The sequence below is a fragment of the Pagrus major genome, chromosome 22 (assembly GCF_040436345.1).
Source record: "Pagrus major chromosome 22, Pma_NU_1.0".
NCBI lineage: Eukaryota > Metazoa > Chordata > Actinopteri > Spariformes > Sparidae > Pagrus > Pagrus major.
In genome coordinates, this window is record NC_133236.1 from 4,690,586 (window position 1) to 4,751,533 (window position 60,948).

A 60,948-nucleotide genomic window follows, 5' to 3' on the forward strand; every position below is an offset into this window, starting at 1 on the left:
TTCAGTTATATCACCATGTCCTTAAAAGACATAATCATAATCATTTTTCTGCAAGAGGGTTCTTCAAATTTACAATATTATAGACATCATATGCACATTTAATGGTGGACAGTTATTGTACATGGTGTTTAAGATATAACCCAGCTTTCACTGGAGGATGTAAGTACCTCAGCAAAACCAGCAGATGCCAGCAGAATGCCACACAGCACATCACATGCTTCAAGGCATCAGAGAGAGTAAGGTTGGGTCTTTTGCAATGTCGCTCATCTGACCTATCAACGAACTTCCTGTTCACTGTAGCCATCAGATTCATCATCATCAGTGGATAGTGTTCTCAACTGTCATCACGTGACCTACTGTGCAGTAAGAATGGAATGATAACAGGTGGTGTTTTTTTGGGTGGTAATGTGACGCCTACAAATGTGTATGGTCACAAATTTTGAAATTATTATATTTTATGTGTTGTTTGTATGAAAGAGATGAGCCAACTTTATGAGTTTTCTGAGAAGAGTGTCAGAGAGTAGGTTGCTAATTCCACCACAAGAGGGAGTATCCCGTGTGTGAGCACTTGTGGTACGCTGCGTCAGACTGACTTCCTCAGACAGCTACCAGCCTGCCATGGAGAACGCACGAATGACTTCTGTCTCTTCTTTTCCTGTGAAAACAGGTCAGTAAAGTGTGTTACACGACCACAACTCAGGTATAAGGACTGTTAAACACCTGTTGAATGTATAAGTGAAGTTTTAGACGTAGAACTCGTGATGTAAGTAGTGAGAAGCGTAAAAGAAAAGTAGTTTCGCTTTTCTCATAGAAAACAACAACACAAAATGGCGGTCCGACGAAGTTTTCGCTAGCTTTGCTATGGCTCCTGGGCATTTATTAGGGCCCGAGCAGTGAAACTGCGAGGACCCTATTGTAATTGTAATGATTATTATTATTATTATTATTTTCCTTTGTCCGTCATGATCGCATTTTTCACTGCCTGAACATACCCCAAAAGTCACCAAACTTGGAATATAGATCAGACCTGGCGAAAAATTTTAGAATCTGTTGTCGTTGTGAATGTCCACCACTAGGTGGCGCTACAATCAAGGAAAGTGTGTTTTGCCTAATAACTCCCACATACTTTGTCATACATTCAAAAACCTTATGTCCTCGCATTCAGTAAATCTTGCTGAATCTCCTGATATAGGCCACGGCCATTTTTGCCTGGCTTTTTTTTCGCTAGCTCGCGAAATGTCGCAAACCTACTTTTTCGAACTCCTCCCGGGCAATTTCACCAATTTGCACAAAACTTTGCACACAGCATCTGTGGATTCTCCTGACAAAAAGTTATCAAAAGAATTTTGATATTTTAAAAAATACTCAAGTTATTAAATAACTACTTCCTGCAGATTTCGTTCCAAACAGGAAGTGTTGCATATCTCCACATTGGTTTGTCCGAATGACGTGAAACTCAGGACACTACTTCCACATGAGCCCCTAAGGCTCTGTGCAAATTTATTGCCGATGACCACTAGGTGGCGCTCTTTAAATTCAAGTATTTTATATCTCCACATCGGTTGGTTAGATTAACACAAATTTTGGTACACTCATTGCCAATGACCTCCTGAGGACAACTGACAAAGGTGTTACCGATCTGACACTAGGTGGCGCTCTGGTGGCAGTTTCATTTTCTATTTGGCACTGTGCCCACACCATAACACTTATGGATATGAAATTGACAGGGGTGGTATAGACCGGCCCCTGTAACTCACACACCAAAAATGACCAGCAGGGGGCGCTATCATCAACACAAACCGTTTTTGCCTAATAACTCCCACATAATATGGCGCACATTGTTAAACCTTATATCTACATGTTCCCTGAATTGAGCTGGACTGTGTGATGTATGCCACGCCCACTTTCTCGCCAGAACTCAATTTGCAAATTCGCCAAATGTTGCAAACCTACTTTTTCCAACTCCTCCCAGGCAATTTCACCAATTTGCACAAAACTTTGCACACAGCATCTGTAGACCCTTCGGACAAAAAGTTATTAAAAGAATTTTGATATGCCAAAGAACACTCAAGTTATTAAATAACAACTTCATGTGGATTCGGGTCAAAACAGGAAGTGTTGCATATCTCCACATTGGTGTGTACAAATGACGTGAAACTCAGGATACAACTTCCCCATGAGCCCCTAAGGCTCTGTGCAAAATCTTGGCCGATGACCACTAGTTGGCGCTATTTAAATTGAAGTATTTCATATCTTGACACTGGTTAGTCGGATTAACACAAAACTTGGTACACTCATTGCCAAGGGCCTCCTGAGGACAGCTGACGAAGGTGTTACCGATCTGACACTAGGTGGCGCTCTGGTGGCAGTTTCATTTTATAAGTGGCACTGTGCCCACACCATAACACTTATGGATATGAAACTGATTGGGGTGGTATAGACTGGCATCTGTAACTCACACACCAAAAATCACCAGCAGGTGGCGCTATTATCAACACAAAACCGTTTTTGGCTATCAGTTAAGACATGCGCGCACAATAACGGGGCAATGGGTCCGGGTAAGGAGCACGCCCCGACAGCAGCACGCCCCGACCCGCGTGGACTGCGAGGGCCCGTTCATCGCTGCTTGCAGCTTTAATTTTCATTTTCTTTTGTGAGTGACTGTATATTTGAAGTGTAATATGAGTTCTGTGAAGGTGAATTTATGTGTTTTTGAGTGAATGTTCATGGTAATTACTGAGTCAGGTTAAAAGAGTATACCTACACCTTGCTATTATTGTGTTTATGTGTGTAGATGTGTTCATACGGGCAGTAGTGTAGTAGAGTCTATAAAAAGGGACATTCCAAGTAAAACATGATTCTTTTGGTTAAAAACAGTGGAAAAGTAACTGAGTACACAAATATCTTTTGTTTCATCCCGTGTTGGGAATGTGATTGAGTTTATTGATTTGTGGAATATGTTTAGTTAACGAAATAAGTCAGTGAAGAACTGAGAATGTAAAGAAAAAAATAGTAATATGCTGTTGAATAAAAGACAGCTACCAGCCTGCCATGGAGAACGCACGAATGACTTCTGTCTCTTCTTTTCCTGTGAAAACAGGGCAAATTATCTTCTGAGACCAGGTGACTCATTGTGAGGCCTGTAACAGAATTTTGGAGGCACCGCTGGGATCAGCGTCATATGCGAGGCGATGCTGATCCACTAACCCACGAACCCAAGGCAGACATCACAGGACCGGCGTGTTGGAGCGGCAGGTGTATGACTGAGGCAGCCACGGGACCACAGAGTGCGAGGGGATCCGCAGCTGGAGGAGTGCAGCACTGCTTGCTCAAGGTTACAGTACTGTGAAACACTGCTAACGAAAAGAACACAACATGGAGGACGTTGAAAGAAAAGGACTAGTATGGAAGATAAAGAAAAGCCTTCACACATTGACAGCAGATGAACTCTATGAAGTGGTGAAAATCCTCACACCAGTACTTGATCTGGATCCTGTAAGTGCAGTTAAGGGCAACGAGGAGAGTTGTGTTGACTACATATGTACTTACCTGAACTGTAAAACACTGCTTGATCTAGAGGACATGGGACTTTCCCATTTGTTGTGTTTAAGAGATGCGATTGCTGACCTCACTGCTAGGCGAGTTACTGAAGTTAGCCCACCTGTAGAATCAGAGAATGAGGTTGTTACACTGACATCATCACCTTTACTCAGCACAGAAGCTCAGCAGAGTAACATAGAAAGTAATTCAGCTGATACACTTACTAGTGAATCTGCAAATCCACAATCAGCAGAGTATGGTGTATTAATGGCTAACTATGAAGCTTTGGGTAAAAAGTTAACTGAGTTTAAAGCAACATCAGTTCAACATTCACCTACCTACACTACCAGGCAACTGCCACACTGTAGGGTAGAAAGCAGAGCCACTAGCCACCCTACGACAGATTCAGCACACAGTAAACCTGATAGCATGGTTTCCCTAAGAGACCTGTCATTCCTACAGCGCAGGGAATTCAAAGTTCATGGGGGTCAGGTCGGGGACAGTACATCAGACATCAGCTATCATGGACTGTGTAAGCAGATCGACGAGGGACTGATGGCGAAGTACACAGAGAGTGAAATCATCCAAGGTGTCCTCCGCATCATCAAACCAGGACAATTTAAAGACATGCTGATTAACAAGGACGACTTAACCCTCAGTGAGCTCAGAAGTTTTGTGCGGTCACACCTGAGTGAAAAGAGTGGAAGTGAGTTATTTCAGGAGTTAATGAGCACGAAACAACATGAACAAGAGAGTCCCCAACAGTTTCTATATCGGATGATAGGACTGAAACAAAAAGTCATGTTCGCTTCCAGACAAGATAACATGGACATTGAGTATGAGCCACGCACAGTTCAGAATGTGTTTCTGCGTACGATTCATCAGGGTCTCCTCCCCAAGTACAGTGACATTCGTAATGAACTCAAGCCCCTCCTCTCTGACTGTGCTGTATCGGATGAAGCGCTGATACGACAGGTAAATAAAGTGTCCAGCGAAGAGAGTGAGCGACAGCGACGACTGGGATTTAATCCCCGCCAAAAGGTAACACATGCTCACACTGCTCAGATTGAGACTGATCAGGACACTGAAAAAACAACAGACTCTAAAACAAAGAACAAAAATAAAGTGATAGAGGAACTGAGTGAAAAGGTTGACGCTCTGACCAAAGTAGTGGAAGCTCTCACAGCCACAAAGACTGCAGAACAATCCTGTCCGTGTGCCCACACTCAAACAAAGCCCAGACCGACAGCGAAGAAATATGGTTGCCCTACGTGTATTGAAAAAGGTACAGACTCATGTAATCACTGTTTTATCTGTGGTGATGCAGGGCACCGGGCAGCAGGATGTCTTAAGAGGTGGAAAGCAAAGAGCCCAGGTCAGCCCTTCGCTGATGTCCACACCCTAAGCAGCAACAACCGCCCATCCATCATAAAGGCAGAGCCGCAACCAGGACAAAAGACTCAGGTACAAACCAACTACGTCAGTCCCTCAGTCACGAGCCAAGAGACTGAAGCCCATGAAAGAGTGGCTCAGCTAGTGGGAAGGAAATGCAACATCAAATGCTACATCAACAACTACGCAATGGACTGTCTACTAGACACTGGTGCCCAAGTGAGTATCCTCGACCGCCAGTGGGTAAAGACTTACCTTCCTGACCACAAGCTGCGTCCACTGGCTGAACTGATGGGACAAAAGACTCTCAGTGTGCTCGCTGTCAATGGTGAGCCCTTGCCATACGATGGTTGGATGGGAGTGATGGTGAGTCTCCCAAACAACAGTGACCCAAACTTAGTGATACAAGTTCCCTTCCTGGTGAGTAACATGCCCTTAGACCGCCCCCTGATTGGCTTCAATGTAGTCGAGCAACTGATTCTGGGAACAAAAGACGGTGCTGATCTAATGCCCACGCTCGTGAGCCTCATCCGTGGTGCCATGAACCTGCAAGATGATAAAGCCACTACATTAGTCAACTTCATCCAGACAAAACTCACCAGTGATAGTGATGTGAATCAGAGTGTGCTTAAAGTGGGACTATATGATGTAGTTATTCCAGCTGGTCAGGTTAAGCTTGTTAAGTGTAAAGTACCATCCGCATTTGACACATCAAAGTCACTCGTGCTCTTTGAACCCAGTGAGAATAACCCCCAGTTGCAACAGCTTGATGTTGGTGACAGCCTAATCGAGATTTGTCATGAAAAAACCCCTTATGTCAAAGTCCCCATAGGCAACCACACAAAACATGATGTAACTCTGTTCAGTAGAACTGTGCTAGGGAGCATTGAGTCAGTAGTTAAAATAGTGCAGACCGATGAGTTAGGCCCAGCTACACCAAGTGTTACTCAGGTAGCTAATGCTGATGAACCCCCCCAAACTCAACAAGACAGGAGTAGTGAGAGGGTTAGTGTGGTGGAAAAATGGGACCCACCAGTTGACATGAGCCACCTAAGTGAGAACCAGCAGGAGATTGTGAAGGAGATGTTACGAGAGGAGTCAGGAGCATTCGCACGAGACGACAATGATATGGGGTGTATAACAAGCTTGGAGATGTCCATCACACTCAACGACAACACTCCCATTCAGAAATCATATGCCTCCATCCCAAAGCCCCTTTATAGGGAGGTAAAGGAGTATATTGAGGATCTTCTGGCAAAAGGGTGGATTGTGAAATCTAAATCCCCTTACTCAGCACCTGTCGTCTGTGTGCGTAAAAAAGACGGAACGCTCAGACTCTGTATCGATTACCGTCTCCTTAACCAGCGCACTGTTCCAGATCGCCACCCCTTACCGAGAATACAAGACCTCACAGACACTTTGGGTGGGTACAGTTGGTTTTCCATTTTAGATCAAGGGAAGGCGTATCACCAGGGGTTCATAGCCGAGGGATCGCGTCACCTCACTGCGTTCATTACCCCTTGGGGTCTGTATGAGTGGGTACGCATACCTTTTGGTTTGACCAACGCACCCGCTGCGTTTCAACGTAGCATGGAAGAGATGCTTGCCCCCCTTCGTGATGAGTGTTGTATCCCATATTTGGACGACATCCTGTGTTATGCCCGCACATTTGAGGAGCATGTGGAGCGGCTGAGAAAGGTTTTGAGAGCTCTACAAGGTCACGGGGTCAAGCTCAGGCCCACAAAATGCGACCTGTTTAGACGAGAGGTCAGATATGTAGGTCGTTTGGTCTCAGCTGAGGGTGTGCGCATTGATCCTAAGGACTTGGAGGCAGTGTACGCTTTGAAGAAGGAAAAACCTGCTACTGTTGGAGATGTGAGGAGGATTGTTGGATTTTTGAGCTACTATCGTTCATATATTCAAGATTTTTCCAGACTGGCAAATCCCATCTATGAACTTTTGCAGCCAAAGAGAAACCAAGAGCAGTCTCAGGGGAGGTGTGGGGGACAGAAGGGTAAGGGTACACAGCTGCCGTCCAGGACCCCAGTCCAGTGGACTGAGACCCACCAAGAAACACTGTGTAAGCTTATTGATATGCTGGCTAACCCTCCTGTTCTCGCATATCCAGATTTCGAGTTGCCGTTCGTGCTCCACACGGATGCTTCTGATAAAGGGCTGGGAGCCGTCCTTTACCAGAGCCAGGGTGGTAAACTCCGAGTGATTGGATACGGCTCGAGGACCCTCACACCGGCTGAAAAGAATTACAGACTCCACTCGGGAAAATTGGAGTTCCTTGCCCTTAAGTGGGCCGTCTGCGAGAAATTTAGGGACTATTTGTTCTATGCGCCTCATTTTACCATCTTCACCGACAATAACCCTTTAACGTATGTTATGCGAACTGCTAAATTAAATGCTGTTGGGTTCCGGTGGGTGGGAGAACTGTCTGACTTTAGATTTGACATACGCTACAGACCCGGCAAATCAAATGTCGATGCAGACACACTGTCGAGAATTCCACTTGACATTAATGCTTTTGTTTCTGAGTGTACAGAAGAGCTGCCTAGAGAGACAGTCACTGCCGCATGGGAAGGCTGCAAGGCAGGCAAGGAGGGAGACGTCGCCTGGGTTGCTGCACTGGCTCTTTCACAAGGTGACCAAGCTGAGCCAAGCAGCCGAGAACCTCTGCAACCTATTGACCTCACTGAACTGCAAAGGAGCCAGAGGACAGACCCAGTGATAGGTGAGATCCTAAAAATGAAAGACTCAAACCAAACTCTCACACAAGACATGAAACGGAACGTGACAGGCATTGTCAGGAAAATGATGCATGAATGGAACAGACTTCACGTTGAGGATGGAATACTGTATCGTAAAACAACAGAGAGACGCCAGCTAGTTTTGCCTGCTAGTTTTAAACCACTGGTCCTCAAACACTTACATGACGCCATGGGACATGTCGGGGCTGAAAGGGTCCTCAGTTTGGCAAGGCAAAGATTTTATTGGCCATACATGAGGCGTGAGATCGAAGCTTATGTCACCAGACAATGCCCATGTATCAAACAAAAGAAACCAGTGACTCAAATAAGAGCCCCAATGTCCAGCATCAGCACAAGCTCACCCATGGAGCTAGTTTCCATTGATTTTCTGCATTTAGAGCCTAGCAAGGGGGGCTACCAATACATTTTAGTAGTTGTAGACCACTTTACTAGATACGCTCAGGCCTACCCGACCCGCAATAAAGCTGGTAAAACCGCAGCAGAAAAGATTTTCAGTGACTATATCCCCAGATTCGGCTATCCCTCAAAACTCCACCATGATCAGGGGCGCGAGTTTGAAAATGAGCTCTTTCGAACTCTGCAACAAATGAGTGGGGTGGGACATTCACGCACAACCCCTTATCACCCCCAGGGCAACCCGGCCGAGCGGTTTAACCGCACTGTGTTGCAAATGTTGCGGACCCTGGGTGAGAAGGAAAAGGAAAGATGGAAAGAGTATCTTCCCCAGATTGTTCATGCTTATAATAGCACACGCCATGAAGCAACCGGGTACTCACCTTTCTTTTTGCTTTTTGGTCGACACCCGCGTTTACCCATAGACCTGTTATTTAGACTGACCACAGACAAGGAGCCTCAGACAACAAGGAGCTACGCTGAGAAGTGGGCAGAGCGTATGACAGAGGCATATCGGATAGCTTCAGAGAACAGCAAAAACTCAAGTGCACGTGGAAAAAAGTACTATGATAAACACACAAGAGGAGTGGTGCTGCAACCTGGAGACCGGGTGTTAGTGCGAAATCTGAGCGAAAGAGGTGGTCCTGGAAAACTGAGGGCATATTGGGAGAATGCTGTGTATGTCGTGACAGAACAAATCAGAGACAGTCCAGTCTACAAGGTGGTCTCAGAGAAGGATAGGAACAAGTCAAGAGTCCTGCATCGTAACTTGTTACACCTCGTCAATGACTTACCTGTCGATCTGCCTGTAACAAAAGAGAAAGTGAAAACATCAGTAACCAGGAGGAACAGTAAAAAGCCTGTTGAACGAGAAAAAGAACAGCGACAGAGCAGTGAAACAAGTTCTGATGATGATGATTCAACTTATTATGAACTAAGATACAACCTGAGAACTGGAAACAGAGAAAGTGTCATACCTACCTGTGAACCAACTTGTGTTTCAAAGAGGAATCCAGCTCCTGTTGAATCCAGTCAAACAGTCAGCTTTGGAAAATCTGTAAAAGAGAGAGGATTAACACATGCAGAGAAAACACCTGTAAAATCAACAAGAGAACAAAGAGAAACCGAACAAGAACAATGTGATGAACAAAATGTTGATCCTGACAATAGTGTCGAAGAGGAGGAAAATGTGAGTGATGTAGAGTCGGAGGTCATTCAGGAACCTGGTACGGAGAGTGAAAGTGAAACTGTGCAGCCTGTTCCAGAGGAGACCGCTGCTGGACCCGGCCTGGCCCCTCAATCAGATGAGCAGACGTTCAGAAGGTCCACTAGAGATAGACGACCAGCCGCACTCTTTACCTATAACAGCCTAGGTCAGCCCTCACTTCAGGCACAACCATCAGTCAGTAGTGCAGAAGTTTATGAGACACCACACATGACATTTTGGGGCATGCAGCCATATCCCCCAACACCTTACACTGTTCAGATGGCACATTGTATTCCGGTACCTTACCTGTCACCGCCATATAATGCTTATTCAGGATTTTATAACATGCCTATCTACACTTATTGAGAGGTTGTTAAAGAGCAACACTTTAAGTTTTGATTATAAGAAGTGATATTTTGTAAATGAGTTAAATGGTAAAATAGGTAAAATGTCAGGAGCCATTTTATTTTTTTGTTGGGGAGTATGTGACGCCTACAAATGTGTATGGTCACAAATTTTGAAATTATTATATTTTATGTGTTGTTTGTATGAAAGAGATGAGCCAACTTTATGAGTTTTCTGAGAAGAGTGTCAGAGAGTAGGTTGCTAATTCCACCACAAGAGGGAGTATCCCGTGTGTGAGCACTTGTGGTACGCTGCGTCAGACTGACTTCCTCAGACAGCTACCAGCCTGCCATGGAGAACGCACGAATGACTTCTGTCTCTTCTTTTCCTGTGAAAACAGGTCAGTAAAGTGTGTTACACGACCACAACTCAGGTATAAGGACTGTTAAACACCTGTTGAATGTATAAGTGAAGTTTTAGACGTAGAAATCGTGATGTAAGTAGTGAGAAGCGTAAAAGAAAAGTAGTTTCGCTTTTCTCATAGAAAACAACAACACAAAATGGCGGTCCGACGAAGTTTTCGCTAGCTTTGCTATGGCTCCTGGGCATTTATTTTCATTTTCTTTTGTGAGTGACTGTATATTTGAAGTGTAATATGAGTTCTGTGAAGGTGAATTTATGTGTTTTTGAGTGAATGTTCATGGTAATTACTGAGTCAGGTTAAAAGAGTATACCTACACCTTGCTATTATTGTGTTTATGTGTGTAGATGTGTTCATACGGGCAGTAGTGTAGTAGAGTCTATAAAAAGGGACATTCCAAGTAAAACATGATTCTTTTGGTTAAAAACAGTGGAAAAGTAACTGAGTACACAAATATCTTTTGTTTCATCCCGTGTTGGGAATGTGATTGAGTTTATTGATTTGTGGAATATGTTTAGTTAACGAAATAAGTCAGTGAAGAACTGAGAATGTAAAGAAAAAAATAGTAATATGCTGTTGAATAAAAGACAGCTACCAGCCTGCCATGGAGAACGCACGAATGACTTCTGTCTCTTCTTTTCCTGTGAAAACAGGGCAAATTATCTTCTGAGACCAGGTGACTCATTGTGAGGCCTGTAACAGTAACTACCGTCTCTGTTCAGAGATGGCTTTCTCATGTCAGATGTGAATGTTCCCCTTGTGGTTCCTCCGGTCGTACACTGACACCTGGTTGATGACCTCAGCGCTTTCACTTGATGTGTAACTGTCAAGATCTTTTCGCCAGCTACAATGATTTCACCTGTGCTGTGCTGCTCAGTGGCATAATGGTTAGCACATACAGTATGTGGCAACACACCTTGCGAGAACTGCAGGTTTGGCTGTTTTACTCCTGACTGGTCTGCAATGCAATGCAAGGCAAGTTATTTCTGCATTTCCAGCAATGGGCATTTCAGCTGTCAGCATTTACACTGCATTTTCTGCAGGAAATGCATTTTCTAGTTACATATTACTATTTGTAAATATGACCCCGTGAATATGGAGCACCTAGGAGCAGTCAGTAGAAGTGAGATGACCTTAACCTTTTCTATTGTTTATGGGTTAGGAGTTTAGGTTAGAGCTTTGTTATTTATTCATGTTAAACCCGGTAAGTGTAGGGCTAATTAGTAAACTTGGGGTTATTGCTCTGAGCATTGCTTATCTCTCATGTTTAATAGAACTAGTACTCTGACTTATTGTGCAGAAGAGTGGGAAGTCATTCAGCAGAATATGTCTTATTTTCCTTGGACTGAGACATAACATGAGGTTGTAGGAAAACACCAAAAAGGTGATATCAGAGGGCAGAACTAGGCCGAGGTGCTACCAGCAAGGCACACTGCTAGAAACTGCCACCAAGCTTTGCGCTCAACGGTCAAAGCACCTTTCAAAGCTCAACCAATAAGATAACAGCTGTATGTGATTTAGCCAAAGGTGATACATGCAAGCAGGGAAAGTAGCTCCCTGAGCTCTATAACACAACATTAAAACATAAAAAGATTGCCAGACAGACATGTTGTTCCATAGAAATTCTGATTTAATTACTATGGGTTTTGATTGATTATAAATCAACATGGAAACAACACATTGACTATATCAGGGAACATACATGTAGGCATTGTTACATTTAATTAAAATTCAACCCAGGCTGTGTATGAGTTTTTCTCAATACAGCAGAGCAAATATTATCTGTATTATATGAGTGTTGTTTGTAAGTTCACCGTACAAAAAGCTAACAAAGGGATTAAAAGGAAATGTATGTCTTCTGTTGGTGTTCAGATATGGAACAAAGCAAATATTTATTTAAAAACAGGTACTTCACTTTTTGTTCTTATAAAGAATGGTTTACAAAGTATAGAGGCAAAGCATGAATGATTTTTTTGTTTCGTTTTCATATTTCTGGACAGTAGCTTAAATTGATAGGAATGTAGAATAGACACAGATTAGAATTTGGCTTCTGCCTAAACCTGTTCAGTCATGACTTTAAGTGCCAATATACAACATTCTGCCTCATGTCAGGAAACAACTATTTGCTGTGTAAAGATATAGTGGAGTAAAGACGTCCTGAGCAGAGTGACATCACACTCGCTCTCTCTGTGCTGTTATCGAGCATCTCTAGTATAGACACAGCGAGCAGCACTGCCAAATTGAAGTCCAAGTTTTACCACAGAATTGGGCTACTTTTGAAGTGTTCAAGGTTAGGTAGACCTTTTTTCATGCGGTTCTGACTCTGGTGTTTGTCCCCAAAAGCAGCATAAGTCAGAACACACACAAACACACACATTCGACATGCCTTCACTGCCTGCCTCTTGTTCCTGACTCTTTATTCCGTTATCTCCTGTGTTGAGGGGATGCTTCCTCTGTGCTTTGCATTACCTGCTGCTGCTGAGAAGGACGGAGGCAGAGAGGGCTGGGCACATGGGGGTGGAGGCAGAGGGTGGTGTGGTTGTTTTGGTGTAACATGCTGGTGCTGAACTGTGACCACTAATGGTGCTCCATTTGGCATTTGGGACCTTTAATACAAAGACTGTTATACTGTTTAAAAAACTGCTACTACTATTTGCTTTTGCAGAAGAAGAATGTAAGAAACGATGGAATGATGTTGGTTTCACCTCGTGCTTGTGTTGAGTAAAGACAAGAACAATGTTTTATCATCTGAAGGTGGATTAAGATACAACTGAAAGCACTGGGAAAAGCTAGTAATTAGACCATAAAGCAAAACTGTAACTTTTAAAGTGATTCTGGAGAAAGATTGTGGAGTCATTTCACCAAGTCATCAAAATACTGGGCGCTTTGGGTTTGCATCGGACCCGAGCCACAAAAGTGTCAGTATTTGATAAGCATGCCATGAAGCTTAACAATTAACTATCTTTCTTTTTTGTAATTCAAATTTTTATTGAAATGTTCAAATTTCAAGACAAAACACAAAACAAAACAACAAAACAAAATTAAAGCTGCAAGCAGCGATGAACGGGCCCTCGCAGTCCACGCGGGTCGGGGCGTGCTGCTGTCGGGGCGTGCTCCTTACCCGGACCCATTGCCCCGTTATTGTGCGCGCATGTCTTAACTGATAGCCAAAAACGGTTTTGTGTTGATAATAGCGCCACCTGCTGGTGATTTTTGGTGTGTGAGTTACAGATGCCAGTCTATACCACCCCAATCAGTTTCATATCCATAAGTGTTATGGTGTGGGCACAGTGCCACTTATAAAATGAAACTGCCACCAGAGCGCCACCTAGTGTCAGATCGGTAACACCTTCGTCAGCTGTCCTCAGGAGGCCCTTGGCAATGAGTGTACCAAGTTTTGTGTTAATCCGACTAACCAGTGTCAAGATATGAAATACTTCAATTTAAATAGCGCCAACTAGTGGTCATCGGCCAAGATTTTGCACAGAGCCTTAGGGGCTCATGGGGAAGTTGTATCCTGAGTTTCACGTCATTTGTACACACCAATGTGGAGATATGCAACACTTCCTGTTTTGACCCGAATCCACATGAAGTTGTTATTTAATAACTTGAGTGTTCTTTGGCATATCAAAATTCTTTTAATAACTTTTTGTCCGAAGGGTCTACAGATGCTGTGTGCAAAGTTTTGTGCAAATTGGTGAAATTGCCTGGGAGGAGTTGGAAAAAGTAGGTTTGCAACATTTGGCGAATTTGCAAATTGAGTTCTGGCGAGAAAGTGGGCGTGGCATACATCACACAGTCCAGCTCAATTCAGGGAACATGTAGATATAAGGTTTAACAATGTGCGCCATATTATGTGGGAGTTATTAGGCAAAAACGGTTTGTGTTGATGATAGCGCCCCCTGCTGGTCATTTTTGGTGTGTGAGTTACAGGGGCCGGTCTATACCACCCCTGTCAATTTCATATCCATAAGTGTTATGGTGTGGGCACAGTGCCAAATAGAAAATGAAACTGCCACCAGAGCGCCACCTAGTGTCAGATCGGTAACACCTTTGTCAGTTGTCCTCAGGAGGTCATTGGCAATGAGTGTACCAAAATTTGTGTTAATCTAACCAACCGATGTGGAGATATAAAATACTTGAATTTAAAGAGCGCCACCTAGTGGTCATCGGCAATAAATTTGCACAGAGCCTTAGGGGCTCATGTGGAAGTAGTGTCCTGAGTTTCACGTCATTCGGACAAACCAATGTGGAGATATGCAACACTTCCTGTTTGGAACGAAATCTGCAGGAAGTAGTTATTTAATAACTTGAGTATTTTTTAAAATATCAAAATTCTTTTGATAACTTTTTGTCAGGAGAATCCACAGATGCTGTGTGCAAAGTTTTGTGCAAATTGGTGAAATTGCCCGGGAGGAGTTCGAAAAAGTAGGTTTGCGACATTTCGCGAGCTAGCGAAAAAAAAGCCAGGCAAAAATGGCCGTGGCCTATATCAGGAGATTCAGCAAGATTTACTGAATGCGAGGACATAAGGTTTTTGAATGTATGACAAAGTATGTGGGAGTTATTAGGCAAAACACACTTTCCTTGATTGTAGCGCCACCTAGTGGTGGACATTCACAACGACAACAGATTCTAAAATTTTTCGCCAGGTCTGATCTATATTCCAAGTTTGGTGACTTTTGGGGTATGTTCAGGCAGTGAAAAATGCGATCATGACGGACAAAGGAAAATAATAATAATAATTAAAGCTGCAAGCAGCGATGAACGGGCCCTCGCAGTCCACGCGGGTCGGGGCGTGCTGCTGTCGGGGCGTGCTCCTTACCCGGACCCATTGCCCCGTAATTGTGCGCGCATGTCTTAACTGATAGCCAAAAACGGTTTTGTGTTGATAATAGCGCCACCTGCTGGTGATTTTTGGTGTGTGAGTTACAGATGCCAGTCTATACCACCCCAATCAGTTTCATATCCATAAGTGTTATGGTGTGGGCACAGTGCCACTTATAAAATGAAACTGCCACCAGAGCGCCACCTAGTGTCAGATCGGTAACACCTTCGTCAGCTGTCCTCAGGAGGCCCTTGGCAATGAGTGTACCAAGTTTTGTGTTAATCCGACTAACCAGTGTCAAGATATGAAATACTTCAATTTAAATAGCGCCAACTAGTGGTCATCGGCCAAGATTTTGCACAGAGCCTTAGGGGCTCATGGGGAAGTTGTATCCTGAGTTTCACGTCATTTGTACACACCAATGTGGAGATATGCAACACTTCCTGTTTTGACCCGAATCCACATGAAGTTGTTATTTAATAACTTGAGTGTTCTTTGGCATATCAAAATTCTTTTAATAACTTTTTGTCCGAAGGGTCTACAGATGCTGTGTGCAAAGTTTTGTGCAAATTGGTGAAATTGCCTGGGAGGAGTTGGAAAAAGTAGGTTTGCAACATTTGGCGAATTTGCAAATTGAGTTCTGGCGAGAAAGTGGGCGTGGCATACATCACACAGTCCAGCTCAATTCAGGGAACATGTAGATATAAGGTTTAACAATGTGCGCCATATTATGTGGGAGTTATTAGGCAAAAACGGTTTGTGTTGATGATAGCGCCCCCTGCTGGTCATTTTTGGTGTGTGAGTTACAGGGGCCGGTCTATACCACCCCTGTCAATTTCATATCCATAAGTGTTATGGTGTGGGCACAGTGCCAAATAGAAAATGAAACTGCCACCAGAGCGCCACCTAGTGTCAGATCGGTAACACCTTTGTCAGTTGTCCTCAGGAGGTCATTGGCAATGAGTGTACCAAAATTTGTGTTAATCTAACCAACCGATGTGGAGATATAAAATACTTGAATTTAAAGAGCGCCACCTAGTGGTCATCGGCAATAAATTTGCACAGAGCCTTAGGGGCTCATGTGGAAGTAGTGTCCTGAGTTTCACGTCATTCGGACAAACCAATGTGGAGATATGCAACACTTCCTGTTTGGAACGAAATCTGCAGGAAGTAGTTATTTAATAACTTGAGTATTTTTTAAAATATCAAAATTCTTTTGATAACTTTTTGTCAGGAGAATCCACAGATGCTGTGTGCAAAGTTTTGTGCAAATTGGTGAAATTGCCCGGGAGGAGTTCGAAAAAGTAGGTTTGCGACATTTCGCGAGCTAGCGAAAAAAAAGCCAGGCAAAAATGGCCGTGGCCTATATCAGGAGATTCAGCAAGATTTACTGAATGCGAGGACATAAGGTTTTTGAATGTATGACAAAGTATGTGGGAGTTATTAGGCAAAACACACTTTCCTTGATTGTAGCGCCACCTAGTGGTGGACATTCACAACGACAACAGATTCTAAAATTTTTCGCCAGGTCTGATCTATATTCCAAGTTTGGTGACTTTTGGGGTATGTTCAGGCAGTGAAAAATGCGATCATGACGGACAAAGGAAAATAATAATAATAATTAAAGCTGCAAGCAGCGATGAACGGGCCCTCGCAGTCCACGCGGGTCGGGGCGTGCTGCTGTCGGGGCGTGCTCCTTACCCGGACCCATTGCCCCGTTATTGTGCGCGCATGTCTTAACTGATAGCCAAAAACGGTTTTGTGTTGATAATAGCGCCACCTGCTGGTGATTTTTGGTGTGTGAGTTACAGATGCCAGTCTATACCACCCCAATCAGTTTCATATCCATAAGTGTTATGGTGTGGGCACAGTGCCACTTATAAAATGAAACTGCCACCAGAGCGCCACCTAGTGTCAGATCGGTAACACCTTCGTCAGCTGTCCTCAGGAGGCCCTTGGCAATGAGTGTACCAAGTTTTGTGTTAATCCGACTAACCAGTGTCAAGATATGAAATACTTCAATTTAAATAGCGCCAACTAGTGGTCATCGGCCAAGATTTTGCACAGAGCCTTAGGGGCTCATGGGGAAGTTGTATCCTGAGTTTCACGTCATTTGTACACACCAATGTGGAGATATGCAACACTTCCTGTTTTGACCCGAATCCACATGAAGTTGTTATTTAATAACTTGAGTGTTCTTTGGCATATCAAAATTCTTTTAATAACTTTTTGTCCGAAGGGTCTACAGATGCTGTGTGCAAAGTTTTGTGCAAATTGGTGAAATTGCCTGGGAGGAGTTGGAAAAAGTAGGTTTGCAACATTTGGCGAATTTGCAAATTGAGTTCTGGCGAGAAAGTGGGCGTGGCATACATCACACAGTCCAGCTCAATTCAGGGAACATGTAGATATAAGGTTTAACAATGTGCGCCATATTATGTGGGAGTTATTAGGCAAAAACGGTTTGTGTTGATGATAGCGCCCCCTGCTGGTCATTTTTGGTGTGTGAGTTACAGGGGCCGGTCTATACCACCCCTGTCAATTTCATATCCATAAGTGTTATGGTGTGGGCACAGTGCCAAATAGAAAATGAAACTGCCACCAGAGCGCCACCTAGTGTCAGATCGGTAACACCTTTGTCAGTTGTCCTCAGGAGGTCATTGGCAATGAGTGTACCAAAATTTGTGTTAATCTAACCAACCGATGTGGAGATATAAAATACTTGAATTTAAAGAGCGCCACCTAGTGGTCATCGGCAATAAATTTGCACAGAGCCTTAGGGGCTCATGTGGAAGTAGTGTCCTGAGTTTCACGTCATTCGGACAAACCAATGTGGAGATATGCAACACTTCCTGTTTGGAACGAAATCTGCAGGAAGTAGTTATTTAATAACTTGAGTATTTTTTAAAATATCAAAATTCTTTTGATAACTTTTTGTCAGGAGAATCCACAGATGCTGTGTGCAAAGTTTTGTGCAAATTGGTGAAATTGCCCGGGAGGAGTTCGAAAAAGTAGGTTTGCGACATTTCGCGAGCTAGCGAAAAAAAAGCCAGGCAAAAATGGCCGTGGCCTATATCAGGAGATTCAGCAAGATTTACTGAATGCGAGGACATAAGGTTTTTGAATGTATGACAAAGTATGTGGGAGTTATTAGGCAAAACACACTTTCCTTGATTGTAGCGCCACCTAGTGGTGGACATTCACAACGACAACAGATTCTAAAATTTTTCGCCAGGTCTGATCTATATTCCAAGTTTGGTGACTTTTGGGGTATGTTCAGGCAGTGAAAAATGCGATCATGACGGACAAAGGAAAATAATAATAATAATAATAATCATTACAATTACAATAGGGTCCTCGCAGTTTCACTGCTCGGGCCCTAATAATAATCATTACAATTACAATAGGGTCCTCGCAGTTTCACTGCTCGGGCCCTAATAATAATCATTACAATTACAATAGGGTCCTCGCAGTTTCACTGCTCGGGCCCTAATGAACAAGAGATCGATGGCACATGACATCCACAAACCCCCCAACCCCCTCCAATCATGGCTCAGACATCACAAGACATGGCATATGAAAAACAAATGACAAAACACCCAAATAAAAACAAAAATACAGACAAGCATGAAAATACAAAAAAAGAAAAATGTTTCAGTCACTGAGGGATCTCAGTCCTTCCTGAGTTCAAACCAGGGTCTTCCTCAGTTTTTATGTGTGTCCAAAAGCAGTCCCAGGAGGTGGTCCCATCCTCCAGTTTACCTATTAATCTGTTGAGCATGGACTCATAAGATGCAGTCTTGACCATTGCGTCCACCCACTCTTTCATATTAGGACGTTTAACTGTTTTCCAATGTCTCAAAATGATTCTCGATGCAGTGATCAGACCGACCATAATAACAGAAAAGGTACCTTTTAAAATGTTAGTGTTTGGGATTTGTCCCCTAATAAACATAATTCAGGGGTCAGAGGTATCGCTGAACCGAGCCAGCCACTCAAAACCTCTACAACTTTAACCCAAAACGGTATCACCAGGGCACACTCCCACATACAGTGTAGAAAAGTTCCCACCTGTTTTACATTTCCAACACAGATTGTCATTCATCAGTTTCATCCTGTGAGGCCTCGTTGGAGTGTGGTAATATCGATGTATAATCTTATACTGTGTAAACTTTCCTCTTGCCTCTCTCACATATTTTCCACACTCTGACATAATCTCCAACCGTTTCTCTTGTGTAAAACCTATTCTCAAGTCCCTCTGCCACAACAGTTTCACATTAGATGATTCCCCACATATGCCACATGAATGCCACTGATTCCAACAGACAGGCGTTTTTCCAATACAGATGGCAGGATTGTTCCACAAGGATGCATACGTTTGTACATATTGTGATAACTTATTTACTTGATGTATTTTGGTCCATACTTCCCCAGATTGAACAAGAATTGGTTTTGTTGTTTTGACTCATTGAGACAGTCTCTCAATCGGATTAAAAGGTGAACACAAATTTTTCTCAATATTCATCTAGTCTACTGTGTCTCCTGTCTCTTCACAATATTTGGCTAATTTGGACATTTCAAATGCTAAATAGTACAATCTTGGATCTACTAACCCCATTCCCCCCCTTTTTTTCCTTCCCAAAGAAAATGTTTAACTATATTGTCATACCTCTTAAAAATGTTGGGCGGTATAGTGATTGGCAGCATCATAACCACATAACTGAGGGGACATTAACATTAACCTTTCCCCACAGTGTAAGTCTGATCTTTTCCCACTTCTCTACATTAGTTTTAATTTAATTTTTAAATTTTTAACACTGGGTTAAAATTCAGTTGGGGCAGTTCATCCAGAGTCTAATTCCTAAATACTTCATACCTTTAGGGACCCATTTAAATTAAAATTTTTCCACCATGTGTGAATAGCATGATGTGGATAGAGGCATAACCTCAGACTTATTCCAATTAATTGTGTAGCCTGAAAACTTAGAATATAATTGAATGGTGTCCATCAGATGTGGTAATGAGGTAAGTGAGTCAGTCACCACAGCCAAAATATCGTCTGCATAAAGCAATAGTTTGTGTTCCTGTCCTCCGACCTCAACTCCCTTAATGTTGTTATTCATCCTAATACTGACAAGTCCAAGAAAATTATAAACAGTAAGGGACTCAGAGAACAGCCTTGACGGGTCCCTCTGGAGAGGCTAAAAAAATGGTGATATTATCCCATTATATATCACTGCAGCTTTTGGCTCCTATATAATATCTTAACCCACCTGGAGCATGGACTGAACCCAAGATGCGTCAGGGTGGAGAAGAGGAATCCCCACTCCACCCTATCAAAGGCCTTTTCAGCATCTAAGGAAATTGCAGCTATTGGCGCATCTTTGGACTGGCTCAACCACATTAAATGTAACAATTTTCTCATGCTATCTGTAGAGGATCTATTTTTCATAAAACCCGCCTGGTTAGGATGTATAATGTTGGGCAGGACTTGTTGTAAGCGTAGGGCCAGCACCTTTGTTAATATTTTACAATCCAGATTGAGCAGGCTGATAGGTCTAAAATTAGATGGATCTGTTATATCCCTATCCTTCTTAGGAATTAAAGATATTAAGGCTTCTTTAAAAGTAGGTGGCACCTGACCTTTCCGCAGGGAAACCGTCATAACCCAGTGATTTCCCGGTTTTTCATTAATGAGACTGCCTTCCTTATTTCACCCTTAGTTATTGGAGACTCTAGTTTTGCTGCATTGTCAGAGAGTAATTTAGGCATGTCAGTGTTAGAGAAGAACATTTCTTGCTTTTTTTGATCAATACTGCTAAGTGCTGTCGATGTATAGAGTTTCTCATAGAATTGTTGAAATACCTTATTTATATCTTTAACTGAGGTAACTAGGGTATCCCCCTGTTTAATGGCTGGGATGGTATTCGAAAAGTCCTTCTGTTTTACTTGTCTGGCTAATATTTTCCCAGTTTTCTCCCCACCCTCGTAAAAGTTAGTTTTTAATCTAAACAGAGCATATGCTACTTTTTTATTATAAATTTCGTGCAGCTGGAATTTCAGCTTACAAAGTTCCTGATATTGTGACTCTGAATAATGCTCAGATAATTGATTTTCCTTTAATTTAATTTCCTTCTCCAATTCTTTGATTTTGTTAAAGCTGTCTCTTTTCTTTTGAGAAGCATATGCGATCAACTTCCCCCTTTTATAGGCTTTAGATGCTTCCCAAACAGTTTTAATTTCCTCTGTGCTTCCAATATTTATTTCAAAAAAAGATTTTAAATCCTCACCCAGCGATGTCTTGGAAGGTTTGTCCTGTAGTAATGATGTGTTCATTCTTTTACTAGTCTGATGAAGGCATATTAATGACAAAACTACTGAGCAAGAAAATGAACTAAACCAAGTTTTTATCAGTATGAAAGTCTATGTACATTTGAGAGCATGAAGGGATATTTTAATACACAAAGAACAAGTTTTCAGTGCAAGTGAGGACAGAATCCTGATCATAGCCAAAGTTCTGAGGCCACAGGAGGAATTGTCTCACTAGATTTGAGCAGCAGTTGGGCTTGATTTGCTTACTGTTTTCAAAGCTGCTCGTTCTCAGTTCTAGCAGTTTGTATCCCTCACATACAAGCTCCAGCTGAAAGCTGAGTAAACTCTTGGACTCTACCTATAACTGAAGTGCCATTCTGCTGGGAAGTCACATCAGGCTACTTCCCAGTGTGCTCCATCAGCTTATCTAAAGGACTGTGTATAAGATGTGACCCAAACAGCTGGATATGTGTGTCTTTTTGAAGTATGCTAACCAGAAGCTGTTTCTAAGCCTCCTCCCATGTCCCCTTTGGACTTAACACATCTGTATTTTCAGATTGACCACAGCTTAAAGGAGTAGTTCAGGCTTTAGGGAAATGTGCTTCTTTGCTTCCTCTCTGAGGGTCAGTGAATCACAGATATAAAACATTATTTTCAGGTTGTTTCACAGCAGTTACATTATAAAGTACATATTATCACACTACTGTTGTCATGATACTAATATTTCTAACTATAAAAATATTGACATATGAAAAAAAAAATAAAAAAATGGACACATCATTGAGGGCATACAAGTTTTGATTTTAGATTATAACAGGGGAAATGGGAGGGTTGGTTGGTAAAGTGCCTAGTAACTCAAAATACGTAGAATAGCTGGTCCACCTAAAGTGAGTCTGGATTGAACTTGTCTCTAACTCTGTGCCTCTGTCTCAGCGTGAGTGTGAGAGTGAGAAAGTGCAGCTGGTACCTGTGTACAAAAACCACGCCCACACCTCTGCACACCCCTCCAGAATTTGTGTGAATGCAGCCTGAGTACAGGTTTAATCCTGTCTACTTTATGTCTCTCTGCTCTGATTGTGTGTGCAGCTTGCTCCATGGCATCCAAGGTTGATGCCCAGAAATGTCCAGAACACCGCAGAATAATACGAAAATACAGGCAGAGGGAAGGGTCTCTGCAGATATGGACACCACCACACAATTCTTGTGGATCATAACTTAAGTGATGATTGAGAGGGATTATTTATGGACCAGTATATACATTGTTTTTAAGGAAAATCCTGCATACCTTTAAGTAAGCAGAGTCAGGATATGTTGCAGACTAGAAGCAGGGAGAAACAACCAGCATGGCTCTGTCCAAGGTTAAAAAATCAGCACCTATTGAGCTCACTAACTAAACATGTTTTATCTCACTTATTTCATCCTGAGTACGAAAACCAATGGACAACTTGCGATTTGGGGGAACTCCTAGCTTGAACAGTATCCGTCTACTCAGTATATCTGTGCAGCATCTCTGGCTAAAGCGCAGGTTGCCAGACACGGTCAGTGAGCACAGGTTTTGGTTCCAGAACAGGTACAAAAACACCAAACTGTCCCCTCAGCTCTACAGAGCTTTTTATCTTCTGTCAGCTCATTGTTTTGGTTTCACTACCCGCAACTTTTTTCAACATAAATTTTTTCAAGAAAATCCACGATGTGAACTGGCAAAAGTTCTGGATTTCGAGTGAGTTGGCATGGAATGACCCTTAGCAATACAAGGAAACAGATTTGGGTGTCCTTGGTTCTCGTTTTTCTCCAGGTTCTAAAATCTAAAGTAAATGCTGTAAATCTTCAGTTGTTACTGTAGTTCTCCAAATTCATGTAAATTCATTTAGTTTTCCATGTGGTATGAAATCCATTTTAAAGACTTGAACTTTGCTTCAGCTCGTTTTATTTCTGTCAGGTCACCCTCTCAACTTTAAGTTGATTTGGCCGTCCTCACCCTGATCATTTTATCTAACTCTCCACATCACGGCAGCCAATTAGGCCTTTCAATTCACAAGCAGCTACACAGACAGATTCTGGAGAACCAGTTACAAACAGTTCATATGAGTGAGGGACTCCTGGCCTTGAGACTGGCTGTTACACTGTGTGTGAGTGTGAATAAACAGATAGAGAGAGTTCAGTATTCATTTAAGACCCTTAGGAACAGGAGTTATCCTGCTGTTGATGAGCATGAAACCACTTCCGGTCATCAAAGAAAGCAAAGAAATCAAAGAAGATGTTTATTATTGTTAAATACAAATATAAATACATATGAATATGATTCAAAACATTTTATGAGATGCAATAGAATAGGGTAGGATAGGATTTATTATTATTAAATATAATATAAATATAAATATATATAAATAATTTTTTATGGGATGGGATGGGATGGGTGAGGGGTCGAGGGTAGGAGGGTTGAAGGTACAGGGAAGGGGAAGACGGTAGCTGGTGAGGGTAGGCTGGGGTGGAGGGTTTAGGGTAGAAGAGTTGTGGGTACAGAGTAGGGAAGGGTAGGACGGGAGAGGGTGAGGTAGGTAGGTGGTAGGAAGCAGGTTGGAGTTTTTGGGGGGGAGTCCAACCAGCGGCAGGTTCCTCCTTGCTACTGAACATTTCAGTAATTCCTTCCTCTCGCTCCCCCTCTTTGTATGTTTTATTTCTCTCTCTCCACTCTTACCCTCCTCCTTAATCTCCTCCTCGTCATTGTCCATCTTTTCGCTCTCTTCCTCCCTTTTCTTCTCAATCTCCTCCTCCTCTTTCATTTCCCTCCTCCTGGACCGTTAGTTTGGTGAGTTCCTGGGGAAAAAGGATAGAACAGTATATTTTTTTTACTTTACATAAAAAAAGCTGATTCTGAAGCAGACCAAAACAAGTTGTTAGAATCCAACTGGAGATTATTGTTAAGTAAAGTGATGATCTGAGGCAGCGTACCTGCAGCTGGGAGGAGGTGGAGATATGGCTGTCTTCTGGAGCATCACACCTGCTCCCCTTGAGCTCTTGCTCTGTCTGAGCCAACTGGTCCAGGGTGTCCACATGGTCTTTCGTTATGGACATTCTTTTCCTGATGGCCTTCTTGAGGAGTTGTTCTTTGTGGTCCCGCTTCTTGTTGAGGTGGTTCACCTACACCTGCCTGCTAGTCAACACCTGCTCCTGCTCTTGCAGTTTGGTGTTGAGCTCCTGAAAAGAGAAAAACAGTCATTTTTTTACTTAACAAAAAAAGGCTGATTCTGAAGCAGTCCAACACAAGATGTTAGAATCCAACATGAGATTATTGTGAAGTAAAGTGATGATCTGAGGCAGCGTACCTGCAGCTGGGTGGAGGTGGATTGGAGGCGAGGCTCTCCTCCAGTGCATCACACCTGCTCTTCCACTGTCTTCAATCCTGCTGAGCTGGATGTCATACAGAGACAGTTGGTGCAGGGTCTGGACGTGAGCTTTGGTTTTGGCCTGTTGTTTCTTTATTTCTCATTCGAGAAGACCAGTTTTGTCCTTCAGCTCCTCTTGGAGGTGGCTCACCTCCACCTGCCAGCTAGTCACTACCTGCTCCTGCTGGACATAGGTGGCGGTTTTGGCCCTTTCCAGACTTTTATCCTTGTCGTTCAGCTCTTTCTGGAGTTGGCTGACGTTGACCCGGCTGTTTTTCAGGTGACCATTCTCAATCATCAAAGATTTGTTCTGATCTTTGAGAGACTTAATCTTTTTGATGGCTGAGTACAGGGCCTCTCTGAGTTCCTTCACTACTGGCCATTTCAAGTTGTGAGTTGCAAATTTCCAGAACCCAATGAAAAACAGACTCAATAGGTGTCAGACAGATAAAAACCTTGAAGTCAACACTGTTCAAATATACACTGAAACGTGTTTTTTTTTAATCAGCACTTTCTTGACCAGCTGCATCATTAACAACAAAAACAACATGAAAACAAGACTCATTCCTCAGTGAGTCCCCCAGTTTAGGGCTACCAGGCTACCAGGCTTTTTCCAAAGTGAGGCCCTCTGCTTCCTCTAAGATAGATGACACGCACACTGCCGCCTGATTGGTTTAAATGTTGCCTCACGCTCTGCTGCTGCATCTCTGTCTAGTTACAGCCATGATGGATGGTTCCCGGGTTACTGTAGCATGTGTTAGGGCCGGACTCTGCAAGACTTGATGCATGGATACAGTCTGTACAGGTGTGTGTGTGTGTGTGTGTGTGTGTTCTCTATGATAGGTAAGTCCCCTCGCGGCAATTTCTTTAAAATAATTAAAAGATCACATTTGAAGGAATATTGTGGTAAAGGACCTTAAAAGAAGCTTTTCTATTCTATTTTGTTTTTTCAAAACGACCAGAAACAGAGGTCCCCTGTTAGATAGTGGAGAAATTTAGTGCCCTGTTAGCAATATTGAAGTGTATCTGTGTATATGTGTGTGTGTGTGTGTGTGTGTATCATATTAGCAGTGTAGATGAGAGCTCTCTATTGGCAAGCTGACACATCTCTGATGTGGTATATTTATCCTCCGCATCACATTCTTGCTAAACACAGCAATCTGTGCTCATTAATGGTCCTAATTATTTACTGTATATAACTACTATATACTATATAATATAGTATATATATATATATATATATATATATATGTATAATTAAATATTACTATATAATATTCTGCCTGAGTTCCCCTATTAATGAGGGTTTAGATCAGAGCATTAAATAATAGCTGTTACCTCTTTAATCCAGATTTTTTAAATGTCTTTTGAGCAAAATTTATAGGGAAAAAACCCCAAAACAGACCAAAAACCCGTGATCTGGGTCATGTTCAGTTCAAATCAGATCCTTTTCCTTCCCCTTCAAATCCGACCAAACTACCCAGAGCCATGGGCTTTGCACCCACAGGGATTTGTAAAACTATTTTTATCATGTTTCCTTTTTTGCTTTTCAAAAGAAATTTGTGTAAATATTTATTAATTCATCCCAGACACAACATATCCCAAGCCACTGCACAGACGTCCTTTGAGGACAATAAGTCCTCATGGATCTGCCAGTGGGTATAAACCATAGCCAGACATATTAGAGCATGAGTCAGTGTATTACCTTAAAGCAGCAGATGCATTAATAAACAACACGGATGAGTGTGTGGATCAGTTGCCTTACTGCAGCACTGTGTTTTTAAGTAGTGGTAGCATAGGCAAATCTGACGTGATTTGTTTATTTGGGGATTAGATGTGCCCGGAGTACTCTCTGAAATCTGGATTAAAGACGGATGTGCGTCACCCAGGAAGATTCTGTCTGATACATTATTCTTGGAAGTTATGGCTGTTTTCAGTAAAGCTGCATCTCAGCCTTTGCTGTTGAAAACAGAGTAGAGGAGCTTGACAGCATTGTGGTCTAAAATCCTCAAATTCTGTAGACTTGTGGTCAGATATGTTAAATCTTCAAAGCTGTAAATAAGGACTAGTTGAAATGTCTGGAAGAAAGACTTTATTTATGAAATTTGCTCTGAAAGCATTACATTCTGAACATTTTCTGAAGATGAAGGTAGAAGTGATGTTGGTTTGGAAGCTGACGGATCTGCAAGCATATGTCTTTCCTGTTTTGTTTTTTGCATGGAGAAACCATCTGACAGTTGTGAGAGTTTCATTCCAAAATGTTATGCACCATTTAAAAAACAATCAACACAAATCACATGTAGTTTTGGCAAATATATGCTGCCATGAAGCTAAGTCCATTATCAGTGACTGAAAAGACTGAAGCAGACTGAGACCTTGGGTTTAAAAGAGTTTGACATTTTCCAAAATCCATTTTTTTACCTTCTTGTGGTGATTGAGATGATAAGATCAATACCACTGACATATTATATCTTTGCATTGAGTGTGGAGCTAGAGCCAAGAGATGGTTAGCCTAGCTTGACATAAAGACTGGAAACTGGGGGATACAGCTAGCTTAGCCTGGTTCCAGACCCCTGAACCACCGGGTCATATACAGTAGGACTGGTGACGAGTGCACATGTGATCCATACAGCTGCACAGGTTGTTGTAAGTTCAATGACATCAGCAGGTTGGATATGTCACTCCCTTTTGATTAGTTTGGGTAAAACTAATTAAAGAAAAAGTTCAAACAAATTTTGAAAATTGAGTCATTACCTACTTGTCCACATGCTGCTGGAAAGTCGGGTGAAAATAAAATATGAAATGGCTCCATACAGTTTGTCCGGTGTAATCCAATTCCCTAGAAGCTCTGAGATCCCAAATTGATTTGAAAAGACGTTATTTAGACCCTCAACACACGTCAGGCTCATGCACCCACTTCTTGTGTGCTAACACTTTGAGCTTAGCAGATACAGTGAAGACTTCGGTGTAGAAAAGGGTGTAATAATTAATCAATTTGTGATCTCAGTGCTTCCAGAGACTTAAATTACGCCAGACAAGCTGTATGGAGACATTTATTGTCTTGTTTTTTTTTCAGTTTTTTTTTTTTACCTTTTAAAATAAGTCTCCATCTACTTCAAGAGAATGCTGCAACGCTGTTTCACTGTGAAGCTCCAGAAATGTTTTGTGGACTATGAAATTACACTCGACTTCCCATCGGCATCGAGGTGAATAGATGATGACTGTATTTTCATTTTTGGGTGAACAGCAAGTAATGAGTAAACAAACAAGATAAAACATAGTAACTAATAAGCTTCACATGTGTTGTTGCCATATTTTTGCACTTTGTACAGAGCTAAACTAGCTGTTTTCCTCCTGCTTCCAGTTGTAACACTCAGTTACTCACTAATCACCTTCTAATGTGCACAGACATGAAATTGATATTTCTCACCTAACTCTAAGCAAGAAGGTGAATAAGCTCATTTCCCAAAATGACAAACTATTGTTTTAAAAAGTAGATAGTTTTGAAGGTAGAGTCTGCTTTTGAAGTAGGCTACTGACTTATAAACTAGAATTGTGTAATGAAACTGCAGCACTTGTGATGGGTAATCACAGCCCGGTCAGTCTAGATATAGTTTCTACTTTACTATTTGCTCACATGATTAAATGCTAAAGTGGATGTTATACTGCTAAAACCCCAATATAAATATGCAGTCACTCATGGTACTCATACAAACAAATGAAAAAGACAAAAACACAGCCATTAAATCATGTTGGTGTATAAAAAATGTTCACTTAAGGCGGTTCAAGTTGGTTACATCACTGGTAAAGCTTTCCACGTTTTTAAGTCCTTTCTAGGAAATATACAACTAAAGATACAGTATCACACATCTGCAGCATGCATCAAGCAGTTCTGTACAAGCCCTGTTCGTGCATCTTTGCCAACTTAAGGTATAATGGCACATGGATCTATTGCTGCACTAAAAATAAATCATTAATACTGTAAATATTAAATAAAAGAAATCCAGTGAATGAACAAGCCTGTAAATACATAAATAGACAAAGACTTTGCTCAACATCTGTGGTGTGCAGTGTTAAACCCCTTAATGTAAGAAGATCCTGTTTAGTCCTGGCTTGATGGGTTGCTTCAGTCTGGTTAATGCCAATAGTAGTCCATGAGTAATACAGGGCACCAGTATTTACTGTCACTTTAATTGAAATGTTGTCACTGGAGTCAGAGTGCTGTTAAAGGAAGAAAGCCTGGTATTTAGCTCACTTACTGCCTCATTAGCCATCTGCTCTGTATCATTCAGTTGTGACTCAGTTAGCTCCAAAGGTTATAGAGGCAGCAGCAGCCAAATTATACACTCTTATTATTTTTGACAGTCTGATCATGAAGATAGAGAGCTTCAGAGAGGAGAGGGTTATTTAGGGCAGTCGCGGCGAGGGCTGGTTGCACAATAGCTGACTGTGGCTCAGATCTAACAGTCCAACTTCAGACAGACATAAGTTCTCAGACACACGAGAACGCTGTGGTTGGAAACAGATGCAGAGAGTGTTGAGGTAAAAAGAGATGATATTTTTTTAAGTCTGTGAAATATTCTACAGATATAGACATCGTGAAAGGTGTAATGTTGCTGATATGATGTCAACATGTCAACAGATCATTTTCACTGTCACACAGCGTGCGTTACACAGAAAACACAGGCGACATGCCGCTGATAAGACGAACGGCTGCGGCTGTATACTGTATAAGAACTGCTTTCAAGAATCTTCTTAGATATTGGGTATGATTATATGGTGATATAACATAAGTGTAGTCTTTTCCTGGTTTTAAAGGCTGTATTACACTAAAGAGAAGTCATTTTCTGAACAGACTCGTTCTAACACTTTGCTTTGTGACACATAGTCACCTAGTCATTATAGCCACATTACTGATGATTATCCAAGAACTCATTGTGTTAATATGTTGTGAATGTACCAATAGTCAGTCCTACAATATTGTTGCAATATCAATATCGAGGTGTTTGGTAAAATTTCAATTTGGTAAAATTTCAATTTCAAAGATTTCAAAATATCAAGATATACATTGTGTGTATCCTGATATGGCCTAAAAATATTGCAATGTATTCTAAGGCTGCATCGCCCAGCTTTAAACTGCTATAACCTGTTAATATGGGCCCCTAAATGAAAAGCAAGAGATTTGGTGAACCACACGGTGCTTAGGTAGCCCTGAGCAATGTGGAAGCTCTAACAGTCATTATTTTCCATAATAACCATGCTCAGATCCAAATGACAGAGACTCAAAATAAGAAATAATCTGGTGAACAAAGTGGTGCGTTTAGAAGCTGAAGATCTGGATATTTTTTTTCAGGAGCTAGCGCAGAAAAGAAGAGGGTTGAGAGGAGAGTAAAACATTTGACCAGAAACTGAATGCTAATGTTGCTTTGTGTGTCCTGGATGTGAAACAACTAAATGCTAACTTGTTAGCCAAAACTTACTTTAAAAGGTAACCAGATGTCCAACGTTTGTGTTTTCAAGCTTGTAGTGAAGGTTGTTCGAGTACTGCTGATTAACACCCGCAGCTCATTGACAGCTTTTTCCCACAGTTGAAGAAAGAGCTACTTAGTTACTTGCAGGTGGGATTAAGAATGGGAACATCATTTGCCTACAAAGTTACCTACTGGATACATACATGAATCCATGTTGTCAGTCAGCTTGATAGTATATTTCTACTTGTGGTGACAAAGTTACAGGAACACTAGGCTCTACTTTCTGATAAAGCCCCCCCCCCCCCCCAAAAAAAAACAGTGATGAGTGTAGCAGAGAAAATGTTTAAATGGAAAGACGAGGGGACATACAAAATGGCGCTTATGCTAAAGTTAACACAAAAATGATACCAAAATAAGAGGCAAACAAACAAGAGGTTGGCACAACAAAAGGGTTGGGGTGGCCATAGTTGTAGGCAGAGTTGCAGTCATCAATGATACCATTTCCATAGCCTTAGGGCATTGTGGCTATATTTTTAGGCTTAAAATAAGTTAGTTATTAATTAGTTTTATTTTTGCACAAATGGCATTAGAATAGTCTAAAAGCAAAACTTGTGCAACCAGCCCGGTGTTGCAGTTTGATTGGGGTCAATATGAGCTTGTGGTATGATTATGTCAAGGAGGAGAATCTGTATAGGTGGTCCAGTCCAGCGTTGGCGTGTGAGTCAAAGTTGGAGATATTCACACCCAGAAGCCTCTGATTGTCATCCTGCCAAACTCATCGCTCCACCTGAACATGCTACATGGAAACAACTTCATTGGTCAGAGGTTTTGCAGTTTATCTTTCACTGCTTCAGTTCAAGCTAAAACGCACACGCTCAGCAGTACACACACCAGTAGATCAGGTTAAACAGGATGTAGGCGCCAGGGAAGATCATGCGAGAGTAGGTGTCAATAGCGTGAGTGTTCTGGATTATCCGGAAGCCACGAATGCCCTTTTTCTTGGTCCCTGTGGGCTCGTTGTCCAGGGAGAGATGCACCACCATTCGCTCCTGTTTTTCCGATGCATCCTCAGCCGCCATGGAGGCCCTGGTGTACCCTGCCAGGCTGTTGGCATCTGCCTCGCTGTAAGTACCGTCCAGCATCATGGTCCTGGTGTGGGACATGCCACAGGTGCAGGGGAGTGTCTGGGACTGAAAGAAAAGGACGGAAAGGAATCAAGATTGAATACAAAGCACCATTTGGAGACTTGTGCCATTCCTGAAAAAGTTTCTGTACCTGTTCCCTGGCTTTTTCTCTCAGCTTGCGGTCTTTCCCATCCCTCACTGTCGTCAGGTAGTTGACTGCTGCATATTCAAGCACAGACAGGAAGACAAAGACGAAACTGACCCAGAGGTAAATGTCCACAGCTTTGATGTAGGAGACCCTGGGCATGGAGGCGTTGACTCCAGTGATGATGGTGGACATGGTGAGCACTGTGGTTATACCTGAAGCACAGAGAACATACAATCTTGTTTTAACATAGCCAGCACAGCTTTAGCAAGAAAGATTGTTGGAACATATTTAGAGGATTGATATCTATTTCATCTCCATCTGTCCAGTGTAGAGATTGCTCTGGAACTTGTACGACAAAGACCAGAAAGTGGAGTCACTTTGCTTGTTGTAAAGTGAAAAGTTCTGGTTTAGTGAGCGTTTCCCAGAAGGGCAATGTCTCTTAAGAGTATCTGTGAACATTTCCATTCAGGAGAGCACAGTGATAGCAGACAGAGACTATTGTCTCTATCTCTGTTAAACCAATAGTTATGCCCCATAGGCTTCTCACTGTATCTTTAGCTGCATTTTTCTACTCTTCTCAGGCTACTGTTGGTCTATAAATTTCTACCAGAATAAATAAAGTTGATGATATTAGTAGTGCAGCAAAACTCCATATTAGCAGTAAGTCCTCATGAAGCAGCCAGTGGGTATGAACCATAGCCAGACATAACAGCATGAGTCAGTGTATTACCTTCAGGTAATTCCTTATTTTAAGTTGTTCCTGTGAGTTCTGTGAGGCAAAGGTTTCATTTGAGTGGCCATGCCTGCCTCTCTCACTAAATATATGGGGCAGCACGTCACTATAGTAACAGACAACTGCAGCTCATTCCTAGCTCTTCTTGGCTGTAGCTAGCTATCATTAACTAGCTAATTAGCTTATGGCTCAGTTAATCGTGGAACCAGTGGTCCACAGGATTGTCTATACATTGTTAACAAGTGTTGTGCATCAACTGCAACTGTGACTTATTCCTTACAAAACCAGAAATGATTGTGGAAACACAAACCAAGACTGTTCTGGTGAGCTTTATTTTGTTTATGTCGAGTTTGAGCCAAGTATGTTTCATGATGAGATAACAAGGAAATTAAGTTTGTCTTAGTTCGATTAAACAGAGAAACATGAATTCAGAAGGTTCTCAATTGTATTTTTCTGTTAAGTAAGAAAATAGATGTAGGTGATTGTTCTTTCTTGACCTTTTGTGAGTTTATTTAGTTCCTTTATTACACTAAATCTAATAGAGATTTGTGAAACATAGCAAATTGGCTGCTGGCATACACTTTCAGCTGAAACTATCAGTCTGTAGAGGTCTTTGACATAACTGTTGTTTCTTCACACTCTGCTGATAGCGTGTGTTAATTTTTTTCATGTTTTACACTAAAATTACATATTGACCCTTTAAATAAATAGTTTGTAAGTTAAGGAAATACTGACTTTTTTTCTTTTATTGGCTTTCTTTCGTTATGAAGATCAAATCAAATCTCATGTTTGTGTTAAACTACAGATATGGAGTTAGGATGTGGTCTCATCTCATCTCTATGAATCTCAAACTTCGAACTTTAAAACCTTTTTAGGAAGACTGTTGTACAGACTGTGATCCAGACACAATTAACTCTTGTAAACTCTGCATATGTTAAAGAAAAAATAAAACCTCAATTGTCAAGTTACATCATTGAGAAAACAATCAAAGGAGTTTCCCAGACAAACAACAGGGAATTCTGTCTGGCTGATTATTGGTCGTCTGAACATGCTGCTGCACTCACCCACTCACTGAACACAGTCCAGGGAGACACATGACAGCACTCTGTTCAAGAGAGAGGAGCTACGGTCTGGCCAAAAAGTCATAAGATTTGTCACTAGGCTGTTAAAAAAGGTTGCTAAATCTGCCTTGAATGTCAACAAAAATAGCAAGAAGGGTGTCTGTGGATGCTTTTTATGTACTATTAGTCAGAGCCAGGCAAGCCGTTGCCTCCTGCTTTATGCTAAGCTAGGCTAACCATTTCCTGACTGCACCTTGTGAACCTTTCAGGTTTCTGTGGATACAGTTTAAATTTGAACAGGAAGGGTGGTCATCGTGTTGCATATCTTCTTACCTAATGAGACTCTGGCAGGAACGGCCCTGCGGTCAATCCAGAAGGACACCCAGGACAGCATGACCATGAGAGTGGCAGGGAAGTAGGTCTGCAGCAGGAAGAAGAAGATGTGACGCCGCAGAGTGAAGTTGATGTACAGACGGTTGTACCAGCCTGGAGACAGGGAAGACATAAAATACAGCATTGTGTTTGTGATTATCTTGTGTGTCACAGGTAAAACAAAGGTGTACTGTGCCAAAATGCCATGATAAACACAGAGCCATGGTGAAATTAACAACTAATCTTCACAGGGATGATAGAAATCTTGAGGGGCATATAAACCACACAAACTAATGAACAAACAAAACACCAGCTGATTAGAAAAGAGATAATTGCTTTGGAGGCAAATTCTATGACAGCAGAGCACAGTGAGGTAGGGAATGGCAATATGAGGGAAATATATGAAATATATTATAGTAGCTCAGTGATGGGTTTTTCACATCAGTGTTGTAGCTCCTGCATTACAAAAGGGAAAAGCTTTTCTCAGGATACAGTGCTAATCTGCACTGGTAGAGTAAATTCAGATTGGGAAAAGGCAAACAATTATTTTATTGTCACTCAGGCAGCAGAGGCACCATGCACACTGGTGGAAGGAGAAACAGACTAAATGGGCAGAGGTGTCAGTTGGCATGGATTTCAAACCCTTGATGTTTTTAAAACTACTTGAGCTCATTCAACCTGGTGGTCCTCACACAGACAAAGAAAAGTGACAACATTTCACCCATACTCAGGTGGAGTCCCAGGTAATAGAGTACAATGTCTGTTCTGCTTTATATTAAGGTCCTTGTAATAGGTGTTAGTTCATAGTTAGATAATAATATAATGATGAATAATATAATACATAATATAGGCTTTATTAATCACAATAGGGCATTCTTCTCACTTTAGCTCATAGTTAACTGCTAATAAATGCACAATAAAGAATGTATTCATCTTGATAAAGCAACAAAACAGCTCAGTAAAGGAACAACGACATAAAAGGTAAGTTAGGTTAGGTAGTTGCACTCAATAAATGTGTTTGTAATGCTATCTTAAACAATTATAAGAAAGGTTTTAACTAACGTTCTTAAGCATCTATAAACTGTTAACAGGTCTCTTATAAGTGCTCATACATTTTTCATAATCAAACAATGAACATGTTTATTATGCCATTATAAAACATATATAATGTTATTAATATAATAAGCATCTCATAGGGACCAAATTACCTATTAATTAACACTCAAGGGAACAAGATCAACGACCTTAATATAAAGCATTAGCAAAATGTCTCAAGACTGAGACTGGATGTGAGAAGTACATCCCTGCTTCCAGTGGTTCATTCATCTGAGTTTAAAGAACTCCGAGAAATTCAGAACCTAAGGACATCTGTGACCATTGTTTAACCACATGAAGCCTCTGCTAACTGTCCAAACTAAACAACAAAATGCCGCACAGAAGACTTGTTCCAGCTAAACATTTATAGTTATTGGTATCCACACTGTTATCTCGAAATGCTGTCTTTTTAATGCATCTCTCTCTTTTTCATTCGTTTTCATTTCTTCTCATGCATTATGTGAAGCACTTGGGATTGCTTTTGTATATAAAATATGTAATATAAATTAACTTTTCTTTCTTGTCTTACTTTGTTGTTTTTTGGCTTAATTTACTGATGTTCAACTTTGACAATGCGACCACTTCTGACTCTGCAATATAAGGCCTGGAGAATGACACAGCAGGCCTCAGGGCAAGAAGTGAATGAAGGGTCCCTTCAGATTCCCCAAGTGTTCTCCAACTTGCAGACATATTGATTAAACATGAAGTTATGTGATAGATAATGCTCCAATGTAGTGTCCATTATGATCAATTAATAGACAAAGTAGAGGCCAGAACGGTAACCTCTGCAGAGCCCATTAACTTCTCATTATGGACACCTTGCTGGGCATTACCCCACTTATACCATGGTCACTTGCCAAAGAAAAAAAAGTAGACCAATAATTTGTATTTTCATGTGGTTTGTAATCAAAACCTTTTCACAAGCCATACCTTTGTATCCCTGGCAACACCTGAGGGGTCTGACACATTCCTGGAACATTTATTACAATCACATAAGGTTAGTATGCAATGGAAATGTTGTTCAGTACTCCAGTAAAGAGGATGAACCCTATATACGATATGACAATGAGAGATAAACTAGTCCTCTCAGTTCATAGAACCATTGGCTCAGCTATTAGCCAGAAAGCTAACGATACACTAGCCAGAATCAAAGTCAATAACTTTGTGTACAGTTGACAAACAGTAAATACAATTTGGACAGCATGTTTAATAACAAGACTAATCATCCATGTCATTGACCCCAAGATTTTCACAAACAAATGCTGGTCAGCGTGGACCGTCGACTGGTGCCTGACGTAGCGAGTTGAATAGTGAATGAGATGTGAGAGGAATGCTTGTGTTCAGAGGGGCGGTGTAAGTTGCTTCTTGCAGTTTGTGTGTTACAGGCACCATCCTGTGGTGTTCAGAGGATGATGCTCTGAAGGACGTCACTCAGTTCTGTAAATAAGATATTTAGATTTATTTTTTAATTTAATTAAATTCATTTCTATCTTGAACAGAGAGCATCCTTGGAACTGCCTAAGTAGTTCCATTGTTTGCTCATTATATTCCAAATTAATTGACACCCTGCAGCCATTTAGAATTGAGTATTTACCCAGACCATGCTATATTAAAAAATATACACCACGTAAGCATAATGACAACTGAGATATTTATGGTACTGAAGAAGATTTTGACACAGGGCCCATCGACATTATAGGGCCTCAAGATTAGGCCGCAATGCGCGAGTCACATTAAGGTTCATTAAGTTTCAGTTTGATCATTTAATCTAAATACTCCATACTAGTTGCAACACAGTGAACCTGAGGCCTTTGGAGTTTGTTCTGCCAGTCTACCTGTGCTGCTGTAGAAAGCCAGTCTGGAGGTAGTGTGAAACTTCTGGATGAGGAACTGAGACAGAGAAATCCTGTCATCGGTGCTCAGGGACTCATCACCGCTTTTCCAATACAGCATCAGGTCTTCATCTGTGTAAGCATCTGAAGGAAAGAAAGCATGCATGTAAGTTGTACTAGCTTCAGAATCAGCTGCAGCAAATACAAATAAAGTCGCTTATAAAGGCTGGAAAAAAACCCAAACTGTATAAAGGGATCTTCTGTATACAGTGTTGTAAAAAGTCCCCAAAAGTCATACTTAGGTAAAAGTAAAGATATTAAATATTAAATGTACTAAAGTATCAAAAGCTATTTTCTGGCAGTAAGTGTACTGAAGTATCAGTAAAAGTAAAATTATACATATATTTACACGTGCATATATATGTGTACACATGCATATATTATATTATGGTTCAACAAATAATCAATATTCAGCATTTTTTTCTACATAATTGCTTATTAATTCATTGATGTGCTAATTTAGCTCTGATCTAGCATGCAATCTGCAAAGTAACTAGTAACTAAAGTAATCAGTAAAATGTAGTGCAGTAAAAGTACAATACATGCTTAAATGTAGTGAACCTCAAAATTGTACTTAAGTACAGTACTGGAGTAAATATACTAAGTTACATTCCATCACTGACTATATGTCTATGTTTACATGCCTATTCACACCACCACTCTTTGGCTCTTACTTTTTCTTTAAACACAAGTTTCATTCATTCAGTCATCCCAACCATTTAGAGTCATGACAGGTTTTTGAGTGGTGTTATGTTACTGAAGAAACTTGACACTTCCTGCAGACCTTTAAAATCTAAAGCCTAATGTGAATTACTGTACAGCAGGTGTCAGACATTGATGGTAGAAAAACTGCAAGATTGATTAATATGTAAAAAAAAAAAAAAACTGTGAGCGACAAGAGTTTCTGAAGTAGTAGTAAAAGAAAATATAATGATGTGAAAATACTGACGTAAAACATGATGCAATTAAGGTCTATCTGACATCGCCTTGTTGGTGTTTTTTGGCCAATCATATTGGAACACATTGTTATACTGTTCAGGTAATATTTTTAGACTGAGTTAACATATTATTTTCCGTTTTGCTTTCGTTTTTCAGTTTTCAGATGTCACAGTTCGACAACCTAAAATACTGTTAGGTTTAGACAACAGAAATCATTTGTTATGCTAAGCAGCAAAAATACTTTGGTGAGATTTAGGCTACAAAAATATTGTTAGGTTTAGGCATCAGAAATTCTTGGTTAGGTTTAGGGAACAAAAATACAGTAAGGTTTTTGTAACAAATATACTTAGGTTTCAGAAAAATTGGTTTGGGTTGAAATACACCCCTTTGAACATTAACCATGTGTGGGCAACTTGCGTGCGTATTTGTCCGGCTTTATTCCCCGAGCTGCAAAGCTATGAGATTACAAAAATGCCATTGGTCAGTCGCACTTATGGTCCTGGAGCAACAAACTACCAAAGGGATATCATTATGTGCATGTAATTAAAAACCACTGTTATTCTACTACTTCTTGATAAGTAACAGTATATGATAATTAAACAGCAATAAATAATTCACTGTTTTTGGTCAGTGTGGTGCTGATTGAAGCAAAATGCTGCCAAATGCTTTGGGCCTTTAATAATTAGTAGCACATTACAATATTTCTAGTGTCCTCTTAGCAATAGAGTGGAGGGTGAGGGCATATGAATACTTACAGCTCTCCAGTTCCAGCGTGCATGTCTGAGAATCCAAAGGGAAACGACTGAAATCCATGTTGCATGCAGCTGTAACTGTAACCCTGGTGAATTAAAGCAGAGAGTTAGCAGCTCTTTACTGCTGCATCAAGGCACCAAGTGTAATTTAGGTGGGCAAAATCCGCAAAGTGCAGATGTGGGGGGAGCTTCCTGTCCTCACCTCAGGCTATACAGGACATGACCATCAGGGAAGACCCGCAGCATGATGTTGTCAGTGGTGGTGTCATGGATGAAAGACCTCTTAGAGTGGACAAAGAACACATCGGGCACCCAGATTTTCTTCACCAGGCGCCCGTCAAAGGTCATGCTCTTGTTGGTGGCGCTCGGGAAGGCCAGCCTCTCGTCCTTCCAGTAGTGCCTCAGATACAGGGTCATGGTGAAGTCCTGAGGGAGCGGGGGGAGGGGTGACAGAAACAGCCTCTGGATTAGGTCTCACTACGAGGACTCTACTTGCTTGCTGCCTCTACTTTATTGAATTCCTCCGGGATTACACTGCTGAGGCTGATGTCTGATGGATTATATGGAATGTTTATGACTAAACATACATGGTCAAGGGAAGTGTTGGACATATGTTAACTTAGTGCAGTCCAAAGCTTCCATTGGTCCTAGATTACTCTTGTCCTCGCGCCTCCTTGCTCCTGTTGCTATGCAGGCAGGATGGAGCTGCGTCTGCACTACTCCCTCCTGCCACAGGAGATCATCCTCTATCCCATTCTCCTTATGGCATTACATAAGACCAGATCAGTTTGGAATAATGGCTCCAGCAACACACGGTACTCTTGGCACCCACCATAAAAGTACCTTTGATGTTGTGTAAGATGAGTTCAGGGGCATTGCTGAATCTCTCCAATGAATATTAACTGTAATGTATTGAACATGTACTGATGAGAGATGCTTTCAAGTACTCTGATCTGAAGTCTTTATCTTTGAATGTATATAACTGCCAGTATATACAGTAAGGTGATTATAATGGCCCTGAAAGCTGGATCTCTTCAAGCGAGATTATGTCATTTTTGAAAGAATAAATGAAATGTTGGATTTGTCAGCAACAAAACGCCTCTTTGCTCAGGTCCCTGCTCATTGCACTCAGGGGTTTTTGCTGCTGCAGCCTCACTTGGTTCTGATGTTAGCTAATCTTAGCACACTTAGCACACACACTCACTTCTGAGTTGTCTATCTTGATGACTCTCCTCTACTTGTGCTACATTTTAGCATTACCAGTACCTCGTAATTGCTACAAAAATTAAGTTGAATTCAAAAGCAATTAAATATTAATCTCAAATTAACTACATATCAGATAAATATTGTCTAACTTAATATAAATCGTCAGGTCACTGACTTTATGACTGTTGATGAAGGTTCTCAGTCATCTAGGTCATGGTCATTCTAAGTGCTGAATCGTAGGCAACTGGGCGTGTTTCACTTCGTTGAAGACATTTCACCTCTCATCCAAGAGTTCTGAAGAACAAGTCCAGTTGCCTACGATATAGCATGTAGGACTTTAGGACTCTTCTTTTCTTGGGGTACTGTTAGGCTACACTTAAGCATCTATTTTTATGCCATAATTGCCACAAAATAGTTGAATTTATTCGCAAAAAATGTAAAACACTTTAGTCTGCTATCAGTATGATGGCTAATGTTAACAAACCTGAGTCACTGCTATGACTTCATAACTCTTCTCTAGTCCGACTTGTCTTACTGTTATATTACATTTTAGCCATCGTTATTATCCCATAATTTCCACGATATAAAAAGTTTAATTTATTAGCAAAATGGCATAACACTTTAGTCTGCTGTCAGAATGATGGCTAATGTTGACAAACGTTACACATTGCTGTGTAAATGACAAATACTGAGTCAATGCTATGACTTCATTATTATCCCATTTGCTACAAAATAAACTTGAAGTCATTGGCATAAATTCATTAATAATGACATTACTGAGTCAGTGCTGTGACTTTGTGACTCTTCTCTCCTGGTGCTACTGTTATACTTTATTTTAGCATTCATTATTATTCTATAACTGCTACAAAATAAAGAGTTGAATTTATTATGAAAAATGACCATCAGTATGAGGGTTATTGTTAGCAAACCTTAGACAGCTATTGCTGTGTAAATGAAATTTCTGAGTCAGTGCTATGAATTTATGATATATTATATTATATTTTAGTTACACAGGCTTACTTTCAATTACTGTAAGGTGTTTTTCGTCTTTTCATCAACTCCTTGTTGAAACCAAGTGCGAATGTATCCTGCTAACAAGCCCTGTGTGTGTTTTCAAAGCCTGATATATTTTATTTCCACTCAGCCAAAGAGATTGTTGTCCACCTTTAACCTTTTACTTTGACTCAATCCCACACTTTTAGTGTAGCTGAAAATAGTCTCCATAAATGGTTGTAGCAGAAAATTCTGGACCCAGTGTTCCCCTTTTATTACTAGAGTACTGTAAACCAAAGCCATTGTGAGTTGTTTTTAGAGATTTATGTATTCAGTAGGAATCAGTGGGCTTAGGGAGTTCACAGGCAGGGTAGGGAAGTGAGAAAGTACTAAGATATGGACAAGCACATTGTTGTTGTTGTTGTTGTTGTTGTTCAGATATTGTGACAGTGAGAAAATGATAAAACAATGTTTCCTTTAAAACCTTGTGTTTACTAAACCTGCCAACTTCTGTATGAAACAGTAATAGATCATTTGCTGTGAAACTGTTCTGAAACCTGCAGCTCTGTGATATGACATAATGTCATTAAGAGCAGCCGTCGTCTGGAATCATTAATTTTTTTCCTCTTTCTGTTCCAAAACAATTAAATACACAACTCTGGGATCCAAATTAAATGTAATCCTTGGTCGTCCTTGCAAAAAGGCGCTTACACAACATCAGGACGCCAGTTTTTGAACCAATTTATGGTTCCAGAACAGAAGGTTGATTTAATTACATTACTCAACATGCATTCAGTCTGACTTTGAGCAAAATAAACAATTCCTACCACTGAGCTTTCATAATCTGATTCAGATTATCCAACTGAAAACAACAGCTAAATGACTAAAATGTATAGTCGTTTCAAAGTACAGAATCCTTCTCATGCCAGTCGCACAACACAGAAATCTGACAAAGGACAGCTGATCACTTTAGACTGTATTCAGGCTCTGATCTGCTGTGTCCAATCAAAAACGTTGAATTGGGAAGACAGTGTTCCCACAGTCTTGGTCACAGTGGTGCTCATGTGTCCATTTTCATTCTGTTAATGTTCCTGCCTAATTAGTTTCTTTGTCTGACGAGAGCTTCCTCCCCATGTGTTAAGGTAGTGTGAGTTCATTTGTTAAAGTCAGCAACTTCCACAGATGAAAACTGAATCTGTCACACATTCTCTGCCGTCATTTGCCACCAGTAACATTATCCACCGGGACAGTAGCATTAATAATGACATTATATTTCTACTTCTTCAATAATGTCATTACTTTCAGTTTGCTTTCAAACCTGACTGAATATTAAGTAAGAGAGACAGAATGATCCCAGTAATCCTCCATTTTCACACTCACACAGAATCTATTCTAATGAGTTTTTTTCAGTATCTGCAGCAGTTTTGTTTTTTTTTAAGTCAGACTACAGCTTCTACATTATTTTTAATAATTCAAGCCACTTACCATGTCTACTTCTGATATGCTGTCCAAGCTTTCCACCTGAACATCCACGCCAACTGGGACAGCTGGGCCTGCAGATAAATATCAAACAGATTAGAGTTGCATTTGTATATTTCACAGAGAAACAACTGTACTGTACATATTATTTCAGGTCTATATGTCACATCTGGAACCAAGACTTAAAGAAGAGGAAAGTCCAGAGTACAGTACTGTATGTCCTATTATATGCAAAGATGCATGACATGCTAATGTGGTAACTGGACATATATTTTATATAAACAGTTTCACAAATTAGAACCACATAGATCCAAAGAGATAGCATATCACTGGAGCAACTGACAACTGCTGCTCTTTGCTTGCTATCCTTGGCTTACGACCGTCAGGTAATAAGCTAGTATGAAGGTGATTTACAGCAGCTCTGACCAGGACAATGACTCCGGGGATGAGAAGACACGGCAGGCGGGGACAAGAGAGGTATGAAGCAGCAGAGGAGCGAGAGGTGAAAACTGCTGCAGAGCCAGAACATTTTTTACATCTTACTCAGTGATTTGAGGATTTATTTCAACCAAACCAGAGGAGATTTTTGAATGGCAAACCAATTTTATTAATCATTTTATTAATGAGTTATCAAGGCAGTTAAACTCATCTTAGTTTTGAAAGGGAGAAACCTGAATTCAGATGGTGTATAGTTGTATTTTGTGAACTGTAGTGAGCTGACAAATCTCTCAGCTGAAATGACAGCGGATATCAGATTATCACCTCTTCAGTACAACCTGGTAATAGGAGACCAGATGGACTGGAGCTAGCTGGTTAGCGTGCTAACTTCAGTACATAGATGCCTTTGACATAGTGTCAACACTGTTTCTTCACATTGATAATGTTAGTTCATTTTTTAAATGTTTTAGACTAAAATTCTTGCCATATGTTATGAATTGCTCATTTAAAAGGCTTTTATCATATCTTATACTGTTATCTTTCTCTGATGAAGAATATTAACCTGGAAAAAAAATACACAACGGTATCCTTCAATAAAAATGTGACAGCTCTATGTCACTTCTGACGCAGTCTCAGTTACGGTCTGTATTGCTGTCACACACAGTCCTAAAATAACAAGATGGGGCATCCTGCTAAGCTAAGAGGAATAATTCTTATTCATTTCGGGTGGAGTTTATACCAAACAGAAACCAATATTCTCTCCTTGTGAAAATGTTTTTTAGCTGACTGATTTAGGATTATATCTAAGGCCAGTTTTCCAGTTATATAGAGGAGTATCCTCATAGCAAAACAAATTCACATACCCTTCTCTCATTTGTGTATTAAAGTCACATTGACTGCTGTAGTATTGTTAATCTGAGCAGTAGTAAGGGTGCCAGCCTTACATAACCAGTGGCATGGCAAATCTGCTACCTGGAAGGGAGGATATTAACTCATGCCCAGTTCCAGCTGTCAGCAGTGTCCTCCCTACTCTTACTCACTCCATATGCCACGTATCACGTGCCAGACTCAGCAATGCCTGAGCCCTTGCTGACATGTTGCCTCCGTGGATGCAACACCAGACACCTGCTGAGAAAAAGCTTGGACCGGCGGTGCTTTTGGTGCTGGATTGGTCTGTAATTTTACTCTGTCTCAACTTTCTCTGCAGCTGGGTCACAGGAGGCCACAGCCAGAATAGAGCAACCATCCAGAGGAGGTAAATAGCTGCGTATCTTCCCTAAATTACAGGGTATGACAGCCTGTGTTCTGTGCTTCAACGTTCAGAATGTTGCCTCCAGATTGAGGTTGAAAAAGTGAGGTTTGTGTGTGATCAATGACAGTGACAATCAGGCACAGATGAAATGTCCTGTGTGTGGTTTTGCCAGAAGATTTCCTTTTGCTATTTTGAGCTGACAGCATCAGCGAATTATTCTACGTCACTGATTATCAGATGAGACCCATGAATGCAACATGGCGATGCTCCACTTCATAATTCCTATTGGCCCTTGTAGCCATCAGAAGCACTTCCGTGTGGGCTGTTTTTAAGTGGGGCATGAAGCAAGAGGGAGCCAGCCAGTGTTCTCTCCCTGACCTTACAGTCCCACAGACATGAACACCACAACGCTGTTTATCAAAATCACAGAGGAGCAGACATTATAAGTCAAAGTTAAAATGCAAAACGCAAAGCCTGTTGGGCACACACAGCCTGCAGAACAGGCACACTGAGAGCTCCAATAAAGCCCAAAGGTTTAATTTTGTACCTCATCCTACTCTTTAAAATGGAATTATCCTCAGAGTGAAAACAAAAGCACATAATCCATGTGCATTCACAACCTGACAGAAAAGCAAATATTTCATTAGCTATATGTGGGGATTTAACCAGCTACTGAATTTTTTATCAGGTAGATTATTTGAGTCACTGTTTATATGGACTTTCAATTCTCCCTGTGGATGAAATTTCATAATACCTCTAATTAAGAAAGTTAAACTTGTGGACTACATAAAGATCATTAATCTAATAACCACAGGATGTCAGTGTGGGGGGAGAGACTTTTATTTTGATGTGTACCAGCAGATGTTCAGCCATAATAAAGTCTAAACCCTGAAATGAGGCAGTAGGGGAATATTTCACTTGTGGAGGCAGTTTCCTGAGTTTTTGCAGGTACTTTTTAAGATGTGTGAGCTCTCCCTTCTGTGTTTACTGCTCTAAGCTAATCAAAAGGAACTTTGTGTTTCTGAGCAGGCATAAAAGAGAAGTTAGAAATACACCCCCCTCTGAGCAGGGCTGCATTAAACGATTAGGGATGAGGCAAACATGAGTTGCAGGCTCCCCCCTTCCACCCATTTCTTTACATTGCATGTGCACCCAGTCTTCTCAGTATGTACAGTGCACACGGCAGACTACACATGGCAGCATCATTATAACCACAAACAGTGCTCACAGCTTTTGTTAATTAATAAGTGGTCATTTGTATATAATATAATATAAATGTATACAAGAATGTGTTCACTGTACCTGCAACTGAATCAATAAAGCTCTTAAAATGATTTTCTCTTATGTAGTTGAAAAATATTGTTATTATCTGCCTTGTGAGGATTTAAGAGTTATATCTGAATCCTTTTTTATTCCATTGACACTTGGTTTTCCACTGCATTGGACATGCACATAAGTCCTTCAAAATAAGATATATATAGAAAAAGTTATTGGCATGATTTTTTACTTGTTTTGGAGTAAAAACGAGGCTAGGTTTGAGATTTTGGTGTGAAGTTTATCATATTTTTTGACACTGTGATTCACAGGCACCTTTATTGTCAGACGAATTTGGACTTATTCAAATCCATTTGCACACAGTGAACCTGGGGCCTTTCAGGACCCCTTCAAATCTGAGACACCGGAGCGTTTGCTTGCTTTGCCCAATTATTCTGCCTTGCATCCAAGATAAGAAAAAAAAGCACATAACCCTTAGTATTTAGTCATACAGATACTGTAGTTCTGATTTTACAGTATGTGTCCACACCAATACAATGCAGGAGAATGAATTTTGCTGCAGAAAAATGCACTGGGCAAAATGGGACAGCAACTGTTGTCATCTTTACAGAAACCTGTCTCCTCCACAACATCCTAGATCAAGCTGTTGCACTTGATAGCCATGGGCAGGTAGCCTAGCTACCTGCCCATGGTGGCCCGAACGTTTGAAAGCAGAGATAAATACATTTTACTATTGTTATATGCGCTAGTATTAGACTATTCGTGTGTACTGGGGAAGCTAAATTATCCAGCTCACTGTGTTTTACTTATCGTGTGTGTATATATATATATATATATATATATATATATATATATATATATATATATATATATATATATATATATATATATATATGTACACACACACACATATATATAGATATATATATATGTGTCGATTAGTCGACTAATCCTTGGTCGGGGGCAGCCCTAAAAATGTCACATTTCTCCCTCACCCTCTCTGTCATCATGATCAGCTATCCGTGGGTGTTTACTCCTTAGTTTAACCAACCAGATTATGCCACAATCTCCTTAAACCAATGATATCATTGCTGCCAAACATTAAATCTGTTCTCCTCTCTGCTGCTGTCAGCTGTCATTTCAGAGTGAATCACCTCACCCTCCTTTACTCCAGTCACCTCCAGCGCCCCAGGTGTGAGCTCAACAGAAGCCTGCGCCTCTTCATGTTCATCCAGATCTCAGTCATTCTCTTTAAACAATTACTACCACCAGTGTCTAGAGCCCATCAGGGGGTATCTTATACCACACACAGCTCCATGACCCCCTTAAAGAGCTCATACTATGCTCATTTTCAGTTTCATACTTTTATTTAGGTTTCTAGTAGAAAATGTTTACATGCTTTAGGGTTAGGGTTAGGGTTAGGGGTTAGGGTTAGGGTTATTCATTGCCACCGTGACCACGTGACACCACCCCCAGTTCCTCCATCCCGAATTTCCCCCATTCTCATCTGGTCACCCTAGCTGGGAGTATGAATTCAACAAGTGGCCAAGTCTTACATATTGCACCTTTAAAGAAAAAAAAAATTGAACATGCACATTATTGAGCATGAGAGCTGTTGGTAGGTCTATTTCTACTGGCGGTTCCTATTTTGTTCCATGCAGACTAGCTTTAAGAGAGCATTCCTTCAGACAGAGAGGGATTGACGCCACTGTTTCTAATATAAACTGAATGGCAGCTTAGATGAACGTGTCTGCCACTCATGAATGTGCAGTTGTTGCTGCCATTGTTTTTTTGTTTTTGCTTTTTCAGGTATAGCTTATTTGACTAAACAAGACACATCATTCTACTCTTTCAACTTGCTGTTGCAGCTTGCAACAAAAACACCAAGGAAAGCAACACAGGTATAATTTACTGATATCTGGGTTCCCTGAATTATAAGGTTCAGCTTACAAGGTACATTTATTTATCAATTCTACAACACAGGGATGTACAACCAAATGCAAGCTGTGGTCCCTTTCTACTACAAACAAAACAAAAAGACAGTTATTTATATATCTAAATAATATCTAAATAAATAATGAATGAATAAATAAACAGCAGCTGTTCACCAGAAGTGCTCAATCAGATCAATGAGGAGAAACTGAAGTGGAGCAACATCAGCTTCAAAGACAATACAAAACCTTTATGATACTAGTATGCAAAACTTGCTAATTACATATGTGTTCCTATTGTGTCATATTGCTAATTTTTTCTTTTATTTTAAACTACGACCTGCTCTATTTAGCAGCATAATGACATAATAGTAGGTGGAAAGTAGCGGCCTGTATAAATTATGGCACAGGCTGTTAGTAGGATCAGAGTGAGCTGCAAGCCTCCGCAGTAGCAATTCAAAATACACAACATGAATGTCGCCTACTGGCACTTGCTGTCTGAGATAAATGAGAGTTAGTGGAATTGGACCACAAGCCTCAAACAACAAACACGTCTCCTGCTGAGGTGACGTGAGGTGTCTGATTCTTGTGTTACTTTTGAGATTAAACCATTGAAAATGTTTATTCATGACAAGATAAAACTAAGTACAGAAGACTCATAAAATTGTGTGAACTGACTTATCAATGTCCGTTACTCAGCAACAGCTATACAGCTAACATTAACCCTCATAAGCTGCTGATCATATCAGACCAAGTAAGGTTTTAGAAACCAAATCTGTCTTTAATTGTATCTTTAATTGCTTATTAATTCAGCTTCACTTGTGAGAGAAAAATATTTCTTCACAGAGAGGTGGTGGTGTTCATGTCATTGATGCTCTGTGCTCAAATGCAGTCATGGTTGATGGACAGGGCTTACCTGATGTTGAACCTTTAATAATGATGCTGACCATATTATCATCACCATTTGTTTCTGTTGTTTAAATAAAAAAAAAAGCACTTCAGAATTATTTCCTGGTCGTATACACATTTATGTTTATAGCCTAAATAACTGCAAATATGCAAATATGTTTGTGTAGTATGAAGGAGTTACAAACTTTGTGTTGTATAATGACAAACAAATGTTGAACCTTGAGCTTGCACAATCTGGCTTCAGTGGCTGCTGGATACAGAAACCTGTCCATCATCCTCTTCGCACACAGCACAACTTGCCAACCATGAGAACTTGGGAGATTTTGGAGACCAAAGCAGCGGCCTGAGTGGCCTGGATAAAGTGCCAAAGGCGGAGCCCCATTCATTTCTATGAAATTGCTCAGTGGCGCTCGGAGCAAAAATTTTGACTTTGACTTTAAAAATTACCCAGATCTTCCTTATTGTGCGGCCCATAGAGCCCGCACACGAGAGACTTCAGGTTTAGCTCTTCTGGACTTTCAAAATGTATTCGAACAGAATGGCTCAAATTCTGAAAGTGAAACTCGTCACATCATTGGGGCTTAAAAAAAAAAAAAACGTATCCACCGTTTTATAGCCGCTTCTTTCACAATGTAAGCTTATGGGAAAAAGTCCATTTAGGCCAGTGTGCATCATGTGATATTGTAATTACATGGTTTGGAGACTTTGTCAAATTGGCTTCAAAGCCTGGCACTGTTCCTTTGGTCTTCGTCCTGCCCCTGAAAAAGAGTTTCAGAGGCTTTATTTCCTGAATACTTGTGAATCTTAAAAAAAATGATAATATAAAAAAATAGTTTGCACATCTAGTTCATGAGCCAGGTGTGTAGGAGAGGGATGTGTAGACCAGACGCTGCAAGCAAACTCTGGCACACTGTCCAATTTGCAAAAATACATTAATTTGTGATGTTTCGGTAGTAGACCTTCATCAGGCAATTACTAAGTTAAAAAGAGAAGTCATCTTAAATAGGTAGTGGCTGCAAGCCTGAAACAAATCATATTCCCCACACGCAATATTTAAAGATAAATAACAATCATAAATGTCCTTTATGTTTGAAGTAAACGTCTCATATAACAAAAATAAAACAAAATACATGTATTTTTGCAAGTTAGAAAGTATGTAGGAGTTCGTCTGCAAAAAATAAAAATGACAAAAAGACACTGCAACGACATTTTTATCTTCAATACTTTTAGTTTTACTTTAAATCTCTGGCAAGAATGCACAGTACGTCTCCCCACTGACATGAACTTGCGCAGTTCTCTGGCAAAAAGTAATATTAATCAGTTTAACATTACTCAGCATTGCTGACTCTGCTCTAACCTGGTTCACATCATACCTGACAAATCGCACCTTTCAGGTCACGTGGAATGGCTCCTTGTCCAAACCCTGATTTCTGGTAAGTGGTGTCCCTCAAGGCTCAGTACTAGGACCGCTTCTGTTTTCACTACACACTAGATCACTAGGCTCTGCAATCACATCACATGGATTCTCTTACCGCTGTTATGCAGACAACGCCCAACTGTTCCTCTCTTTTCCCCCATCCTCCAATACCTACGTGGCAACACGCATCTCGGAATGTCTGGCAGACATCTCCGCTTGGACAACTGCGCATCACCTCAACCTCAACCTCAGTAAAACTGAACTCCTCTTCATCCCGGGGAAAGACTGCCCTCTTGTGGACCTGTCAGTCTCTGTCGAGGACCTCACAGTATTGCATTCATCGACTGCGAGGAACCAGGGTGTAATCCTCGATGACAGACTATCCTGCACCCCAACATCACCGCGGTGGTCCGATCCTGCACATTTGCCCTCTAAAACATCTGCAGGATCCGGTCTTTCCTCACAAAGGACGCAACGCAACCCCTGCCCTACATACAGTTTGTTTGTGAGCCTCTTGTGCAACCCCCTCGATCAAAAGAAAAATCGATGCAACAGATAGTGGCAGAACACGTCCCAGATTTTTGAAAAGTGCACGTCCCTCTCCAGTGAGAAACAGGAATTATGTCTGAATTTGCTTGAGTATTTCTTTCTTTTCTTCATTTCTCCTCCTGTCTCTCACACACTGAGGAGGACGCGGCGCAACAATACAGCAGACACGATGTCCAGCCAGAAAAGGGTTGTAAGAATTAAAAGAGGGAAGCGATGTGAAAATTTGTCTTGAATTGGAAGAAATACAGGAGGATTGTGACCCCTGGAAGAAAGAAAATGGGATTCTCCTGGTTGGCAAGTGCCTGAAACATAAATTCATCTTGTAGATTTCTCACAAAAAGCTTTTACAGAAAGTATCTCAGATTACAGCTGCACTTTCTTTTGTTCATTTACTCAGTCATGCTTTCACACATTGAATTATTCTTGTATAATTTCTACAGATGTGTATAGAACAGAGGGAAAAAAATCACCCTATCCATTCTCCCTAATAATGTTGGTCTGCTCCTCTCTTCATGGATTAGCAGTTGTAAATCCACTGTTGGTTCACCCTGGCTAGATTAGACAGGCTAGAAAGAAAATCCAAGTGAAATGATGCATTAGGTGGAGGGTTCTTCAGAATCCCATGGGTGAAATGAGGAGAAAACACGCTGTGGCTTTAATGCAAATGTGACTAATGCATGACAGGTCTATCCAGCCCATCAGATGTTAAACCCGAGGCAGACAGGGAGGAGGAGCTCCATAAATACATGTGCCCAGGAAATCACAACTTGATGTGATGACAAATATTCCATCCACATCCAAACAAACAAACAAACAAACAAACAAACAAACAAATGTCTTGTTCCCTTCAGCTTCCTGTATATGTCTGATTTGTCAGGCTACAGTAGGGGAGCGCCCAATGGGAACAGTGCAGGTGCTCTAATTAGGCTAACAGAAGCCTTATCAACATCCACAGCTCCACCTGCAGGCTATTGATAATACAAACCTCACCCACTGTTGCTCTCTGAGGCACAACCAGAAGAATCTTAACCAAATAATTAACATTTTTCTATTGGACATCTTTGTTCTTTGGGATCACAACAAAGCAGTTTAATGTGTACATGAGGACAATAACCTGCTCCACAGTCAGGATTTGTCTGTTTGTGACTGAAGAATTTTCTCCATCCACACACTGACATCCCCATTGGCACGTAGCAGCGTTGTTCTCCATATCGTTCCCCCGGCCAACGGGAAGCTGCCGTGTAAGAGGCTTTCATTAGTAACACTGCCGTCGCTCCTTTTGAAGCCAGGAGGAACCACAGCAGCTGCTACTGCACACACACTTCTTCCTCAGCCAAATGAACGCACGGCAGACTCACAGGCAGCAGCGGGGCACTTACACAACGTCAGCTTTTGATGATGTTTGAATAAGAAGACGGAATTCTTCTGCTGCTGCTGCTGCTGCTGCTGCAGAAGCTGCCTGCAAACAAAAGCTGACAAATGCAAGACAAAAAGTGATCCTCAGTGGGATCCACACTCCCATCTGTGGCTGCAACTGTAGTCCCAAAGGAGCATGAAATTCACTGTGGGACGTTTCATTTGGCTCACCACCTCCTCCTGTGCTTTAACTGGGCCCGTTTATGCTAAATGCCAGAGAACGGAACTGTTTAGTTCAACAAATAAGCTTCTTATTTTTAATTGCCTCCCCAAATCCCAGCAGCGGTGCCATTGTCCTGACATTCAAGGTGCAAAGCAAGGACACACACAACACCGTTGTGTTGCTTTGGCCCAGCACATGACTGATCAGTGTCAGCGCTGGAGGATACAAACAATCAGAGGTGACAAAGAATGGCCTCGGAGGTTTTTCTACACCTCTGCTCACCTCTGTGTCACAATGTATTTACAGTGTAATAGAGCCTGCTGAGGATTTCTCTGCTTCTTTATTCTTTGGCTTGGGGCTGCAAGCGCCACATGTTGACCTTTTCTGTCCTCTTTAGGTTTGGCAGGCCCGTGGAAGAGAAGACAGGTGGGAAGAATAAACCTGCTTCTGCGTTCCCAGTCAGTCTGGTACCACATTCACTACACACTCAGGTTCAACACAGGGTGAACCTCATTTAATCCTATTAGCATGACATCACTCACAAAACAGACTTCTTCAGAGACACAACAGAGCTTACCTGCAAAGGCGGGCCTCATGGTGAAGTCATGCTCGTCTATGCGCAGGAGGTGGGTGGTTTTCACCTTCCGAGTTTTGGTTCCATCCGAAACCTTCTTCGACAGAGGACTGGAGACAGGCAAGCAGACAGAGAGGAGAGGTTTAGTGCCAATAGAGTTTAGTCTTAAATGAAAGGATGAGGCTGCTGTTATTCTGTTTTTAGTGCCGCCAACGATGTGCTAATCTGTTTCTTAATACTTTCTGACTTCTTCACTCGATTGCCAGAAAGGAACATTGACAGTGGATGATTTAAAACCATAAATGTATTATAGACCTGGAGAAAACTTTCCTTGAGCTGAGAAAAGTGATTTAAAAAATCTGTGGGAGAAACACTGCTGCATGAATATGTTAGTGCACAAATGCGGCATAACCAGGAAGTAAACCTGGAAGCTAGAAACATTTTTTGGTGTAAGCGCCAGGCGAGCAATTATCATTGGACTGAAAAGGTGCCATCCTTGCCACTATCTAGTTCTATATAAATCAATGTTTAAAACCCTGGTTGACATCTGGCAACACTTTATAATAATCATCGTCAACAAATGGTAAATTTATAGTTAATTAAACTTTAGTCAATAGTTATTTCACTGTTAACTTCCACCGTTAAGGACAGCGTCAATCATTTCAGCCAGTGCTCTACCAACCATTTAATTGTAGCAGATGAGGCAGTCAGGTGATGTTGTTATAGAGTGACAATCCATAACCTTAACTACATGTTTATTGTCCTGAAACAAAGCAATTTCTTTACATTCCAGCACATCCTGCTAATCTACCCTGACTGTATGCTGCGTTTGCTGTGGCCATCAAATAATGCAGCACAGCCTGCACAGTAAAGCAAACTGACACTGTGTTTTTTGACACTGGATGTACAACCTTGTGTTGTAGAGTGATATTGTGGTAGTGGTAGTTTTACTTTATTAATATTTACAATATTAATGAGGTAATAATGCAAACTCAAAAATATTATTTTTTTCCATAAATTAATGAACAAGCTGTTCTCAGAGGAAAATAACGTCCCAGAACACTGTTTGAAGCTAGAAAGGTGGCAGGGTCCGCCACATATAAACCAAGTAAAACAGTATAAATTGTGTTGTCCTTTAAGGTCAGTTTTTTATTCAGTTTGTTCAGGCAGAAGTAAATCAGTTAATGAAGATCTTTCTCTGCTGATTGAAATTTGAGTGCATCTTTAAATTAACATTAAACCTTGAAATCATGAGCTGTGGATTTAATCAATATGAACGTACTTCTAAGGGTAATCGGCTGGACTTGTCTTCCCCTGTCTGCGGCTGACAGGTTCCTACTGAGGATGGAAGTCTTTAAAAGCACCTCACAAATATACAGCGTCGTTTAAAAAAGGGCTCAGTCATTTCGGAAAACAGCTGGTCATTGTAGTTTTTATCAAATGTTGCTCAAACAGACGAACGTAGTGTAATGGTGTGTGTGGGATTGATTCAAAGTAAACTACAGCGTGTTCATGGTAATGAAGGAACATGTCACCCAGTGCAACAGTGTGGCTCGGTGATGTGTTTTTATAGTTTTTGGACAACAATGGAGCTCTATGGCACAGAGAGGGACGATCTATCAGGCTTTGATACAAACACAGTGCATGTCAGGTGTCATTTACACCGGGGACATCTTCCCACCACTTTGTAAAAATGCTTTAACTCTGCAACAAAATCAAACACCAGGAAATGTCCGACCAAATACCTCGATATCTACGTATATTGTGACAATACTGTAGGGATGACTGCACTTTTGACAAAATATGAACACAATGGGTTTTTGATCAATACATGTCAGTAATGTGGATATAATGACTGTGGGTAAAGTGGGTAAAGGCAAGTATTAGAACAAGTAGAACAGTCTGGTGGGTTCAGAAAATAACATCACCTTTAGCCTTTTAAAAGCAGGAAAAGACAACACTTATGTCATCATGATATAACCATATCCAAAACCTAAGACCAAACATAGTCTCATATCATGATAACAACATAATATCAATATAAAGCCCAGCCCTGGTTGATTTAGAGACAAAAAGATTACTTGAGAAAATACAGGCATACTTTGCTGAGCCCTTATTTTTTTAAAAAAGGAATAAATCACAGCTGGCAAATAACTGAAATCCAAGTTTTGCTGGTAGTATAAAGCATGCATGTTATATGTGAAGATAAGTGAAGCTGCTGCTGCTAAGGAATGTTTGATCCTGTTTGAAAATGACAGGAGTGTGACAGTCAGGGGGAAATACAAGCTCAACAACTGGCTTAAGGAGAATATCCTTTCTCAACTTCCTCCACTCTTCAGTCTCTCTGTTCTGTGCTCTACTGTTAGCCTCAAAGAAGCTGTATTCACTTGACACCACATCCAACACAGGCTACCGTCTCTCTGGGGACGGATTTTCTCTTTGCTGGTGTAAACACACGCACAAGTTTTTACGCGCAGCTGAACGACAGAGAATCTCTGTCGGTTTGGTTCCGACGAATAGACCCTCCACATGAACAGCGTGAATGTTTAAGACTGGAAATTGTTTGGAACAGCGTTTAGCCATGCGCACACTGCATGCACATGTTGACATTCTGGGTGTTCTTGGGAATGATGTCAGGGAAAAATCTGCAAAGCCTCTCTTCCAACATCTGAAGCGTCCCTGTACTCTTTTGGTGTCAAACTGATGGAAGTGTGTGTGAACTGGTCTGCTGCACAGGGTTGTGCGTAAATGTGTGATGTTAGAAAACCAAGGGATTTTCCCTTATCTCCTGCTGGATATGAAGGTTTCTGGAGTCCCCATCAAATTCGAACCCAAATCAACAGAAAGAATGCTTTTTCAGTACTTACGTGCCCGGCTTGTGCGTCTCCGCCGGCGCGGACCACCGCTTTTTCCTACTTTTGTGTTTCCTGCACTCCCCGATCGGGATCAAGCAGAGCAGTAAAAGCAGAAACCTAACGTAACCCGGCATGGTGAGTTTAAAAGTCCCGCAGCGAGTCGATCAGTGACGCCTTCGCTCCGCGTGCAGGACGCTCTGTGCACGGTACCATCTTCCTGTCAGAGGCAAAGGAAGAGAAAGCAGGGACTGTGGCTGTGTGCGCCGGAGAGAGACGGGATGGTGAAATCTGATAAGCGCTCTGATTGGTCTTCAGACTCCGGAGAGGCTTTTTGTGGCTCAGGCGCGCGCAGCATCAGCACCACATGCAGCGCGCTGTAAAAAAAACAAAAAACAAAAAAACAAAAACCGAGACAGAAACAGAAACACGTCCCTCCTGACGAGCCGTTTAAAGCAGAGACACCGCTGAGAGAAGGCACTGTGTCCTCTGAGACAGAATAAAAGTGGGTAGGCTACATGGTGTCACATATTCCTGCTGCCGCTCGGCTTTGTTTCCACAGACAGGCGACAAAATGTTGAGATAGAAGACTTCTTTGATAAAGGTCTCAGCTGATCTGATATTACAGCCCAGTATCCAGGATAACATGTTGGCAGTCAATGTGTCTAAAACCCACTGATATGTTGAAATGTGTAGGTGTCATATACTAACAGTATTGAGATGTCCACACCATATCATGTTCATATTTCATGTTTATTACCTGACTTTCATGTCAGAAGGTGGAGGGGATGGTGGCGGAGCTGCAGGAGAACAGGCAGCCAAGCCAGTGACCACAGTTCGATTCTGTGTTTCAACATATAAAGGTGTGAAACCACAAACCACAATTTGTAAAGGTGACACCACTGGATATTTTTAAGGAGACCTTGTCTGTCTGTCTGTCCACGTCTGTGTGGCGACAAAAATGGACATTTTTGATGGGAAGTCGGTCCATCTCCAGCCTTGTTTGTGGCGACCTAAACAGGTATTTTAAGTCAAAACATGGTCTTTTCCTAACGTTCACCAAGTGGTTTTGTACCTTAACCTAACCCACCCATAAGCACAGTATTGTGACAAAAGAGAAAATGATTGGCTCTCGGGTTGGATAATATTATTGGGGAAAATTGAAATTATTTCATCTGAGTTCCAAATTTCCCTTGTTTGTGTAAGGTTTAAACATTCATGGTTTGTTGCTGTATTTTTTACAGTGTAGGATGGTGTAAGGGCATCCTCTTAAACTGACGTAAGAGTTGGGTGTCCACATCTGTTTCCCACTCTGGGCTTCTTGTCACTCTAGCCGCCTGCAGTCTGGATGGAAAAGTTTTTAGGGATGTGAAATTGTATTAAAAACCAGTGGAATTACAATATCTCACCAGATTGGGCAGCATTACTAATATCCTCCTAAGACTCAGTTTAGATTAATATTTTTATGCGGATTCCTACAAAAAAAAAAAGTCAAATCCACTTTCCTCTGTGTAGTGTCAGAACAAAGTCTGCCGGCAGCTGCTGACTGCACCACTTCACTTGAGTGCACACAGTGTAGGAGGGAAGGTTTGTCCTTGACGCTTTTTAAAAGATGTGGCCTTCCAGTTGAGTTCTGACTGGTTCCTTCCTGACCTCTGCCCTCCATCATACAGTCAGAAATTACAGTGCCTGTGGTGTTAGCTCTGTCTCCTCACATGAGCTCTCAATTTTAGGCTTTGTGGATGCTGAGGAACATTTTGTTCCCACTCGACAAACAGATTAAAAAGTCTTATGCAGTCAAAACAATGTTTGCTACACAACTATACTATACTAAGTATTCAGTGATTGAAGATTTTCAGTAAGAAGTAAATATTCCCCTCTCTTTAGAAAGGTGTGAATAAGGTTCGGATGTTTTCAGGCTGGCTCACCAAATCGTGAAATGATAGATACGTTTTTTTAATTTTATGCCTCTCAAGGCTGATCATTTTATCTCAATTTACTGTTACAGACCCAAAATATGATGTAAAAAATGCAGAAACTGCATTCTCCCTGGTTTCAGAGAATCTTAAGCGAATGCTTCAGCTTCTCTTTTCTGTTTGACCTTAAGATGTGGTTAATATATAGATTAATATATGTAGATATGTAGTATAAAGGATGCTAAAAAGAGGCTGAATGAGCCCAGAGCTGTCTGTCAGGGCAACAAGTCTCAAATATAGTCAAGACAACCTTGAATCAAGTCTCAAGTAACTTGAAGTCCAGGTCCAAGTGACAGGTTGTTGTTTTTTTTACATCGCTGAGACCAATACATTTAATGCACAGGCCTAACACTTCATTACAAGCACTGCATATTTCGATACAAGGCCTCCCTGTTGCTGTCTTATTGTCTAAGATTGTACCAGGTGAAAACCTGAGACTTGAGTGTATCTTGACTGCTCAAAGACTCGATACTCAGCCCAATTTGAGACTTAAAGCAAAAGCAAAACTGAAAACTCAGTCATTATCTACTCACCCCCATGTTGATGGAAAGTCAGGTAGAGTTTGGTAATGCAGCCTTTTAAAAATAATTAATAATAATAATAATAACAATAATAATAATAACAACAACAACATAATAAATAACATAACATTGAACATTGAGCCTATAGAAAGGTAGTTTCAACATATCCCTGGTTTGCAGAAACATACATTGTAAGCATTTATCCTGGCAGTTCAGGATTATTTAAAGGTAACAGCAATGCTTCATATTCCCTGTGGATGAAGGTTCAATAAAACATTACAACACCTGACACATGGAAAACACAATCTTTTGTTTAAGCCATTTATTTTCTGTTTATATCCCAGTATACCAGCCTTGGGCACAATAACTGCAGAGACAGACATGGAAAGATTCTGAGAGTATGAATATTCATAAAGAATCTCTGCTGCCTTCAAGTAATACCTGGACATAATATGCAGGTAGTAGATGTTGCTCAAATCAAAGTAAAACTACAAAGACAGATTTGTTCCCCAGGTAGAACAGGTACACTGCTACGGCTACCTCAGAGCTATTTGTATTCTGCCAAGTTGCTGTACATGTCAAAAAGCCGTCAGCTACGATGTGCAAAGAGTGAATTTAAATTGCTTCCCAGTTCCTCTAAGTCTCATCAGAGTGATAAACCCCTACTCAAAGTATATCAAAGAGGGCAAACGTTAGACAGTGTTTGGGTCTATTTATACAAGCAGGGGAAAAAAATCACTGTTTGCATACAGCTTCAATGAATGCAAGCCAAACAAGAGATTAATGCACAGGGACGTGGTGTGAATGCATGAAACAGCAGGGGAGACAGAGAGAGAGGCAGTGAGGGGCGAATGATACACATGAATGGGATTACAGTGTCTATGGAAAAATGACTTCCCGATTCAAATACACACAAATAAAATGTGTTGTAGGTGTGAAGGCAGAATCAGAATCCAATGAGTCCTACTTGTGTTGAAAGGAGACAGATGGTTGGCTGGACCTGCAGGTAGACTGTTTACTGAAGTCATGTTTAGTGGTGGAAATAATCCCCAAAACGATCTGACCAGCAAACGTTGCTGCGTCAATAACAGTTCAAAGCACTGTGCCCTCATGCTGTACCTCAGTGAACATCTATTCACTTGATGCTGGATCAGTCAACTCGTTCCCCTTACAGGACTGCTAGGAATCATTACGCTATAGACTCGATTTTAGTGGAAGCACATCGACCAGTGCGAGCTGCCTCACCTTCAGATTCTCTTGCGAGTTTAATTCAAATGAGGCAACACAAAGCAGGTAGCTGGTATTTTGGTGGAAATCTAGCCCAGCCTCCAGAATAAAATGTCTGGAGTTGAAGTTTCTGCAAACCATTGATACGTTCACATCTGAACATGTCAAAAGTGTCATATATCATTCACACTACATGTTTATAACTTGACTTTCATACTGGGGTGGAGGTGGAGTCCCAGGCAAGTAGGCTGCCAAGCCAGGGACTGCAGTTCAAGCCTGCATTTCAAAATTTGTAAGCACGACTACACTGGATATTGGAGACCTTGGGACAAGTTTTAACTGTGTTTGTGGCAACAAAAAACAGACAATATCTGAGGAGAAGTCGGGACCTCTCCAGGCAGGTTTTTGTGCCTAACCTCAACCAGACCATAAGCACATAATGTTAAACATAAAATATAAAATTAAACATCAAGAAACTTAAAGTTGCAACATAAAGAGATGTCAAGTTCTAACATGTCGGTGGTTTACAGAAATGTTTACTACATTGCAAAAATGTCTTCTGGTGATTGGGTTGTGGACCTGCCTGCAGGGGATGGGGAGCAACTACAGAGGTCTGGTCAGACCATTTCTTTCTAATGACACACAACAGATTTTTCTGATTTTCAAACTTGGCGTCTTCCATTCCAATTGTTCCTGACTCAAGTGACATCGCTTGAGGACATTTATCAGACCTCACGTGTTACATATAAGCAGTAGGGCTCCTCTGGCGCTGTAAACAGACTTTGATGTGTAAAAGCATTTCCCCTTTAATGTGTGACTGAGGGAGGTGCTGTTGTGAGGATGCTGTCACGCTCATTCAAGTGGCTGTCATTTTAAAATGATATTCATTTTATTCAGTCTCTAAAAGAGGTGAGAGGAAGGCCAAGTAACGAGCAAAATTTGGATGCAGCATATTTTTGTTTGATTCCCAGGTACAGTGGGGTCAGTGTCAGAAATAGTGACCCATCTTCTTCTTTGCTTCTGATGACTATTGGCAGGTATTTGGGTGTTGTCAGTTTAGATAAGAAATAACTGTGTCAGAAACTGTGACCATGAGGCACATTTTTGACTGCTCACTAGTATAAATTGTGATAACTTCCATGCAACTGCACACCTGCAATCACACATTATGATGGTCACACAGCATTGTGTAACACACAAATATTGGTAAATTAGTATGAATGATTCATACAAGCTGCTTTGTATTGTAAAGCTTCTCCTTCAGTTTATTAAATCCCTGCAGCCGCTCAAGGGAGCAGGACACGTACTGTATATTGATAAATCTGCAGCCTGTAATTTGAAAGGCATAGCCAAACACACCTCTACACACATACGATTGGTCAAATATCAGCCAGAATGCTGCCTGTTTAGGGACAGCACTTTGCCAGTGCTCATCAATCCTGTGCATCACTGCCATCATCCAACCTTTTCAACATTTCATGTTCTATTATGGTAATGCACAACGTTGCTATATCACATCAATTACAATATGATGTGACCATTTACAATTCAGTTCGACTTCAGTTCAGTAGAATTAACTACTGAAACTGCCAAAATCAGAAATGAAGGAATAAATAAATGGCTTGATGGGGAAATAAATACAGATGCAAATTAAAGAAGAAATATCAGTTTTAATGTTTCTGTGATGAATGAGTGGAACACAAACTACTTTGTCACAAAAACATTCATGAAGTTTGGTTCAGTAATGAATTTATTATAGGTCTTCTGACAATGTGACCAAATCTGCTGGATATACATATCTGTATACTGTATAATATACATACAGTAAATTGAACCATCACATCAGCGATCATATAAAGTTGTATCAATAAAATTTTCTTTGTAGCAGGGCCTCTAAACTTCTTCTGCGTGATTCTGATTGATAACAGCTGATGATTGTTTTTTGAGAGATGATGGGATGAGAGAGAGGGGGGACGACATGCAGCAAATGGCCACAGGTCGAAGCAGCACCTGAAAGCTCGAGTGAAGTTTGCTGCTGATCACATGGACAAAGAAAAAACCTTCTGGAGGAAAACTCTCACAATGAGCAGCAATATGTTGGGAGGAGAGAAGGTGAGGCCTTTAACCCCAACAACACCACACCTACTGTCCAGCATGGTGCTGGTAGTATTATGCTGTGGGGCGGCTCTGCTGCCAGTGGATCTGCTGCTCTAAAGAAAGTAAATGGAATTAAAGCTGCAAGCAGCGATGAACGGGCCCTCGCAGTCCACGCGGGTCGGGGCGTGCTGCTGTCGGGGCGTGCTCCTTACCCGGACCCATTGCCCCGTTATTGTGCGCGCATGTCTTAACTGATAGCCAAAAACGGTTTTGTGTTGATAATAGCGCCACCTGCTGGTGATTTTTGGTGTGTGAGTTACAGATGCCAGTCTATACCACCCCAATCAGTTTCATATCCATAAGTGTTATGGTGTGGGCACAGTGCCACTTATAAAATGAAACTGCCACCAGAGCGCCACCTAGTGTCAGATCGGTAACACCTTCGTCAGCTGTCCTCAGGAGGCCCTTGGCAATGAGTGTACCAAGTT

The 60,948-nt window shown here is 41.1% G+C and overlaps 1 protein-coding gene across 10 annotated transcripts; it reads right to left on the reverse strand.

Annotated features, from left to right (window-relative positions):
* Nucleotides 1–26,673: 26,673 nt before the first annotated feature.
* On the reverse strand, nt 26,674–51,824 carry LOC141017532 (gamma-aminobutyric acid receptor subunit rho-2-like). Of its 10 annotated transcripts, none has more exons than XM_073492212.1 (10): nt 49,261–49,675; nt 49,042–49,171; nt 47,676–48,426; nt 41,870–41,937; nt 38,388–38,611; nt 38,189–38,271; nt 36,438–36,578; nt 33,469–33,621; nt 31,345–31,553; nt 26,674–31,259 (listed from the first exon to the last, which is right to left on the reverse strand). In XM_073492212.1, exons 3-10 carry the CDS (start codon nt 47,707–47,709, stop codon nt 30,945–30,947), a joined length of 1,227 nt encoding a protein of 408 aa, XP_073348313.1. In that variant the 5' UTR covers nt 47,710–48,426; nt 49,042–49,171; nt 49,261–49,675; the 3' UTR covers nt 26,674–30,944. The 10 variants fall into 10 exon arrangements, with proteins under 10 accessions (XP_073348313.1, XP_073348311.1, XP_073348310.1 ...); XM_073492210.1 differs by having other exon boundaries at nt 47,676–47,729; nt 47,887–48,426; nt 49,042–49,675; XM_073492209.1 differs by having other exon boundaries at nt 47,676–47,729; nt 47,854–48,426; nt 49,042–49,675.
* Between the last annotated feature and the right edge of the window lie 9,124 nt (nt 51,825–60,948).

Bases quoted from the DNA above. Each gene is read 5' to 3' on its own strand.
- LOC141017532 (XM_073492207.1), bottom strand. From the start codon at position 49,246: ATGGGGGAAAAGAGAGGAACAGTTGGGCGTTGTCTGCATAACAGCG. The intron at 33,622-36,437 runs GTAGACTGGCAG...CCCTGTCTCCAG, and splicing joins GGCTTTCTACAGCAGCACAG to GCTGGTACAACCGTCTGTAC. The intron at 31,554-33,468 runs GTAAGAAGATAT...TCTGTGCTTCAG, and splicing joins TCCTGCCAGAGTCTCATTAG to GTATAACCACAGTGCTCACC.